Source organism: Microcaecilia unicolor, chromosome 5 (assembly GCF_901765095.1).
Source record: "Microcaecilia unicolor chromosome 5, aMicUni1.1, whole genome shotgun sequence".
Lineage (NCBI taxonomy): Eukaryota > Metazoa > Chordata > Amphibia > Gymnophiona > Siphonopidae > Microcaecilia > Microcaecilia unicolor.
In genome coordinates, this window is record NC_044035.1 from 345037171 (window position 1) to 345109259 (window position 72089).

Consider the following 72089-nt stretch of genomic DNA (forward strand, 5'->3'; position numbering starts at 1 on the left):
GTACTTTCAGGAAGCAGTCTCTTAACCACAATGTTTCCTCACACTGTACTGACTTCCATGCTGTAGCGGAATCTGCTATGGCTATGGATAAAACGGTTACTTTGCACCCCCTCCCTCCTGTCACAGCCTCGGCTGTAAGACTGTTAAATTCTGTTGCAATTTATCTCACTTCCATACTTTCTCCTTGCAAAAGGACTCTTGGCCAGCTTTGTGACTTGTTTTTCTAAGCTATCTGGACTTCAGAAGCATGCTCTTCTCCTTCATGTATTGTCAGTGCTTATACTGTAACTTATGGCTGGCTATCATAGTATACGGCCATCTTTCAGTCTGCATAACTCACTTTTTTATTGCTTTTACGTGTTTAATCCACTAGGTGCTAAATAAAATATAACTAATGATATTTCATTGTCGCTATTCTATTTGCTTGTCCTTTTTAATTACTCCTGAATAGTCGCTACTGTGAAATATATTCCTTTTTAATTTTGATAGTCTCTTGGCTACTATTTTCAGTTGTAATATTAAATTTGTACTTGTCCTAGCAGCTGTTATCACACCCTTTTAATTTACAATTAGTTTTGGGACAATTTTATACTTTTAGTTAATAATGCTTAAGATTTGTCATTTATTTTCCTATTTGCCATTTGCTTTGGGTCATTTCTAGCTTGTGTAATCGGTTCTGAATTCACTTTTATATTACGGTTTCCTGTTGTTGCCAATGCCAGCAGATGTTTCTTTCTCCCAAGCTGTGCATAATTTCATATATAATTGCCTAGGTTTCCCTGAATTTGTAGTTTGATTTATTGTGACATAATTAGGAAACATACCTTTACAGTTTGCTGTTTAGACGCTATATAGATTATATCTTGCTCCCGTTATAAGCTAGGTGTTATGCTGTCCCCGCCCATCAGCTTCTATTGCTAGTACTATATATGGACATTTTACTGTTTGTGTTATACTGCGCTAGATATGAGGAGATCTTATTCACTCTCTAGATAAGGTGCTCTGTTTTAATGGTGTACTCATTTAAAAGAAATATAAGTTACAGCCCCTGCACCGTACTATCGTGTTAGTTTTTTTCAGGATGCTTTTTAATATACTGCACTTCCTCGCTTGCATTGTGGTTTTCGTCCTCCGGCTGCATACAGCCTGGACTGGCTTATTTTAAACACTTGTAATAATGAGCTAGGTTATAATATTTCCGGATGAATATTTCCACGTCCTGAGAATGACAATCGCTTTTAAATAATATGGTTCTATAAAGAGTTAAATTGTGTAAGTCTTTATAACAAGTTTGATATGAACTAGGATCCAACACAGAAAGTCACATGAAATTACAATGGATTATTGTTACATTAAGAGCTAGATAACCCCTTGTATAACTTATATGATAATAGAAGTATTATGTACTATATAGAAGCATCTCTTTGCTTTTACCTTAATAGATATGCATATAAAATATGTTTTACCTTTCCGGTCGAGAAGATGATGGCTGCGTGCCATGGGAATACAGCGTTGCTTAACTTCTTCAGTTATTTCCTGTAGGTTCTTTATAACCCAACCTTCTCTTTCCTTCTCATGCTGCAGCTGTTCTGTTTGTCATCATTTAGACATATCATTTTAGTCACTGATTAGTATGTATGTTTTATGCCGTATCATTGGAAGTTCTTGGTGTAAGAATCACATGTTTTAATTTGTTTTTTTCCCCTTTCACCTGTTTAGCCACAAAAGCTTCCTGCCATCGCATTCGGGTTTATTTTATTTACTATGTTCCTTTTCTGAGTGTATGGGTATTAATTTGTCATACTTATGGGTATTAACTTGTCATATTTGCACCACGATTCTGGTGTCCTGTTTCAAAATTTATTGATTTATATGTTTCTCTTATATTTTCCTGTTTAGATGCTACTTCCAACCTATCCGGTACCCGCCCCAAAAGCATTTAATATGTATTTGCCTTTATTTCATTTATTCTAGGGGTATAGCTCCGGACTACACATGTTATAATGTCTTTGTTAATATACATTTTCTTGCCTTTTGTTGAAATCGGTGTTTCAGTAACATATATGGTTATCCCCTGTTACTTTCATTATAGTATGTAGAAGTATCATGTTTTGTTTAATGTCTATATTTTGTTTCCATACACAACTCCCAACATAACTTTACGGTATTATTTTCTGCCTTACATTACAAATTAGGTAGGTCAGTTTTTACCATATAATATGTACACTTTATTTTTATTTCGTGGCTGGATCCTTAAAGTCTTCTGGATCGGCCGCCGCCCATAAGGTGCCCAAAAGTTTTTTTTCCCCTGTTACAGGCTAAACTCCTTTTAATGATCCACACCCACCCCTCTTTTCCTTTTCTGAAGTATATTTTAGGGACTCTTCCCTGATACATACTATACCCTTACTCTCATTCCTATTTGTGTTACGCTAGAACCATTGGCTTACGTACCGATGCCCGGCAAAAGGTAAGGGGAAGGGCTTACACCCCTCTACGGGGCAAAATTTTTGTCCTTTGGATGGATGACGGTACCTAAATTGTTAGGGATTGGGCCATTAATACCACCCAGTTTTCAGGGTGTGCCCGGCCCCCCAGTCTATAACACTTGCCTCTTTACCAATTAGGCTAGAACCTGTAGCACCGGTACTCCTGAGGGACGCCTCTGTACCGTTTCCTACTAGCTAGTCTAATCAGAGGTCGTAAATTTATAGTTTGATTAATTGAAAACCCAGTGGGAGCTGGTTGAAGCGTTTAGGGTTCTTGTCACAGTTGATGCGTTTTTGATGCGTTTAAGGCTCCTAGCACGTGAAAACTCATTGGGTTACTGCCTACCGGATTCACTGTACCTTTTTCACGGGTACTTGAATCCCTTGATGGGTGCACTCCCTGATTTAGGGCTCTACCAGTGAGCGTGTATTGTGGCTCCTGGCACCGGGGATGCGTGTATTTTGGCTCCTGGTGGTTGATGAAGCGTTTAGTGGGCTCTTGACTAGAGTGGTTGATGAGGCGCTTATTTGGCTCTTGACCAGAGGCTTACCCTGGAAGGCAGTATTTATACATAGTTGCATACACACTAGCGTATATTCTTATCTTTACCTTTATCTTAATATGAATTCTCTATACCTCTCCTCTGTATGTCGACTAGTATGTAGATCTTTATGCCGACTGATCATTTATATTTTAGACCTCCTACACAGAATTTGAGTATAATAGAAGACACGTGAGTATCGCATGCTCTTGTAAACTATTGGCGTACCGCCCCTAGCTCTTTTCATAATTCTACTGTATTCTCTGAAAACCTTGGTCCTAGGACTGTGTTCAAAATCGGGTTCTATAGCGGCTCTGAAAAAATTATTATATAATTTATTTTCACTACTATACAACTATACAACTATCACTGATACTTATTTTGTCCCGTCCTTAACTTATGGCTTCAAACCACTGATTCTAGGCCTGGGTTTCATGTATATTTGCTCTAGCCCACAGTTATCTACCTACGTTCTAGATCATTGCTGAAATTCCACCATTGGATATTTTAATCAATATGATCACCCTCACACCACCCCCTCCTGGGGAGAGGGTGCTAAACTTTTCCCGAGCTACAAATCTTTTCCCCCTGCTGAATAGAATGTCAGCTGGTCTTCCTCATACAGAGTATATTACTACTCCCCTGTCTGCAACTGAGCTGAATGGCCTTGTTCTGCGACTCCCGAATATTACTAAAGGAGGGAACAAGTGGCTACTAAAACTACAACAGGCCACTCTAGGGACAGCTCTTTCAGTAGGAAATATGAAGGTCATATTGGGCAGGACCGCCCATGCTAGCATCACTGATTTGTTCACACAAGCAGGCTATGCTGAACTTGTGACTGAGAATCAGTATGATAGTGCCCCCTTGACAGTGATTAAAGAAAAATTGTTTCAAGAGATACGTACTTCCTTCCCTGCCCAGAAAGATTTCTCCGTCATCACTTCACAACGATGGGAGGTGGGGTCAGAACTGATTGAAGCTTACCTAATTAGGATGCAGCAGTTGTTTCATGATGAGATTGAGGAAAGATTTGACTCAGACAATGCTCTCCCTGTATTCTATTACTTACTTAAACAGACCTTACCCTCTAAGGTCAGGAAGAACCTAGATAAGACGATAGGTTTACAACACATGGAATGGCCACAGGTTCGGGAACATATCCTTCACTATTGCAGGCAACTAATTGAGAATAGGCAAAGAGAGGTCCGCCGGGACCAGGTTTTGCACAGGAATCTCACAATGTTGCAGATTGCTGATTTGAAGGCTAAGATGTCCTCTAAGATCAGCCCCTCCACACCTTCTAGTTCTAGCACCCCGTCCACCCTATATTTGTTTTCCTCTCCTCATGGCACTAGGTACCCTGCTATCCTTAGTTCCAGTTCACCTACTACTTGCCCTCGTGTTTACCCTGATTTGCCAGATTATGAAAAACATAACCCCCAATTCAGGTATGCTGACAATCGCAGAGGCCTTAAAGCTGGAAACCAGGATTCCCAATCTAGTCCCTATCGCCGTGCTAGTGTGGCATGTTTCCGTTGCCGTCAAATTGGACATTATGCATCTAAATGTCTTCTGCCAGTTCAACATTGGCCCAGAAATCAAAATCGCCCACCCCACCCGTCCATAATGACTAGGCGTATTCCGAACCCGATCTGATTTTGTAGTTCACAGTTACTCATAGTACTCAGCTCCTCATTTAGTATCCAGAAACCATTTATCTGTATATGTGTTGCTGTGATGTTTCTGTTTCTATTACAGGTGACATGTTTTTATTTTATATTTCTCTTGGTTTAATTGCAAGTGTATATTTATGGTACCATACAAATGACCTAACTAAGTCAGCAAAGTTATTTATTTGCTTTTATACATACCTTCCCTGGGGAGTTCTTATCAACTGCAGGGATGAGCGATCCCCAGAGGATATTCATTTTATGTTTTTTTATATATACCTGAACTGACTTATTTATGCCATTTTACTTTATACGGGATCCCTTTTAAATAAAAGCTATGTATTGCTCATTTTTAAAATGTTTACTGCTTTAACCGTTGCGCTGTTTAGATTGATGTGACATTCACTTCTTTAATTTTTTTTCCATGAATATAAAGCCTTTGTTTTTAAAATCTCTCTATGGTATGTGTGATATCTGAAAGCTTTTCATTCTTTCCTTGTCTAAGAAAGAAGAAATATTTAATAACCATTATTCGTTATATGGAATAAATGCGAGAAATGTTCCCTTGAACTGGCCATTTGGGGGAACATTTTGCGCTGATCATAGATTTTGTAGTATTCTTGAATTGAGAATTGGTGAAGCTTTCAGACATAAATAGGGAAAATTATGCACTCCACTTTCTGATTCCTTTCTATTTAAAACAGGTTATCACAATAACCCCTGGAATGCCAACTATTGCTCTTTTTATCTTTCTGTCTTTCACTGTGAGTGACTGTGAGAAAAACTGGTGTAGATTATTTTGTGTGCAGCGGTCCTGGACTTTATGCTTTATGTATTTAACTAACACCTTGCTTCAACTAACTCTTGCCACGTGGTAATTTTGTCTTGAAGCAATATGCTTCTTCCTACTTCTTTAATTGATTGAAAAGGGTTACTTAAACTCTATGTGAAGGTCAATAACTTTTGAATGTTTTTTTTTTTTCCATTTGTCTTTTTCAAGGAACCTTTTTCTGGCATTGCCTTCTGAATATGCCTTGCTGCAATTCAGATGTATCATATTTGGTTTTTATTTTTATTTTTTTTTATTAAGCCTATTTTTATTTTACACCCTTCAGAGTGTTTTTTTTCCATTTTTTAATTTTTTTAATTTTTCATTTCCGATGCTTTTTTATTTTGGGGACACACCATACTTGGGATACACCTCATGGCCCTCCTCTCTGATGTTCTGCCGACTCTTGCACCTTTTTATTTTCTTCCCTGCCCTCCTCACTGATGCTCTCCTCTTACATAATTTATTTATTTTCCTCCTTCCGATTTTCCCTCATATCCTCCTCCCTGGCCCCCATTTATACCCACGACCCGCCTCCTAACCCCTTGTCTAATTCTTGTATTTACGCAATGGTTCTTCATGACTCCCGCTAGCATTATGATTTCTTCCAATAAATTAACCACATAAATTGCACTGTTTAAGTTTCGCCTTTCCCCAGATGGATACAGGAATTCCGTTGACGTCCCTCACCGAGGAGACGACTTCCAGCAAAGAAGAGCTACCCGATAATATATCTGATCTGAAAGATATGTTGCAGCAAAGAATCGCTAGATTGAAGGACAGATGCACAGACCCCAACATTACCTGGTTTGAGATACGAGACATTATTGAGTGTGAGTTTCATCAGATGCATCGATTGGTCCATGAGCGAAAGAGATAGGCTCTCCACTTACTAGAGTTGCAAGAAGCTTTGGCCTTTACCCTTCTTTCTGAATCATCTAGCTCATAAGTCCTGCTGGCCTCCTGCAGCTGAGGGCTCAACCCTTGGTGAATGTTAGTCATCGCAGGTGAAGATTCCATATCTATTGGCGATAGATGGCAACACATTGCCCTCCATACATCAATAACTTGAACATTTACCATCATCTCTAAATTTTTATTGTTTTTTTGTTCCCTTTTCTTTTGTTCCATATACTTAACTATTGTTATTTGATCATCTCTTTGTAATAATTACCAATCTGTCTTGCACATTATGCAAGCCAGAAGTGGGGATATATTATGCAAATTCCAATTTCTAGTATTAAGAGGGTTGCAGTTGACCCCTACCAATCAGGAGATATACTTTCATATATACTATTGCTATTTATGTAAATTGGTTTCCCTTTTGCTTTTGCACTTCATTAGCACTGTTTTCTCCATGTTTACCTTGTCTTTCATTTCTGATTATGGACTAATTATGATGGTGCATGCCTAGAATAAAGACATGGAAGGATCCAAGTTTGTACACCACAAGTACGTCTTCAAGATCTATCCAGGACCAAATGATGTTTGATCCCCCAAGGTTGTGGCAATAATCTTTACACCTTGCAACTTACTGGACCACAAGTTTTGGGTTTACTCAGCCACAGAACCAGATGTTACCAGCCTAACCATCTCAAGACCAGCCACTTCCTTCAGCAGGCCAGCTTGAAAACCCAGATCTCAGTCCAGATTCTTCTGCACTTCCACCGCCTCAACCATGATCGATGAAAGAGAATTCAGAACGGATACTTTATTTGAGAATTACTGTTGCTGTTTATGGACATTATAGATTCATATTTTGTTTTATTTTCAGTTTAGCAGTAATCCTGTCTAGATATTGAAAAGGTTTTATTTTTATTTTCCTATTATTTCTTTTATTGTTCTAAATGTTTTTCTAAGAGTTTCCCCGTTATTTCTGTTTATGTAATTTAAATTTAAATTGAAGTTGATATTGCTTAGATACAGGGGTAACATCAAACCCTAATACTGGCTATGATATCATAATGTAGGTGTAAACTCTGTTAGTAACAACCAGTTATGCATTTGTTTAACTTTGGTGTAGGCTTACTTAAGCTGCATGTCTTTCTGTAGGTTTGGCTAAGCTCCAAGTGGGGTAACGGATATATAAAATGCTTCCCATACTTCCAGGTCATTATGCATATGTCAAGATACATGCATGACCTTTGTTAATATAAATTTTCCTAGGATTGACCCTTTTTGCTGTATAAGACAACCTCATACTTATTTAAGGATTCTGAATACCTACAACCTAAAACAGCCTGCAATCTGAGTACTAACCATATATTTGTTGAGCCACCATAACAATGCTTAATCAAAACCACTATTTCTTCCGAGGACCACTGAGATTGATACATTAGATTATCTCCCCATGTACTATGCAACAGATATAATAGAAGTCATAGCAAGACCTGAAAGTATTTATTAGTATGATCCACCTGAAATTACTATTACCCGCATACCTATACTTCATGGAATTTTGTATTTGTCCCAAGGGGATGGGTAATATAAAGGGAATTCCATATGCCCAAATAATATATCACTTTCCTATCTTGCACCATACCTTCTAGCAATTTGTAAGACCAAAACTCCCCCTCTCGTTTGATAGCTTACCACCTTCTGGAATGGATGATGACAAGCTTGGCGAGCTTTGTGTCACCCCTCTCCAGAGGGGGTGACAAGTGGGGAATGTATAATTATAGTACAGGAAGAGGCCGTCACTGGATGCCCACCGGAAGGGTGGAAGGCCAGATTTTAGGACTCAGGCTGTAAAAATACCAGCTAGGTTTAAAAATCTATGACTGGCTGAGCATGGACTTGCTTTTCTTGCAAGTTAATATGTGTTCTACCCTAAGATCTATCCACTGGAATAGTGGCAGGCCAAACTACATAGCTTTGTACAGCTGAAAAGCACTGACTAGGCCTGATAACGTACAAACTGAATGTAGCACTTATTAAAATGGAGTTTGTCTTTCTATAAGATGAAACTTAGATCATAAGATAATAGAAAAAGGGGAAGTGAAACTGATATGCTAAGAATAAGATGTTCTGGCAGAAGAGAAAAACATGTTGACAAAGGAGGAAATTGCGAAATAACTTGCAATAGCTGGAACGGAAAGAGTTGGGTACAGAACAACAGATGGCAGGACACGACAGTTTAACCACAGAAATTGAGAAATATTTGAAAAAAATAGGTCCCAAAATAGGTCCAGCCATAGACTTCTATAGAGAGAAAAGAGTATAAAAGAAGGGTGATTTTGGCTTAAGTTAGGAGTCCGTCCCCGACACATTGGAAGCAGCGAAGCTCTGTCCGGTTGTACCCAGAATCTGTCTGCTGAATGTACCTGATTAAAGTCTGATGTGCAAATAAAAATCCTTATTCCAAATGATGATTTGTGGGCTTAACTTAATGATGAAAGGCTGTAAGTATAAATGCTTTTGCTATATCAGGCTATCTTTCGCGGCATTATATAACTTGTAACCTAAATCCAGTTTGTCATAAGGCTGGTATCTATTCCTTGCCAGTGCTGAGAGGCGGACTAATGCGGGTCTCTTAGATCTAACGTCTTTCTCAGTGGCAACTCCTCTTAGAACTTCACAACCCACTTCACAACCCCCTGATTACCCCAGTACTAGCGCTATTTAGAGATGGAGTCAGATTAAGGTCACTCTAGCCTTCTTGGAGGGGTTCTAGACCCCCCTAAATTATTTACACCGCCCCCCCTTCCTACGCCACTGGTGCATACCAACCTCTATGACAGCTTCAAATGTTATGGCCAGTCCTATTAGAGCAGCAAGCAAGCAGACTCCTGGAATACCTTGTGGTCAGTGGAGTGTATTGTAGAGAAGGGGACCCAAGCCCATAACCAACTGTAACTGGTACAGTGTGGTGTGGAAAGTGTGAGCCCTCCAAAACCCACTAAAAACCTACTGTATCTACGTATAAATGCGCGACTTAACCAACTTTCGGAAATCACCGAAGACCTGCCTCTTCAACAAGGCATACCGCAACGACCCATCATATGAACTTTAACGCAATACTACTTTCTCTTATCCCAAATTGTGATCTCTTTATACTTGTTTGTTTAATCTACAAGTCACTCATGATCTTTATGTAATACCACTTGTATCACTCTAGAATGGCGATCGCCATGACGGAACAATGTAAGCCACGTTTAGCCTGCAAATAGGTGGGAAAATGTGGGATACAAATGCAGCAAATAAATAAATATAGGTGACCCCTGCAGGCATAAGGTCTGTTGTAGTGGTGTACAGTTGGGTACAGTAGGCTTTTGGAGAGCTCACCATGCAATATAAGGGGGTAAGTGATATTTGTACCTGGGATCTTATATGTGAAGTTCACTGCTCTGCTGGGATGTCTGTGTGGCCAGTCTACTAAGAATTCTACCCCTCCCCCCATATATCCCAATGTCTTATTTTTGTGCGTTTTTCCTTTGGACATTTTTTTTAATGGTCCTAAAACATAGACACACCGAGCGCAAGAATGTCTAGCCAATGACCGTTTTTGAAACAATAAGTTGGACGTTTTTTCTGGTTTGAAAATGGCCGTGTTCGCTACTGAATTTTTGGCCGTCCAAATCGGACTTAGATGCCATATCAAAAATGCCCCTTTTAAATATTACACTTCATACCTCTTTTTTTTTGAGTTTGAGATACAACGGTCTACATGAAATAATTCTACTCCTCACCCCCACCCCACACGCCAACAAAATAAAAGGTTCTTAAAAAGGGAAGATATTTTTTCTTTCCGTGGCTGAATGTCTTCAGGAAGTACGGAGCAACAAATGCTACTGCTATTGATCTCTGTAGTTTTAGATAATTCAGGAGTTACTATGCTGTAACCTGTTATCAGCCGCTTCATTTTGCTCCATTAAGTTGAGAGGAACTGGTCATCATCGAGCACTGAAAGAAAAATACCTTTCAGCTGAGGAGAGAGAAAGATAAACACGGGTTTTAAAATGATGGATAATTTAAGAAACATAATGCCAGAAATTGTCAAATGTCAGTGTACCATTAAAAAGTAAGCCGCCAAGTGAGGAGTAAAAGGTTTGCTATAAGCTTAGCCTCCCGCCAGCTTTAAAAAGGGCAAAGGAGTTTAAGCAATAATGAAACAGGTGTAAAGCTCAGAGCAACTGAATGCAGCTATTTACCGCTTTGAATACCTTGTAAACTGGTCCTTGTGACCCTGAAATCTAATCCATTCGTGGAAAAACGTGCTCCTGGCGTGGAACTCAGCAGAAGAAAGGCTGGGAAAGTCAGCCCTGGGCTAGAAATGAGACCGGCCGCTTTGGCTTCCAAGCAGGCAGGGGGCTGTGTTTAAGGTGTTGCGCCCCAGTAAATGAACTCCTGAATCTGAGCAAAAACAGCTTTCTTAAGAGACGCTGCTAGCCTAGAAGCTGGCATCCTGCCATGATCAGCCACACGAGTGGCACAGGAAGAAGAGGAGACACAGCTGCAGAAATCTATATTGAAGTGGTAAATTTTGAAGGCTGCCTATGCATGTCATATGAGTTCCATGGGCAGAGTGGCTGAATCTGCTTAAAGTGGATTTTCACCCATCTGAACGTATCTTGTATACGTATACAGTACTTTTCAATGCAGTAAAAGGCATTTCAGTGGGGGGGGGGGGGGGGGGGGGGGAAGATTTTTAGAGGCATTTTGAGAAATGCAAGTAACGTGGAGGGGCATAATCGAATGGGGCGCCCATGTTTTCATGAGGGCGTCTTCGCAGGATGGCCCTGCGAAGGGGCGGGGAAACCCGTATTATAGAAACAAGATGGGCGCCCATCTTTCGTTTCGATAATATGGTCAGGCAGTGGCGTAGCAGGGGGGGCTGCCACCCAGGGCGGGGCGGTTCGCTGTTGCACCCCCCCCCCCCCCCGAGTGCAGCACGATGACATCCTCCCCTCGGCGCATCGACACCCTCTCCCCCCGACCAGCTCCTGCACCCTATCTTTAAAAAGAATATCGGAATCCGAGGCGAGGCGCAGCGCCTTGCGCCTGCCTTGCACGTAAAAGAAATGTGGACCATCGGGCCTTCTCTCGCTCTGTCTGTCCCACCCTTGCGGAAATAGGAAGTTGCGTCAGCGGAGGGCGGGACAGATAGAGCGAGGGAAGGCCCGACGGTCCACATTTATTTTACGTGCAGGGCAGGCGCGAGGCGCTGCGCCTTGCCTCGGATTCCGATATTCTTTTGAAAGGTAGGGTGCGGGAGCTGGTCGGGGGGGGGGGTGTCGATGTGCCGAGGGGGGGAGCTGGCAGGGAGCACCCCCCAGCTGACACCCAGGGCGGACCGCCCCTCCCGCCCCCCGCTTGCTACGCCACTGTGGTCAGGGACGCGCAAATCTCAGCATTTAGGTCGACCTTAGGTTGGGAACCTGCAACAAATAATATCTTGGAAGCTGGACTCTAATCTCAGTTTTAGGGAGTAGTGTTTACTACTGTTACAGTTTTAGTCACTATCACGGATGGGGATCCCCACAGGACTTTTGATTTAACAGTGACCCCCTGCACTCCTGAATAAGCTAAGTACAAGTTTATTTTCATCATTATTACAATGAACTACTTAGAACACTGTGTGAATATGGTAGGAAGGAATGCGATGATGTCTTAAGGGGTGTTACCAGTAACATACTGCGAGTGAGTCCTGTGTACAGGACCCCTCCTACTGAGCAATATTAGCAGATTAAAAAAAAAGAAAAAAATATTTATGTTATACACAATGCACTGTTTATTTTTATTTCTTTAGTAGATTGGTTTCTTTGTATGATTTTTAGAAATAGCAAGCAGAAATCGAACGGATTTAGTTACCCCAGAGGTCAATATAGTTAAAATGTAATGCCAAGAGGTGTAGAGTGATGCACTTGGGGTGCAGAAACCCAAAAGACAGGTACCGAATAGGAGGGGAGAGATTAGTTAGCTCGATTCACGAGAGAGACCTTGGTGTGTTGGTGTCGGAGGATCTGAAGGTGAAGAAACAATGCGAGAAGGCCACGGCCGTGGCCAGAAGGATGCTAGGCTGCGTAGAGAGGGGCATAACCAGCAGAAGAAAGGAGGTGTTGATGCCCCTCTACAAGTCGTTGGTGAGGCCCCACTTGGAGTATTGTGTTCAGTTTTAGAGGCCGTATCTTGCTAAAGATGTAAAAAGACTGGAAGTGGTGCAAAGAAAAGCTACGAAAATGGTATGGGATTTGCGTTGCAAACCGTACGAGGAGAGACCTGCTGACCTGAACATGTATGCCTTGGAGGAAAGGAGAAACAGGGGTGACATGATACAGACGTTCAAGTATTTGAAAGGTATTAATCCGCATATGAACCTTTTCCCGAGATGGGGAGGTGGTAGAACTAGAGGACATGAATTGAGGTTGAAGGGGGGCAGACTCAGGACTAATGTCAGGAAGTATTTTTTCACAGAGAGGGTGGTGGATATGTGGAATGGCCTCCCGCTGGAGATGGTGGAGATGAAAGCGGTAATGGAATTCAAGCATGCGTGGGATAAACACAAAGGAATCCTATTTAGAGGGAACGGTTCCGCGGAATCTTAGCGGAGATTGGGTGGCGACGCCGGTAATTGGGAAACAAAATGGGAGCTGGGCAGACTTACGGTCTATGCCCTGATCATGTCTAAATAGATAGGGATGGGCTGGAGTGTACATTTTAAGGGGCTTCGACGTTAGCTTCAGAACTTAGTACAAGAACAGTGCTGGGTACACTTCTATGGTCTATGCCCTGAGAAAGGCAAGGACAAATCAAACTCAGGTATACAAATAAAGTATCGCATACCATGTAAATGAGTTTATCTTGTTGGTCAGACTGGATGGTCTGTACAGGTCTCTATCTGCCATCATTTACTATGTTACTAGTTACCAGAGAAACTTTAAACAAAAAATGATTCACCCAATGCAAAACAGGCTATTTTGGGGGCATTTTTGCCGATATTCAGCACGTAACCAGCCAAGGAAACACAGTCCTGTCTTTATGCGGTTCACCATGGCCTGTTAAAGGCTTCTTTTCTAAAGCCACGCTAGCGATTCCCACGCAGCAAATGAAAGGAAGTGCATAGGAATTTAATGGGCTTCCTCTCATTTATCGCACAGGAATCGCTAGCGCAGCTTTGTAAAAGGAGTCCTAAGTGCTGAATGTCGCACTTATAGAGATTCTTTTTCAAAGCCGTGCAAGCAATTCCCACGTGGCAAATGAGAGGAATCCCATAAGAAGTGAATGAGCTTCCTGTCATTTGTCGCACCGAGAATCGGTAGCGTGGCTTTATAAAAGAGGCACTTAACCGGCTATATTTTTGCCAGCTTTGTGTACCTGAAAGTTCAATGCTGGAGCCCGAACATGGCCTGGCATTGAATATCCGGGGCTAACCCTGGCAACAGCCAGCAAATCACGGATTGCCACCGGCTGAATATTGGGCTCTCACTATCTTATAACAATAGTTACCTCTCGCAGTATGCTGCAGCTATGCCTATTTTCCCTTTATCCTGTTGCTTGTGTCCATCTGTTTTGGCCTCAGCAGTTAATCCCTCCCCATCTCAAACAGTCTGAAAATTCTGGGAGTCACCTTTGACCGAAATCTTACACTCGAAAACCACGTGAAGAATAAAACCAAGAAGATGTTTCACTCCATGTGGAAACTCAAAAGAGTAAAATCTTTCTTCCCAAGAGCCATTTTCCGAAACCTGGTACAATCCTTGGTACTAAGCCACCTGGACTATTGCAACTCACTTTACGCTGGCTGTAAAGAACAGACCATCAAGAAACTCCAGACGGTAAAGAACACCGCAGCCAGACTCATATTTGGAAAAACAAAATATGAAAGCGCAAAACCCCCAAGAAAAAAACCTACACTGGCTCCCATTGAAGGAACGTACCACGTTCAAGATATGGACGATTGTTCACAAAATCATTCATGGAGATGCCCCGACCTACATGCTAGATCTAGTTGACCTTCCACCCAGAAATGCTAACCGATCTTCTCGCACCTTTCTCAACCTTCACTTCCCTAGCTGCAAAGGGGTTAAATACAAACTAACACATACGTCCAGCTTCTCCTACATAAGTACAAAGATGTGGAATGCACTAACAACTCACGTGAAAACGATTGACGAACTAAATAACTTCTGCAGAGCCTTGAAAACCTCTCTCTTCAATAAAGCTTACTGCGAAAACCCATAGTGACTAGAACACAACCCCTTACAATCCTTACACTCCTTTACCCAGAATGTCTCATGATATAACTGCATAACCAGATCCTCTGTCTTCTTTTATACTTTGTAACACCAATTCTATTTCTTCCCTGTTATGGCGGTTAGCTTAGCAGAGTTTAAAAAGGGGTTGGACGGTTTCCTAAAGGACAAGTCCATAAACCGCTGCTAAACAGACTTGGAAAAATCCAAAATTCCAGGAATAACATGTATAGAATGTTTGTACGTTTGGGAAGCTTGCCAGGTGCCCTTGACCTGGATTGGCCGCTGTCGTGGACAGGATGCTGGGCTCGATGGACCCTTGGTCTTTTCCCAGTATGGCATTACTTATGTACTTATGTACTTATGTTGTAAGCCACATTGAGCCTGCAAATAGGTGGGAAAATGTGGGATACAAGTACAATAAATAAATAAATCCTTATTTAGGGGATCTTTTACTAAGGTACGCTGAAAAATGGCCTGCGCTAGTGTAGGCACGTGTATTGGACGCACACAGGTCCATTTTTCAGTGCGTCTGCAAAAAAGGCCTTTTTTTGCCAAAAATGCACATGCGGCAAAATAAAAATCAGCGCAAGTCCGTTTTGGGCCTGAGACCTTACCGCCACCTGTTGACTTAGCGGTAAGGTCTAACGCGTTAACCAGGCGGTAATCGTCAGAACGCATACACTGCCAATTACCGCCCGGTTGGCGCCACGCGGAAGAAAATAGAAATTATTTTCTGCTGTGTGTTTTGGATGCGTGTCAAAATTAGAATTACCGCCTGGGGCACACGTTAGCCGGCGGTAGTTCTAATATGACGCATATCGTATGCCCATAGGCACCTTCACGTCTTAGTAAAAGGGCCCCTTAATTCATTAAGGAACGCACTACCGAAGGCCATAAAAATAACGCAAGACCTAACTATCTTCCGAAGGCTACTGAAAACAGATCTGTTCAAGAAGGCATACCATAAACACCCATCTTAAACACCAAAAAATAAGATTTTACACGACATAGACATAATTGAAATCTTATCACTTGACTGATCAACCTCCTTACCACTAATGAATAAGCATAACCACTTCAATCTCTATGTTGAATATGGTCTCTCCATAGTCGATGACCTAAAGAATGAAACAACTCAATTTCATACTCAGGAACGTTCATGTATTACTATAATTTATTCTTCCAATTTCTTACGCAGGAACTTTTTTTTTTTTTTGTTACATTTGTACCCTGCGCTTTCCCACTCATGGCAGGCTCAATGCAGCTTACATGGGGCAATGGAGGGTTAAGTGACTTGCCCAGAGACACAAGGAGCTGCCTGTGCTGGGAATCAAACTCAGTTCCTCGGGACCAAAGTCCACCACCCTAACCACTAGGCCACTCCTCCACTCTCCACTTTCATGTATTACCCTAATTTATTCTTCCTTACCATGTATATGCACACGATATATATCTATACCATGATCTGTTCACGTATGTTATGTTACATGTATGTTACCATGTATGTATGCAACTTAACACATTACCATTTGTAAATCTGTTACCCGGAAATGGCAACCGCCATTACGGCAAATGTAAGCCACATTGAGCCTGCAAATTGTTGGGAAAATGTGGGATACAAATGCTACAAATTATCCTTGGAGAGATAACCGCTTTTTGCTCATTTGATTTTGCCTACCTGTTGCTAAAGGTATATTGCAGTTAATATTAGATTCCGATCATTTACCTTCAATATGTTATAGGGTTAATGTTCAATAAAGATAAAATATAACAGAACAATTCTATTTTACTTCTGGTCCGGGATCTTTTGTGCTACTGTGTGTTGGTTTTTATCCACATGCTTACTGATGAGAAGTGTTACAAGCTGTCAGTAAATCTGCAAACAAACTGTCTGAATAATGGTTTTCCCTCAGTTCATGCATGAACTGAAATAATAGTCATTCATTTTCCACAACCCCTTGAGTAATCATGCTCCCTATATGTTTTGGGCTGTTCCTCTCACTTAGAACTCATTACTCTGAAAGGAAGAGAGGTGTAGCGGAAAAATATATTCCAAGACTGCTCGCAGTCTTCATCACTAACTCTGAAAAATACAGTCTCCACATCAGCTGGATAAGCTGCAACCTCACTTATTTCAAACATAATGATGCTGTTGGGGGAAGGGGGCTCAGGTTGAACTGGAGGGGCCGTGCATTTCTTCTCAGTTCTCTCCCCCCACCCCCTGCCTGCCCACCCTAAGCCACTGTATCATGCATTTGCTGGCAGGGAGGCCCAAGCCTCACCAGCCAGGGAAGTTCACCGCCTGAGGTCCACCCATGCTGCCTGAGCAGCAAACTGAGCATAAGCGGAACTGGCAACATTGGAGGCTGGAGTACCTCCGCCAACTTCCTGCTGCTCAGGCAGAATGGGCAGGACTTGGGTGTTGGGTCTCTTTGGCTGATGGGCCTTGGGCATCTCCATCAGCCATGCATCATCCGGTGCTGCAGTTTTGGAGGGAGCTTGAGCCCAAAGTGAGAGAGGGGCTTCCAGGCTCTGAGCCCCCTCCCTCCCGCCTATAACTAAACCCTTGGTGTGACCCAAGGAAAATGAGCCCTTTCGTGCCAATTCAAGGCAACCTGGAGCCTTTTTTGGGTTGTTCTAGCCAGGGGCATAGCCAGACTTCGGCGGGAGGGGGGGTCCAGAGCCCGAGGTGAGGGGGCACATTTTAGCCCCCTTCCAGCGCCACCGACACCCCCCCTGCAATTTTTAACCCCCCCCCCAGCGCCAACCCTTTTGACCCCCCCTTCCTGCCGCCGCCAATCCTCCCCCGCCACCGCCGTTGGGTACCTTTGCTGGCGGGGGTCCCCAATCCCCGCCAGCCGAAGTCCTCTTCTCCAGCGTGGCCGCATTGCTGATCTGCAAGGGCAGGCTTCTGTTTCTGTGGGTCTGACGACTCTGGTGCGGCCGCATTGCTGATCTGCAAGGGCAGGCTTCTGTTTCTGTGAGTCTGACGTCCTGCACAGATCAGCAACGGGGCCGCGCCGGAGAAAAGGACTTCGGCTGGCAGGGGTTGGGGACCCCCACCAGCAAAGGTACCCAACGGCGGCGGGGGAGGGTTGGCAGCAGGAGGGGGGGGGTCGAAGGGGTTGGCGACAGGGGAGCAGGGCCAAATCTACCAGGGGCCCACGTCTCCATGGCCCCACATAGCTACGCCCATGGTTCTACCTGCCAGTGGAAAAAGAAAAGGCTTGTATGATTGTATCAGTGTCGTCTATGGACATTAAGCTGGTGTCACTGTCATTCGTGATCAGCAGACATGCACATTTAACTGCTGGCAGGTATTCCATCTGTTGTGAGTCACTCTTCATTTACTTTCATTGGTTGCCTTTAGAGGCCAGAGTATTGTTTAAATTATATTGCATGAATAGCTCCTGTCTGTATGATTCATTTGCTTGATTTTTCACACGTCTTCCGCAAACATTCTTCACAACGTTTAACCAACTATCGTTTTCCAGATCCTAAAGGGATAAGATCAAAGAGACTTTTTAATTCCTCTTTTCTTATCAGGCAGCTAAAGCTTGGAATGTACTTTCAGAGACTTTAAGAACAGAGTACAATTTTATGCCATTTAGAAAAATGCTAAAAACTCTTTTTTGGGAATATGTCACTTCTAAACTGATGTAATCTGGATTTTATTTGCAGAAGAATTTTTGTATTATTATTTATTTGGATTTTGCTCACACCTTTTTCAGTAGTAGCTCAAGGTGAGTTACATTCAGGTGCTCTGGATATTTCTCTGTCCCAGGAGGGCTCACAATCAAAGTTTGTACCTGAGGCAATGGAGGGTTAAGTGACTTGCCCAAGATCACGAGGAGCAGCAGTGGAATTTGAACCAGCCACCTCTGGATTTATTTTTATATGGTCCTAGGTGTTTTAGCTAATTTTTCTTGTTTTTGGTCTGCTTTGAATTCATTGAGTATTAGTGAAATACAAGAACAGAGTGTAATGTAATGTAATGTAATTAATGGTCGTTGCACTTTAAGGGGACTTGGTGACTTTTTGCATTACTCGGATACTGAAATGTTTACAGTGCACCTGCCAAGCAAACATTTCCTCGGTACTGTAACACAATAAATGATGGCAGAGCTGTGCCTGCCACTCCATGCCCAGCCACCCATGGTTAAATATAGGCAGCCAAACTTGATGGGAGTCTTGGTTATAATCATATATCATCCCCAAGTATTGCTGACAGTATTAATGTACCAGTCGTGGTGTCTTCCCCCCTCAGCTGCACAACACCCTCACTCACAGTATATGACAATAAAGTGATCTATAACACTGGAGCTATTGAAGCTTCACCTGTCTTTTGCTATTTGAGGACACAGATCGTAGAAGTCTGCCCGGCATCAGGGCCACCGAAAGACTAGGCTGGGCCCGGAGCAAGGCCGCCCCCCCCCCCCCCCCCCCGCTGCCGCCCCCTGTCGCTCCTCCCACCGCTGCCGCCCCCCCCATCGCTCCACCCGCCGCTGCAGTCCGCGGTCTCACCTGCCTGCCTCCACGGCTCCGGGCCCCCTGCATTCGAAGCGGCAGTCGCAGATCAGCTCCCTTCGGGCCTTCCCTCCCAGTGTCCCGCCCTCGTCTTATGTAACTTCCGGTTTCCGCGAGGACGGGACACAGGGAGGGAAGGCCCGAAGGGAGGGGATCTGTGACTGCCGCTTCGAATGCAGGGGGCCCGGAGCGGAGGAGGCAGGCAGGAGAGTCCGGGAACTGCAGAACCGGCAGCCTGACCCCGACGCCGGGCCCCCCTTGGAGGCTCGGGGAATTTTGCGCCCTGCCCCATGCTGGATTTGGTGAATCTTCCCTATTTTTTTGCCATTTGCAGGACACAAGACTGTAGACGTCAGTCTGGCATCAGCTTCAGTTCCCCCTATGCCATATCTTCTTCAGTCTTAAGTAACCTACGTCAGAAGGAGGCGGGGCCTGGGCCAGGGAAGAAGAGACGTCATGGAGACTCTACAAGCAACACAACAGATCTTCCTGCCCGTGCAGCGCTTCAGAAAGAGGTGAGAGGCGCTGCTCGGGTCGTTAATAGGGAGGGGGGTCTCGGTGGAGGGGGGGAGCGGTGTAGTCGACCTCAGGGGGGGCAGCGGGGGCGGGGCACGGGACGGAAGAATGACGGGAGGCGGAGTTAGCTCTGCAGAACACAAGAACAGGAAGGGAGGGGGACCGGGGCAGCTAGCATTTTGCTTTTTCGTGGTGGGTGGGAAAGCGGCGGAAAGTGGGGAGCAGCGGGGGGGGGGGGCAAGGCCGTCCATACAGGACGCCTCGGACGAGCGCCCTTGCCCCCTCCTGGATTTTGCTGACCGGGTAGGCACGTGTATGTGTTGTGGCTTTTTTTTGTTTGTTTTTACGTTTGCAGCATGCGCAGAGCAGCCAGCAAAACGCTTGGCTGCTCTGCGCATGATTTAGGGGCCGATTACCGATGTGTATTGTGATTCTTTGATACATTGTACGTTTGAATACCGATCTGAGCATGTGTGACTTTTTTTTTTGGTGCATTCTTCGTTTTTTAAAAATCGTTAGGGACTTTAACGATTTTGATTTTTTTACATTTGGTTTGCTGCATCTGCCCCTTAGTTCCTAGTTCCCACTACTCTTGCCCAACATAATACCTCAACAGCCATGTTATATTTCCATCCTCTTTCTATTTAGGCATCCCCAGTGTCTATCCCATGAATTTTTGAATTCAGTCACCATTTTTCACTCTACCATCTGTTATGTTATGCAATGTTATAACATGTCTTATAGCCCCCCACACACCTTATCAGTTCAAGGTGGGTTACAGGAACTAAAGAAACCAGATCGAACTTTCTGAGAATTACAATAACACAATACAACATTTGATAAACCTATTCCTTCCTAAACCATCCCTAGAATCAAGTTAGCGGAAATCAAAATGTTTTACAATTTTTCACTAATCAATGTATAATGTTGGCAACTTCACAAAAAATGTGGGAAGTTGAATTCCATGATGAAGCCATCTGATAATAAAGCAGAGAAACGTCTAAGTGATTTTAAAGCAGTAACCCTCAACTTACCATGCTGATTGATGCATCCCTTGTCCCTTACCCTGCCTAGTTCATGCTGTTAGTTTCTCCCCTCCTACTTGCTTCTTTTATGCTTGCCTAAGCTTTTAAGTTTGCACTCTTATTTAATTCTCTGTAAGCCACATTGCGCCTGCATGAGTGGGAAAATGTGGGATATAAGTAACAAATAAATAAATAAATAAATAAATAACACTAGAACATTGAAAGAAAAAAAATCAGCTTTGTGTATTGGATCTATGAAGAAAATTCAAAAGATTCATCATATACAAAGAAGCTGCACCTGACAGAATCTTAAATACCATTACTTGGGTTTTATTTTTACTTATTGCACTTGTATCCCACATTTTCCCACCTATTTGCAGGCTCAATGTGGCTTACAGAGAGCTGTCATGGCATAGCCATGTCAGGTTACATCATACAATTGGTGTTACAAAGAAGTTAAAGAAGGCAAGAGGATTTGTTCAAGCCTTTGTAGGAAAGTACATTCTGAGTAAAGTTGGAAAGGTGTTGTATTATAGCTAGTTAAGGGTTCTCGTGGTAGGCTTTGTTAAAGAGGTAAGTCTTCAAGGCTTTGCGGAAGTCAGTTAATTCGTTGATCTTTCTCAGGTGAATTGGGAGTGAATGTCATAGCTGCGTACTCATAAAGGAGAAGCTGGTCGAGTGAGTTAATTTGTATTTAAGACCTGTGCAGCTGGGAAAAAGTAGGTTGAGATAGGTGCGGGATGATTTCTTAGCATTTCTTGGTGTTCTTTGCTTGGCAACCAATGCAATTTCAGATAGTATTTTCTCTCTAAGTTATAATGTGTCAGCCCCTAGATTAACCTGACCATCATATTTTGCATGATCTGCATCGATCTAAAAGACTCTTTGAACGACCTATTCGCACTAAGTTACAATAATTAAATCAGGCCAATGCAAGCGACTAGACAAATATCCTAAAAGTTTCAGTGGAAAAATATTTCTTGATGGCTCTAAGTTTCCTCAGAGTAATTTAGATTTTTTTTGCAGAATCATTGAAACATGGGGTTGCATGCATTATTTATTTATTTATTTGTTACATTTGTATCCCACATTTCCCCACCTTTTTGCAGGCTCAACGTGGCTTACATTTTACCGTTAACGGCGTTAGCCGATTCCAGTCTGAACAAATACATGGTATGAATGAATACAAATTGATATTGTGGTAAAATAGGTAATTGTCAGCAGATTATCTAGTTCAACCCCTAGGATTGTTGACTTAAGGTCTAGCGTGAAGGGTGTTCCAGGAGTCCACTATCCTCTCTGTGAAAATGTATTTCCTGACGTTACTCCTAAGTTTACCTCTTCCCTTAGAGGGTATTTCTTGGTTACTAATACTGATTAACTTAATGTTACAACCAGTCTATTACCCTATTAATATTAGCTCATTCATTCTCCTTCCAATAATCAAAGTCATTTTCTGATTGCTCAAACTACAGACTTATTACTAATATCCCATTTTTAGCCAACATCACTGAATCTATTGTGAGGGCCCAACTCCAGAATTGCCTTGATTTTTTTGACATCTTAGATCAATCCTGATTTTAAAAAATAGCATAACACTGAGACCTGTCTATTGTCTCTTATTTCAGAATTATGACTTTTGGTTGATAAAGGTGTAAAATAATAATATAATCTCTACTATAATAAAAGGCACCTTCAACGTTCTGAAGCTGACTCCGTGGCTTCACTGAAGTGAAGGGTTCGTAAGGATCGTTAGGTTTGTTGCTCTGTAACCATCTCTCTCTGCCCCGCCTCGCGCCTCTGATAGGTCCGCCGCCCTCGACATCATCACGTTTTGACGTCGGCGATGTCATCACATTTTGACGTCGAGGGCGGCGGACCTATCAGAGGCGCGAGGGCGGGGCAGAGAGAGATGGTTACAGAGCGACGAACCTTATGATCCCTTCACTTCAGTGAAGCCACGGAGTCAGCTTCACAACGTTGAAGGTGCCTTTTATTATAGTACAGACACAGCTCCCTAATTTTTCACTAAAACATCACAGGGTGGCTGGGGGGGGGGGGGGGGGGGAAGAGGGAGGGCAACTACCCTGGAACTGGGAGAGAGAGAGGGGGGCCAACGACCCTGGAACTGTCTGGGTAGGAAGGAGGCAGGACCCTGGAACTTGGAGGGGGGCCAGGCAGACCCTGAAACTGGGAGGGAGGGAGACCCTGAAACTAGGATGGAGGGGGAGAGGGGGGGCAACGACCCTGGAACTGGGTGGGTGGGTGGGAGAGAGGGCGGACGGACCCTGAAACAGGGAGGGAGGGGGCCCCTGGCACACACTCTCATTCTCACACACACACACTCTCGCACACAGTCTCACTCTCTCTGTCATACACACTCACACATTCACTCTCTCTATCACACACTCACTCTCATACACATTCTGAAAAAACACACACACTCCGAGGAAAACCTTGCTAGCGCCCGTTTCATTTGTGTCAGAAACGGGCCTTTTTTCCTAGTATATAATATTATTCTATTCTTCTATATTCTATTCTCCACCAATTAAATATAAGGTAATATGATAAGAATATGTAAGAAAATGGGGAATTAAATAATTTATTTGTCTGAAATTTCTTCATTCACATGCCTAAGAGGAGAAGCAGACAGCGCGCTGGTCCCGTAGCGCCAGTCACGCCAATGGCGGGTTCTTTGGATCACTTCTTTTCTCCAGGCACATTGTCGGGATCTATTTCTTCATTGCTGGAAAGTGCAGGAAGAGGTTTGCCGCACTCCCAGCCAGAAGCTGAGACAACGCTGAGTCCCGAGACACGGATAGATCCTCCCATGCCGGTGGACACGTCGAGAAGGGGCCAGGAAACCCTTAGCTCTCAAGAGGTTCTAGAATTTCCTGATGCGGGATCCAGCTTGGGGAGTGCACCGCCGAATGATGCTGCTCAGAAAGTTGCGGTTCAACAGGAAGAGACGGCTCTCGAGGAAAACAACTTGACGAAGGAGACAAAGCCCTCAAAGGAACCTTTGGCTGACTTTGGCTTTTTAAGTAAGTGTTTCCTAACAAACAAAAAAAACCAGATATTATTACCTTAGATGCCATTTGGGAGGCCCTTATGGGCGTAGAAACCTCTTTCTCACAAAAACTTTTGTCTTTAACTCAACAATCTCAAACTTCATTAGAACAACTACCAATATTAGATAATAAAATATTAACTATGGACAAAATGGTGGGGACTAACACAAGGGATATACAATCTCTTCAACAAATTCAGCTAAACTTGATAAAGGAGAATATGATTCTTCAGAACAAAACTGAAACTTAGGCAAACCAGCAAAGGTCTAAAACATTAAGACTAATCAATTTTCCTAAACAGGTTTCAATTGCTCCTCTTATAACTTTCAAAAAATATCTTTCTGAAATCTTGAAGATACCAGAACAAGTTTATCCTCCGATTTCAGAAATTTATTACTTGTTGCCCTATACAAAAAAGGAAACGGATCAAGTAGTTGAGGGGACTGAAGTACCCTTTGAGACTCTGAATTTAAATTTAACACAGATATTACAAGATGATAATTTGGGTGTAATGCTAGCAACACTTATAGTGACATTTGTATTACAACCGGATAGAGATTGGGTACTGAAACAATTTTTTCTTCATAGAGATCAACTCTTTCTGAATTGTAAAGTTAGAATGTTTCCGGATGTTTCCAAAGCAACCCAAAAGAGGCGTCAAGAGTTTCTTAAACTACGCCCAAGAGTAATACAATTGGGCGGTCTTTTCTGGTTGAATTTCCCCTGTAAATGTGTACTGAAACTGAACTCAGTCAAATATGTATTTTTTGATCCTAAACAATTAAGTATTTTTTTGGATTCTAAGATAGCTGTGACTCCTTCAACACAACCAAGAGTAGTAATTACATTGACTCCGTAATTTAATAATTAAGTGACCCTGGAATCTCCTTTCTAGCCTGATATTTCTTTAATGAAGAATGATTCTTTAAATATCCACCGATATTGTGATGTCTCCCTTATTTGTGGACTAAAGATCTTTAAAAGGATTATATTTCTTTAAATGTTATTTTTGGAATAGTAATAGTTACAGTGGGGGAAATAAGTATTTGATCCCTTGCTGATTTTGTAAGTGTGCCCACTGACAAAGACATGAGCAGCCCATAATTGAAGGGTAGGTTATTGGTAACAGTGAGAGATAGCACATCACAAATTAAATCCGAAAAATCACATTGTGGAAAGTATATGAATTTATTTGCATTCTGCAGAGGGAAATAAGTATTTGATCCCCCACCAACCAGTAAGAGATCTGGCCCCTACAGACCAGGTAGATGCTCCAAATCAACTCGTTACCTGCATGACAGACAGCTGTCGGCAATGGTCACCTGTATGAAAGACACCTGTCCACAGACTCAGTGAATCAGTCAGACTCTAACCTCTACAAAATGGCCAAGAGCAAGGAGCTGTCTAAGGATGTCAGGGACAAGATCATACACCTGCACAAGGCTGGAATGGGCTACAAAACCATCAGTAAGACGCTGGGCGAGAAGGAGACAACTGTTGGTGCCATAGTAAGAAAATGGAAGAAGTACAAAATGACTGTCAATCGACAAAGATCTGGGGCTCCACGCAAAATCTCACCTCGTGGGGTATCCTTGATCATGAGGAAGGTTAGAAATCAGCCTACAACTACAAGGGGGGAACTTGTCAATGATCTCAAGGCAGCTGGGACCACTGTCACCACGAAAACCATTGGTAACACATTACGACATAACGGATTGCAATCCTGCAGTGCCCGCAAGGTCCCCCTGCTCCGGAAGGCACATGTGACGGCCCGTCTGAAGTTTGCCAGTGAACACCTGGATGATGCCGAGAGTGATTGGGAGAAGGTGCTGTGGTCAGATGAGACAAAAATTGAGCTCTTTGGCATGAACTCAACTCGCCGTGTTTGGAGGAAGAGAAATGCTGCCTATGACCCAAAGAACACCGTCCCCACCGTCAAGCATGGAGGTGGAAATGTTATGTTTTGGGGGTGTTTCTCTGCTAAGGGCACAGGACTACTTCACCGCATCAATGGGAGAATGGATGGGGCCATGTACCGTACAATTCTGAGTGACACCCTCCTTCCCTCCGCCAGGGCCTTAAAAATGGGTCGTGGCTGGGTCTTCCAGCACGACAATGACCCAAAACATACAGCCAAGGCAACAAAGGAGTGGCTCAGGAAGAAGCACATTAGGGTCATGGAGTGGCCTAGCCAGTCACCAGACCTTAATCCCATTGAAAACTTATGGAGGGAGCTGAAGCTGCGAGTTGCCAAGCGACAGCCCAGAACTCTTAATGATTTAGAGATGATCTGCAAAGAGGAGTGGACCAAAATTCCTCCTGACATGTGTGCAAACCTCATCATCAACTACAGAAGACGTCTGACCGCTGTGCTTGCCAACAAGGGTTTTGCCACCAAGTATTAGGTCTTGTTTGCCAGAGGGATCAAATACTTATTTCCCTCTGCAGAATGCAAATAAATTCATATACTTTCCACAATGTGATTTTCCGGATTTAATTTGTGATGTGCTATCTCTCACTGTTACCAATAACCTACCCTTCAATTATGGGCTGCTCATGTCTTTGTCAGTGGGCAAACTTACAAAATCAGCAAGGGATCAAATACTTATTTCCCCCACTGTATCTTTTCTGTATCAAGAATGTATTCTTGAATTAATTTGTAAACTTCTTAAAAATAAAAAAAATATATATATTTGTTGAATTACATTAACCTGCACTGTAAGGTTTAAGGACATGTGCTCAGAACATAAAGACCATATATTTAACTTTAAAATGTTTATTTACAATACGGGAAATAATAATGTAATAATGTTACAAGAGAGAGGCAGTTTTTAGGAATCATTCACAAGGAGAATGTGCTTTCAAAGATAGCAAATCTGAATTATAAATTAGGCTGGATTAATGGTAACTCACTTTGATGGAGGCTGCTGGTTGGAGTGATGAAGGAGATTCTTGCTGGAAAAGAAGTCTTTTTGTTGCAGAGTTGTTGCTGGAGCCTGGAGAGAGTCTTATTTTAGATGTGCGTGAAGTCTAGCAAGGTCCATGGAGGTGCAGATCAGGAATCGAGGAGCCAAGAGAGCAAGAGCACGAACTGAAAATGCTCTAGGCCTTTTATCATCTCTTGTTGGACCATAGACTGAAGTCAGGTGGGGTGTACTCGATCCAATGAAAACTCAGGGATAGCTGAAAACTGGTTTCATCTAGTTTTGAGATGGAGCATGGTAACTGGTCACGTGTTTTAATGACATCATAAGACTTTCTATCTGGACATCTGCTGTGATATACATCCAGAAGACATCTGACAGGATTAAAAGAGTCTTTGTCTGAGAGTAAGTGGGCTGCTTTTGTCAGATTAGATAGGTAGAAGGGCTTTTCAGTCTCTGAGTCATTGTCTGAGAATAGGTGGAGTTTCACCGTCTTTGGTTAACTCCAGTCTCTGTGATTGCTGTCCATCTTCAGATTTTTATTCTTTGGAGATGTGTTGATGGACTTAGGTATCCACCCCGCTAGTTTTTGTTACATGGGAGGGTAATGGTCATAGCAATTTATCTGATACTGTTCCAATAAGTCTTTGCAACTATATATTTTACATTTGTATCTGATCCAGCAAAATCAATAACTCTGACAATTAAACTCATACCATGCTACAAAGGCATTGCTTCTATCCTCATGGAATTGGATTTGTCTGCCGCGTTTGATATGCTTGACCATTATTTTTTTTTTTGTTCAGATTAAGTCAGATTGGCTTATCAGGCAGGGTTCTTGATTGGTCTTTTTTTAAAAATTGTATTTATAAAGTAACTATTAATCATGATTGCGCTTCCCCTTGGGCACCAGATTGCGGGATTCTGCAGAGTTCATCATTGTCTCCCATGCTGTTTAATATCTACTTTAGTCCACTGGGAAAGTTATTTAAATCTATGAATCTGTCTTATTTTACCTATGCAGATGACGTTCAGATCATTTTCCCTGCTACTTCTTCTATAGCTGATCTGTTTGAGTGCATCCAATTTCAAAATGGATGTCTGATAATTGGTTAAAGTTACAAGCAGGAAAGACCATTTTGGTGTGGGTAAATGGTAAAAAATCTGTCTTTTCCTTCTGTATGTCCTGTTTATCTAGCTCATGCATGTTCATTGAGGATATCCTGAAATCCAGACTGGCTAGGCGTGTTGAGAACCCCTGGTCTAGTGGTTCTCCTTTGTCATCGTAACTTTCCAGCAATTGTGGTTTAGGGATACATTGAACTCTGTTATGTCAACTATCATAGAGTTGATCTATCTTTCATGAACTTCCCTAATCTCTATTTTACCACCCAAGTATATTATTTGCCTTCATATAACATCAAATGGCTGTAAGATTGATAGGATAACTGTACACTGTGTCAAGTACTAATTTTTACCATTCTGAGTCTGTCATGAAAGACAAGCACAACTGCTCAGAGACAATATTACATCCTGATGGGAAGAACTCCAAAATAAAACTACGCATGTTTACGAAACCAGTTCAGTACAAAAAGTCTCGTTATATGGAGCACTCGATATTGCTTCCCTATAGTTTTGTAAGATTCTTGCTTAAATTCTGTAATAACTTGAACACTACATCTCTAATAACTATGTTGGGTAATCAGCGTTTAGTTGAGGATGAGTTGACGTGCAGAGTGTTCTTTCTGTCACAATGGCTCCTACCGAGAGATTGTTTTCATGCTGAGATACACTTCAGTGAAAAATAATTTCTTCTTTTTTTCTTATAATTTTCAAGTAATTTAGTGACATATCCTTTTTCATATTAAGATGTCAACATGATAAGCCTGTTTATGAAACTAGGTAATATTTCATAACACCTTGGGCTGTTCGTACAGCCTTCCTAGCAAATGAATGGCCAACCGAGAGAAGTAATATGTGTATCAATTTTTTTTTTGTCACACAATAGAAGACTTGTTTACTGGAAGCCTATTTGCAAACTTGCTATAGCACCGTCGTTTGGGGTCAGTGTGTTCACATTTTGTATTTCTTCTAACAGGTTAAGCCTTACCAGTGAAAATACAAAGGTTTGATGCCTTGATCACAGAAAAAAGTAAGCTGCTGGGCTCGAATCAAGGTTTATGATTGTTCCGCAAGGAAAATTTCGATTGCTGCAAGTATTCGACATTTTGTTTGCCAAAAGGTTCAAATTGTTATTTTTGAAACACACTTTCTAAACGTTTCTCTACGCCGTTCGTATGCAGTGCATTCAAATCACAAGGAGGCGTGTCGGAGCGAGTTAAGGGTGGGATTTTGGGTGTTCCTAACACTTGGGCGTTTTTCTGCCATAATGAAACAAAACAAAATTGTAAGCTCTTTGAGCAGGGACTGTCTTTCTTCTATGTTTGTGCAGCGCTGCGTACGCCTTGTAGCGCTATAGAAATGCTAAATAGTAGTAGTAGTAGAGCTAGACCTGTTCCTCACAGAAAAAAGATCCCTAAATGACCAGTGGAGGAATAAAGGAACAACCCCCTTTACGTCCCCAGTGATGAATGACCCCCTCCCACCCACCACACCCCCCAAAGATGGGAATGAAACAGTGCATACCAGCCTCTATGACAGCCTCAGATGTTATGGCCAGTCTTATTAGAACAGCAAGCAGGTCCCTGGAGTAGCCTAGTGGTCAGTGCAATGCACTGTGAAGAAGGGGACCCAGGCCCATAGTCCATGCTGTTCAGGGCTTTTTTTCAGGGGGTACTTGGGGGTACTGAGTACGGCACCTTTTCCATTGTCTGCTAAAATTGATCCATGGATCCCCAAGTTTTAATGAAAGACCTCAGGCTCTACACATCAATTCTGCCTTGTCATAGATTCTGTGACTGGTTGCAGGGGGCCTGGCTATTGTGGGATGAGTCCCTCAGTGATCTCCCCACCCCTGAAGGATGGCCTAGCATTTGAGTACCGGCACCTTTTTTGCTAGAAAAAACGCGCTGTGATGGAAGGTGTCAGTCCCCCCAAACTCACCAAAAATCTACTGTACCTACATATAGGTGACACCTGCAATGATAAGGGCTACTGTAGTGACGTATAGTTGGGTACAGTAAGTATTTGGTGGGTAAGGGGGTAAAGGTGAGATGTGTGCATGAGTCCTTTTATGTGAAGCCCACTGCTCTGCTGGGATGTCTGAGTGACCAGTCTACTAAGAATTCTGGCTCTTCCTATATCCCAATGGCTTGTGCATTTTTCACTTGGATATCTTTTTCCCGAAAATGGACCAAAAAGATAAACACAGAGAGCACAAAAACATCTAGCAAGTGACCATTTTTGAAAAAAAAAAAAAAAAAAAGATAGATGTTTTGAAAATTGCTATATTCGCCACCTGGGTTTTGGACGTTTTGAGCAATTACCAGTGTTGCCACCCAATCCCCGCTAAGCTTCTGTAGATCCATTCCTTCTGAACAAGATTCCTTTGTGTTTATCCCACACATTTTTGAATTCCGTTACTGTTTTCATCTCTACCACCTCCCGCGGGAGGGCATTCCATATATCCATTACCCTCTGTCTGAAAAAATACTTCCTGACATTTTTCCTGAGTCTGCCCCCCTTCAATCTCATTTCATGTCCTCTCATTCTACCGCCTTCCCATCTCCAGAAAAGGTTTGTCTGTGGATTGAAACCTTTCAAATATTTGAATGTATGTATCATATCACCCCTGTTTCTCCTTTCCTCCAGGGTATACATGTTCAGGTCCGCAAGTCTCTCCTCATACATCTTGTAACGCAAATCCCATACCGTTCTTGTAGCTTTTCTTTGCACCGCTTCAATTCTTTTTACATCCTTAGCAAGATACGGCCTCCAAAACTGAACACAATACTCCAGGTGGGGCCTCACCAACAACTTGTACAGGGGCGTCAACACTTCGTTTCTTCTGCTGGTCACACCTCTCTCTATACAGCCTAGCAACCTTCTGGCTATGGCCACCGCCTCGTCACACTGTTTTGTTGCCTTCAGATCCTCAGATACTATCACCCCAAGATCCCTCTCCCTGTCTATGCATATCAAACTCTCAATGCCTAAAAGTCAAACTGCACTGTAGATTTTCAAAAATTCTACCACACTAAAGAATACCTTTGGGCATGTTGTTGAAATAATTACCAATAAATAAATAAATATGGTCTACAAACACTTCATAGAAATATGATTAATAATTCTTTATTATACGTTAATGATAAGAATCAATCGCATCGTATTTCAGCTGTGATGGGGTTAGACAAATGTAAACTGATTCCATTTTGTCTTGTAGGAAAAAGAATAACATTCAGAATCTGTGCTCAGCAAACCCAGGCCAGTAAAATTCCCTAACAGCATCAATTCAGGTAGATTCAAGAAAATTATAGAGGGTCAGCTGCATTCTTATACTTTTTGCTAGGTAATTACACACTGTGCTCCTACCTTTTTACACAGACCTAGTGAAACATACAAAAGAGTCCAACCTCAGCCGAAATTGCTTCATGCAAATAAGGCCCATAAAAAAAGGCAGACTCATTCAGCATATGCAAATAAGAATGGCTCGTTCCGGAATGTTAACGTTCATCTCCTTTGAAACTAGGTCATTCTTTTGCAACAAATGAAAAAAAATCGACAATGGCTCTTCCCTTTACAGAGCAAATCAGATGGTTCATGAATTGGCTTCATTACCCCCCTTCCGTAGGCATTATCCATGAATGTTATGGAGCCTAAAACTCTTAAATCACCTAATAAACTTTACTCCTGTTTTTCTTTTTTTTGGTTGGAGGAATTTCTCTAAACTGAAGGGGTTGATATTCAAAATGATTTAATGGCCAGAAACAGCTGTTTGAGGCTAACTGCTAAATTTCAGAAGCATTTAATAGGTTAGCGGCACTGAAAATGAGTGGTTAACACCAAACTTTTAAAAATGACTATTTTGGGGGTGTTCCAGTGGTGGAAAACTCACAGGGGTACTGCGGGGCAGATGGGAGTTCACGCGCCGAGCGCCAGAACAAGTTGAAGGAGTGCTGCCATTGGTGCCCGTCCCTCCTGATTCGTGTGGTATCGTTCACCTTCCGCTCTCCATTCCCCCGTCCCACCCACCCACATGCTGCAGGCTTCAGGCTGCCAGCCACGATGTAAGCAGGGCCTTCAGCCCGACTCCAAAGCCTTCTTGGTACAGCGTCCCACCTAAGCAGGAACAGGAAGTGGCTGTACCAACAAGGCTTCCGAGACACGTTGAAGGCAATGCTTACACATCACTGCTGATGCCGGCGGCCTGAAAGTTTGGAGGCCTGCTCCCGCTCACTACTCAACTCTCAAGGAGGGAGGCCGGGGCTGTGGGATATTATGTTGCCTCCCTCCTGTGCTCAGCTCTGGTCGGGGATAGTGCTGGGCAGACTTATACGGTCTGTGCCAGAGCCGGTGGTTGGGAGGCGGGGCTGGTGGTTGGGAGGCGGGGATAGTGCTGGGCAGACTTATACGGTCTGTGCCAGAGCCGGTGGTGGGAGGCGGGACTGGTGGTTGGGAGGCGGCATAGGCACCCCGTATAAGAGGCTTGGGGAGGCTAAGCCTCCCCAGCCCAGCTCTGACCTTCCCAGCGGCCCTGCCGAGACTCCTGACGAAATCTTCTGCTGCCGCCGCTTCTATTGAGCAGCGCAGCGGCAGCCAGGAACGACATCTACGCAGCTGATCCGCTGCCGCTGCTTCTCTCGGAGCCAGCATAAGAAGGAAAAGAAGTGCGGGGCTGCAGCAGCGTTCAGACATGCGCTGTCGGCTCTGCCGGTCTCTGCCCCGTGACGTCAATTTCCTGTTCCGGGGGCAGAGGACCGGCAGAGCCGACAGCGCATGTCTGAACGCTGCTGCGGCCCCGCGCTTCTTTTTCTTCTTCTGTCAGCTAAAGAGGCCCGGGCCGGAGGGAGAGAAGAGAACGTGGCCACTGGCTGGAAATGGTAGGAGGAGAGAGAAGGAGAGCCAGGGGACATGGCCAGTGCAGTGGAGAGCCAGAGAGCAATAGGGAGAGAAAGAGGGGACATGGAAAAAAGCAGGGCAGAGCCAGGGACATGGAAAAAAGCAGGGGAGAGCCAGAAAGAGATGGGGAGAGAAAGAGGGGCCATGGAAAAGAGCAGGGGAGAGCCAGGGACATGGAAAAAGCAGGGGAGAGCCAGAAAGAGATGGGGAGAGAAAGAGGGGCCATGGAAAAGAGCAGGGGAGAGCCAGAAAGAGATGGGGAGAGAAAGAGGGCCATGGAAAAAAGCAGGGCAGAGCCAGGGACATAGAAAAAAGCAGGGGAGAGCCAGAAAGAGATGGGGAGAGGAAGAGGGGCCATGGAAAAGAGCAGAGGAGAGCCAGGGACGTGGAAAAAAGCAAGGGAGAGCCAGAAAGAGATGGGGAGAGAAAGAGGGGCCATAGAAAAGAGCAGGGGAGAGCCAGGGACATGGAAAAAAGCAGGGGAGAGCCAGAAAGAGATGGGGAGAGAAAGAGGGGCCATGGAAAAGTACAGGGGAGAGCCAGGAACATGGAAAAAAAGCAGGGGAGAGCCAGAGAGAGATGGGGAGAGAAAGAAGGGACAGGAGCAGGAGAGAGAGAGAGAAGCTGCTGGGGAGAAACTGGGGGAGACCCTAGCTGTCAGACTGAGAAATGCTGGCTGGATGAAAGGAGGGTGAAAGAGGAAAAATGCTGGAAGGAGGGGGCAGAATGAGGGAAGACGCTGGTAGGGAGGGAAAGAGGAAAGACACTGGAAGGATGGGGTGAGAGAGGACATGCTGAATGGAAAAGGGTCAAGAGAGAGAACTGTCTAGAAGGAAGGGGAGATAGAGGAAGACAATGGACAGAAGGATTGGAAGAGGATAATGGGTGGAAGGATGGAGAGAGAAAGAGGGATGACACTGGATGGAATGGTAGGAGAGAAAGAGGGAAGGTGCTGGACATGGATGGAGGGGAGGGAAGTATATGCACATGGATGGAGGGGAGTGAGGAGAAATGCTGGATATGGATGGAGGGTAAACTGTTGAATTTAAGAGCTGGATCGGGATACTGAAGGATAGGGACAGGGCTACAGATGGTAGACAGGACGCATAAGGACACAGGAGGATGGTGGACATGGTGAGAGAAAAAATATCAAATGGAAAGAAGACACTGCATAAAACAGAAGACACTGGGACCAAAGCAAATAGAAAAACCAAATGATCAGACAACAAAGGTAGAAAAAAGTATTTTATTCAGAATTTATTAACTGGAATATGTCAGCTTTTGGAAATGTGCATCTGTGATATTTTGCATGTAAGTTTCAATTTTTCTAGTATTACTGCATGCTGAGTCTGACTTCTTGAGGTAACTTTCCAGTTCAGTATTTTGCCTTCATATAGTCTCATTGTGAACACTTTCCACCCTAAAAGGGTGTTTTGTGGCTCTACATGAGAATTGCGATATTATGATCCCTTGTTTCATATTGTTGACGGTCTGCATTTTCCCTATGGGTGGTATATTGGTGTATTAGGTCTGCCCAGTGTAATATTTATGGTACAGTAAGGTTCTGAGTGTGTTTTTGCACAAATTTGTGCATAGTGTTTTGCAGTTCAGCAATTGTGGTTAGTACATGCTTTGAGCAACCACTTTATTCTTTGACATATGATACATATTTAATATCTAAATTTAATAAAAGGTATTGTGACTTATTTTTACTTATTTTTTTCTGTGTTGTCAGACAATTATGGATGTAAGCCCCGCCCCTGGCCCCACCCCTAACCCCGCCCCATTTAGCCTCCCCAAACAGTTGGGCCACCGACCGCCTATGGGAGGCGGGGATAGTGCTGGGCAGACTTATACGGTCTGTGCCAGAGCCGGTGGTGGGAGGCGGGACTGGTGTTTGGGAGGCGGGGATAGTGCTGGACAGACTTGTACGGTCTGTACCAGAGCCGGTGGTTGGGAGGCAGGGCTGATGGTTGGGAGGTGAGGATAGTGCTGGGCAGACTTATACGGTCTGTGCCAGAGCCGGTGGTTGGGAGGCGGGGCTGGTGGTTGGGAGGCGGGGATAGTGCTGGGCAGACTTATACGGTCTGTGCGCTGAAGAGCACAGGCACAAATCAAAGTAGGGTATACACAAAAAGTAGCACATATGAGTTATCTTGTTGGGCAGACTGGATGGACCGTGCAGGTCTTTTTCTGCTGTCATCTACTATGTTATATGCTGCATGGAGAGGGAGAAATGTTGGACATATAGGGGTGGGTCGAACAGGAAACAAAAAGCGGGGAGGAAAATCCTCATGCAAATCAAAAGCAATGAACATATAAAGTGAGGACGAGTTGAGGAGGAAACCCAAAAAACTTTATTAGTAATAAAATAACGACCCGACACGGCCGTGTTTCGGCATCAAAGCCTGCATCAGGGGTCAAACAAATCTTTTTAGGTTGTCACTCAAAAAAACAAGGAAAATATGGCTTTAGGACTTCCTTATAACACAAGAATTGAGAAGTCAACTGTGGAGCGCCTCGACGGCAATACACATAAATGACGTCTGTTGAAAAGTGTGGGCATTAGTGAAGGGGGATGAGGGAACCCGCAAGCCAATTGGTTGTTGTCTTGTCAGGGTTCACTGCATGCAAATCTCTCTCATGAATATTCATTGTGGATATCCTGAAAACCTGACTGCCTGTGGTGCCTCCAGGACCAGGTTTGGAACCCTGAACTAGATAATGTTTCCATGTCCATTCTCTGCCCCCAGCACGAAATACACTTAAACATAAAACATAGTAAAACATAGTAGATGACGGCAGAAAAAGACCTGCACGGTCCATCCAGTCTGCCCAAGAAGATAAATTCATATGTGCTACTTTTTTTATTTGTACTGTCCTCTTCAGTGCACAGACCGTATAAGTCTGGCCAGCCCTATCCCCGCCTCCCAACCACCAGCTCTGGCACAGACCCTATAAGTCTGCCCAGCACTATCCCTGCCACCCACCACCGGCTCTGGCACAGACCGTATAAGTCTGCCCAGCACTATCCCCGCCGCCCAACCACCAGCCCCGGCACAGACCGTATATGTCTGCCCACACTAGCCCCGCCTCCCAACCACCAGCTCTGCCACCCATTCTAGGCTAAGCTCCTGAGGATCCCTTTCTTCTGCACAGGATTCCTTTATGTTTATCCCACGCATGTTTGAATTCCGTTACCGTTTTCATCTCCACCACCTCCTGCGGGAGGGCATTCCAAGCATCCACCACCCTCTCCGTGAAAAAATACTTCCTGACATTCTTCTTGAGTCTGCCCCCCTTCAATCTCATTTCATGCCCTCTCGTTCTACCGCCTTCCCATCTCCGGAAAAGGTTCGTTTGCGGATTAATACCTTTCAAATATTTGAACGTCTGTATCATATCACCCCTGTTCCTCCTTTCCTCCAGGGTATACATGTTCAGGTCCGCAAGTCTCTCCTCATACGTTTTGTAACGCAAATCCCATACCATCCTCGTAGCTTTTCTTTGCACCGCTTCAATTCTTTTTACATCCTTAGCAAGATACGGCCTCCAAAACTGAACACAATACTCGAGGTGTGGCCTCACCAACGACTTGTACAGGGGCATCAACACCTCTGCACTTAGATGTGCATTAACCATATGTGCACCAGCACCAGCACTTACCGTACGGCAGGGGCGTAGCCAGCCTTCCGTGGGGGAGGGGGCAGGAGCCCGGGGGGAGGGGGCACATTTTAGCCCTCCCCCCGGCGCCGCCCCCCCCCACCGCCGACATTGCCGCCCCCCTCCCGCCGCGAACCCGCCGCCGCTGCAGCCTACCTTTACTTTTGCTGGCGGGGGATCCCACTCCCCGCCAGCCGACGTCTTCTTCTCAGTCGCTTCCTGCTCTTCAATTTGTTTGCTGACGTCCTGCACGTTGTACGTGCAGGACGTCAGACTCAGAGAACAGAACTGTTCTCTGAGTCTGACGTCCTGCACGTGCAGGACGTCAGCAAACAAACTGAAGAGCAGGCAGGACTGAGAAGACGTCGGCTGGCGGGGAGTGGGATCCCCCGCCAGCAAAAGTAAAAGTAAGCGGCGGCGGGGGCGGGTTCGCCGGGAGGGGGGTACTGGGGTGAATCTGCGGGGGCCCCGGCCCCCTCAGGCCCCACATAGCTACGCCACTGCCGTATGGTAATCCACATGTTAACTGCTTAAAACATATTAGTTAAAGGGCCCCTTAGTATTGAATTGGTGAGAATTGTATCTTACATGTTGAACTCTAACCTGTAGATTATTTTTGGGCCTTTATGCTAAACCATGATAAAAGCTGGATTCAGTAAATGGTGCTCAAAAATCAGCACCACAAAGATCGTCATTCAGCATTATTCTGTAAAAGTCGCTCCAGGTTTAGTGTCCTTTATAGAATAGTGCATTGGGGCACCAGATGGCCGATATTAAGAAACACGCCAGAGAACGTGGTGAAGGCCGTTAGCTTAGCAGAGTTTAAAAAGGGGTTAGACGGTTTCCTAAAGGACAAGTCCATAAACCACTACTAAATGGACTTGGGAAAAATCCGCAATCCCAGGAATAACATGTATAGAATGTTTGTACGTTTGGGAAGCTTGCCAGGTGCCCTTGGCCTGGATTGGCCGCTGTTGTGGACAGGATGCTGGGTTCGATGGACCTTTGCTCTTTTCCCAGTGTGGCATTACTTATGTACTTATTTAACTAGCCAGGAATGGCTCCTGGCTGGTTTTACATGGCACTTAACAGGCTATCTGCCGATATTCACGGGAGATTGCCGGCTGAATATTGGCATGGCTGGTTACATTTAAACCGGTCAAAAAACACCCGGATATTCACTGCCGGTCAATGGAAACGGCCTGGCATTGAATATCCAAGCTGAGTACCGATGGCGGGAGACAGACCAGCTACATCCTGTGGTCTGAATATCTGCCTCCATTATATGCAAACCTCTTTCATGCATATTCACTGTGGATATCCTGAAAACCTGATTGGCAAGAGGTACTCCAGGACCGGACTTGGGAAACACTGTTCAACAACATTACGTAGAAATTTTCAGAACACCCTGACCCACCCATGCCCCTCCCATGGCCACACCCCCTTTTGGGTTGCATACTATGGGATTTAGGTGGGCCAGCCAGATGTGCGCACAAATCCTAATTGGTGCCAATTAACATCAATAATTGACTGTTAGTACCCAGGTTTTGTCATTAGTTGTCTCATTAAACCTTTAAGTTGCTTGCGCATCTCAGGATCATGTCCAAATTTTGGCACGCAATTTTGGGTGACCTTTATAGAACCGGAGAGGGGGGGGGGAAGGTCAGCGCTAACACAGGCTTAATGCAGGAAAATGGCCTAACCAGGACATGTTAAAACATGTTGCGTTAGCTTGGTCATTAGTGTGCACTGACTGTATGGTATTTTTGAATTATTTTTGGAGGGGGCATATAAGGGGCAGAGAATGGGCATGGAAGCATTATTCAGGCAGCGCCCTCACATTAGCGCATGTTAACTGAATAATGCAGGGTTAATGCAGGAATCCTTGGCATAAATGTATTGTTATTTATATTGTTGAATATTTTTACTGCTGTAATTGACTATTTCTTATGTTTGATTTATTCTTACTGTACACTGCCTTGAGTGAATACCTTCAACAAGGTGGCAAACAAATCATAATAAATAAATAAAATAAAATGACCAATTTAACAAAAAACAATCTCAAAAAAGATTACTAGAGTTTATAGTACATCTTAAGTTGGTTACACGTCAAAATGAAACTTTTTTGTGAAAAGGATGAATTCAGCAAAAGTTGCAGCTGCACCAGAGCATTCTTATCAATGAATCAAGCTTAACAAATGGCTCCCATGACCGCTCAATGCATCATCATTCTCCCTAAGGAATATGATAAAGTACCTAAACTTATCCAACTTGTGTACTTAGTGTTGTATATTTTTTATAAAAGTTGTATGAAGTCTCCAGAATGAATTCAAAATGCTCCATTTGGCTTACAAGTCACAACTGAAGAAAAAAAAAATATATATATAAAGGCTGATAGATAATACCTCAACGTCATCAATAACAGAGATAGCCACTTATCCGAATTCTCCGCTGAAATATAACGTCTGACGGAGACCCCTGTTTCGGAAACTCCTTCTTCAGGGACATAAGGTGCTTCAGAACTCCATGAGTATAAACTGGAATTTTCTTCTTCCCAACTGCGTGGATCCAACAATGACAACATTTGCACACGACCTGAAAATTAAAAAAAAAAAATCAAAAAGCACATTTTTAGGGGCATGCTAGAACTGGGTTTACCCCCTGATTTTATAAAATGTGCCAAAAACTGTGCACGGAATTTAATTGCATAATGAGCCAATTAGCGCCAAGCAATTAGTGGTGCTAATCAAAATCAATTAACAGGTACGTCTGTAAATTTAGGCTCATGATCTGGGCCTAAATTTTACGTATGTGCTGGAAAAGGGGATGTGGAAATGGGAGAGTCATGCGCATTTTGGAGTGGAGTATGAGCGTGGATTCCAGTTACGCATATAATTATGGAATAAGAGGATTCTGCATGTAAATTTAGGTGGGAGCATTTATACCACATTTTAATTGGTGCAAATGGACATGCCTAAATTTATGTGTGATCCCTGAACTTAAGTGTCATTCTATACACTGTACTTAGCTTTAGGTGTGGCTTATAGAATAGCGCTTAAGTGGACATGCCTAAATTTATGTGTGATCCCTGCACTTAAGTGTCATTCTATACACTGTACTTAGCTTTAGGTGTGGCTTATAGAATAGCGCTTAAGTGGACATGCCTAAATTTATGTGTGATCCCTGCACTTAAGTGTCATTCTATACACTGTACTTAGCTTTAGGCGTGGCTTATAGAATAGCGCTTAAGTGGACATGCCTAAATTTATGTGTGATCCCTAAACTTAAGTGTCATTCTATACACTGTACTTAACTTTAGGCGTGGCTTATAGAACAGCGCTTAAGTGGGTTTTTTCCATGCCAATTCATAGGTACTATTTACAAACCACGGAATATCCTCTATTAGCACATTAACTCCATTTCATTGTGCATCTTAGGAAAAGGAGCCCCTTTGTTTTGTAACTATGGGGTCCTTTTACTAAGGTGCGCTGAAAAATGGTTTGCGGTAGATACGAGAGGCTGATCTGAGCATCTCTATTCTACACTGTTTTGACTGAATTTTAGCGCTACAAAATTTCAGAAGAGACATCTGAAGAGTTATTTATGTAAACGTTCCAATACAGTTTACCCATCAGGGTTTCTGCATACCAATACATAAAATCATTCGATGTATAAATAGAGTAAGAAACCACTATATGGTGAGAAGACTCCTGACGCAGGCCTGACCGGCCGAAACACAGCTGTGTCGAGTCCTGTTCTCCCTATTTTTGTATTATTTTTTCATGGTTAATACATTATATATTTGTAAATTTTCACATTAGAGTGTTGTCTTTTTTACATACATTTTTATATACATTTTATATTTTTGTATTTATTATTTTGTATTTTTATGTTTTTTATTTTATTTTTTATTTTTGTTAGTCATCTTTGCTGTTTTGTCTATTGTTGTTTTCTTGCGAAGACTGGTTTCTTCTGTTTTTTTGCAGCATGCATGCATGCATGGGTTTTGGGCATTTTTCAGTGCACCAGTAAAAAAGGCCTTTTTTGCTGAAAATGGATGTGCAGCAAAATCAAAATTGGCGCGCATCCATTTTGGGTCTGAGACGTTACCACCAACCATTGACCACGCGGTAACTAGGCGGTAATGACATATGCACACCAAATGCCTCTTGGCACGCGTCCGTTACGCGTGCCCGAAAACAAAAAAAACATTTTCCAGACGCACGTATCGGACACTCCCCAAAAATGAAATTACAGCAAGAGCCACGCAGTAATCAGGCAGTAACTCTATTTTGGCACGCGTTGGGCATGCGTAGACACTTACGCGGCTTAGCAAAAGGGCCCCTTTGTTTGCCTGTACGTAGGGTTAGCAGCTGACTCATGTCATCAGGGACAAGCTGAAACAGACCAGATGGTTCCATTGATTTCCCTAAGAAATGCAGACCTACCGTATTTTTCGGACTATAAGACGCACCGGACCGTAAGACGCACCTAGGTTTTAGAGGAGGGAAATAGGAAAAAAAAATTTGGACTATAAGACGCACCTTTTTCCTCCTCTACAACCTGGGTGCTCCAGTGCATCTTGTCCGAATGTCTCCCGTTTCCAGGGTCCGTCCGTCTCCCTCCCTCCCGAGTTCCGGGATCCTCAGCCCGCCCTCCCTCCGAGATCGCCCGCCCTCTCTCCAAGATCCCCTTCCCTCCCTCCCGCCCTCCCAAGCTCCGAGATCCCCTTCCCTCCCTCCCTCCCTCTGAGTTCTAAGTAATTTTACCTAGTCGGGGCAGCAGCAGAAGCGAAAACCATGCAGCCTCGGCGCGTCACTCTTCCCTGTTCTGTTTTTCTCAGCTCTGGTCCCGCCCACTGGGACTTCAAGCTGCAGCACAAGCAGATAAACTAACCTACATCTTAGTTCAGTGGGACAAATCACCATAATACAAGGTATAGTAGTGTTTCCAAGTACTATGATGAATTACGGTGCAATGCATGGAGGGAATGTTATCTTAATGTAATATATATTGCATTTTTAATAGATCAGTCAAAAACTTTCTTTGACATCTCTGTTTTCAGAGTATTTAAATATTCAGGATATTTAAAAAAATCTGCTTGGAGTATTGCTGAATGCTGCTTGAGGGCAGATGTGGTGTATTACACACAAGTTTTATTGCAATTATTAAAGAATGTGGTTATGCTTGTGTTCTGTGTTATAGCAGATTAGAAAACAATTTATTATTTTTATAGATAAATTGGATTAATTTTATCTTACCCTTTATTTTTGTTTCTATAGTTCTGCTGTTTTGAGCTATCAAGCAGGTGTAGTTAGCACTCTACCTTTGCTCTGAGGTTCAGACATAGGCAGTGCATTTTTTCTAGCAAAAAAGATGCCGGTACTCAAATGCTAGGCCACCCTTTAGGGGTGGAGCGATCACCCACCCCACAATAGCCAGGACCCTGCAACCAGTCAAAGAATCTATGACAAGGCAGAATTGTTGTGTAGGGTCTGAACTCTTTCATTAAAACTTGGGGTCCAAGGGTCAATTTTAGCAGACAATGGAAAAGGTGCCAGTACTCAGTACCCCCAAGTACCCCCTCAAAAAAAGCCCTGGACATGGGTGTCCTTTTTCTAAGGTGCACATTATTAGTGAGAGCTAAGGACTAGACTCGATATATGGTGCTTAAAAAATTGATGCTGAAAAAAACACACTTGGTGGAATCTATAAATTTTACCTAAAGTTAGGCGTGGTTTATAGAATATGCGTAGTGCCCGTTCCTGCAACTAAATTTAGTCATGGCCACTTACACCAGCTAAAACCTGGTGTAAAAGCACATGACTTATTAAGGTGCGGATTGGGCATACTCTATTACACTGTACATAAATTCTAGGAATGCCCATGACTTGCCTAAGTCCCTCCCATGGCCACACTCCCTTTTGAGATCAGCGTGGTCTGATTTACGCGCATCACTTTATAGAATACACTTAGCAAGCTATGCACGTAAATCATGAGTGTCAATGGGTAACAATTATTGTTTGTTAACATCCAATTATTGGCGCTGATTGTCCTTGCTACCCAATTAAGTTCCACGCACAAATTGACTATCAGGCTTATTTTTAAAAGAGAAGGACGCCCATCTTTCGACACAAATCAGAAGATGGACGTCCTTCTCAGAAGGTTGCCCAAATCGGCATAATCGAAAGCCGATTTTGGGCATCCCCAACTGCTTTCCGTCGCGGGGATGACCAAAGTTCACGGGGGCGTGTTGGAGGCGTAGCGAAGGCGGGACTTGGGCGTGCCTAACACATGGGCGTTCTCGACCCATAACAGAAAAAACGGGCGTCCCTGACGAGCATTTGGACGACTTTTACCTGGTCCTGTTTTTCTTACGACCAAGCCACAAAAAGGTGCCCGAACTGACCAGATGACCACCGGAGAGAATCGGGAATGACCTCCCCTTACTCCCCCTCCAAAGCCCACCAGAAACCCACTGTACCCATATCTAAGTGCTCCCCTTCACCCGTAAGGGCTATGGTAGTGGTGTACAGTGGTGGGTAGTGGGTTTTGGGGGGTTCAGCACACAAGGTAAGGGAACTGTGTTCCTGGGATCAATTTCTGAAGTCCATTGCAGTGACCCCTAGGTTGGCCGGTTGGTGTCCTGGCATGTCAGGGGGGCCACTGCACTATGAATGCTGGCTCCTCCCAGGACCAAAGGGCTTGCATTTGGTCGTTTCTGAGATGGGTGTCCTTAGTTTCCATTATCGCCGAAAATCAGAAACAACCAAGTCTAGGAACGACCATCTCTAAGGATGACCTAAATGTCAAGATTTGGGCATCCCTGACAGTATTATCGAAACGAAAGATGGACATCCATCTTGTTTCGATAATATGGGTTTCCCTGCCCCTCCACCAGGACATTTTGCGAGGACGTCCTCAGCAAAACTTGGGCGTCCCCTTCGATTATGCCCCTCTGTGTGTGCTGATTTGCATGTGGAATTTTAGTCACTGTTTATAGAATTTGGGGGTAAATGCAGTGCAGCCCATTGCATGACACTTAGCAGACATTAATTCATTAGTGCACCTTAGTAAAAGTAAATTATCAACTATGAAATCAACAAATTAAAGAAGGAATTGGCTACAATTAAGGAAGCATTCAGGACTACCCAATTCCCAGTCAATTTACTACCAGCACTGCCAGAGAGAATAAAGCAAAAAGGAATAGCTGGGTCACAGTAGGCTCAGGTAGACTAAGACCTGCGTCACAGAGGTGTTCACCTTCCCAATAATTCATTGGAACATTATGAAGCTCAGAAAAGAAGTACTGAGAAGGAGCCAGAGGACCAGCCAGACACTGTCTCGTGGTGTAAGGACTGGCGTAACTTCATTGCACAGAAAGCCTTGGAAAACTTGGTTAGGAGCATAAAATATTTTCCACATTAAATTTTTAAGATCATTTTTAACAACTGTATCTTCATACTTAAAAATATGAATTATTCATGCTATTGCCTGAATATCTCATTTTTGTAGTAATTCTTTGTTCATCCCCTTCTTCCCTGCTGTTATCCCAGACACCCTCCCTACAAACAAAGTGCTTTGCATTAAAATTGCATATGGCAATATATAAAAGCATTTTTATGCAGTTTTAATGTATTATTTTTATATTTTAGCCTTGTACTGATGCTGCAGCATAACATCAATGTACCGCATCAATGTACCGCATCCCATTTTAAGGATGCCAAGAGACCCTCCCTGCCCATAAAACTGAATAAAATCAGAAGCTGAGTGTCTATGAAATATGATAAGCCATGACACAGTGCATATTGCTTTTCTACTTAGGATTGTTTTCCAGCGGTACTCGCAAGCATAGAGTACCAGCACCACTTCTGCTAAAATTGACCCAGAGTCTTCAAGTATTAGTGAAAACACACAGGCCCTGCATACGCTGAACCTATATCTAAGGCATTTACCCATGAGAGACATGTCTTCAGCCAATCTCTGTAGGTCCATGGGAGAACATTGTAGATCTGTACCTGTGAAATGTGGACCTGTATGTTGCATATAATAGCCCTGCTCCTGCAAAATGTGGGAATCACTAGCTATAGAGGCTGAGTTAGCCAGAATGGAAAGGTAGAGGCGATATGATTATGCAGCATCTCTAATCTCTTTGGGCTCGATATTCAGTCAGTGCCCGCCGCCGGCTTTATTCTGGATATTCAATGCCAGGCCATTGTTGAGCAAGACAGTCACAAACAGAAGGCAAATTGCTCCACTGAAGGAAGAATGCCAAACAGGTACAGTAGAGCAAAGGAAAGGAAAGGAACCTCTCGCAGGTGGTATTCAAAAATGTCTTTATTTAAAAATCTTCTAAAACATGAGGGAGACCCGACACGACTCGTGTTTCGGCCTTACCAGCCTGCGTCAGGGGTCTAGGAATTCGTCTTTCAAAATGTGTTCCTAGATTGCTGGTCAAACGACAAAATCTCCCAAATCGCCACTCAATATACTCTCTAAAAAAACAGGATACAAGAAAATCTCCGACACAAATGCAGTGATAAGCGCTGATCACAGATACACAGTTTATAAACAGCTTGAGAATCTGAAGGTAGGCAAAGCTATGGGGACGGATACATTCCAGGATACTAAGGGAGGTCAGAGAGGTCCTGGCGGTACCGCTTAAAGATTTATTTAATAGATCTTTAGAGAAGGGAGAGGTTCCGCGAGATTGGATATGAGCGGATGTGGTCCCTCTCCACAAAAGTGGAGACAGAGAAGAAGTGGGAAACTACAGACCGGTAAGTCTCACATCGGTGGTAGGAAAAATAATAGAGTTGCTGCTGAAAGAAAGGATAGTTCACTTTCTAGAAGCCAATGGGTTACAGGACCCAAGGCAACATGGCTTCACCAAAGGAAAATCCTGCCAAACAAATCTTATTGACTTCTTTGACTGGGTGACCAAAGAACTGGATGAAGGACGTGCGCTAGATGTAATCTACTTGGATTTCAGCAAAGCCTTTGATACGGTCCCCCACAGAAGACTCGTGAATAAGCTGGAAGGGTTGAACATAGGACCGAAAGTCATAAACTGGATAGGAAACTGGTTGACTGACAGTTGGCAGAGAGTGGTGGTAAATGGAATCTGCTCAGAGGAAAGGAAGGTGAGTAGTGGAGTTCCTCAGAGGTCGGTACTGGGGCCTATTCTGTTTAATATATTTGTAGGAGATATTGCTGAAGGGTTGGAAGGAAAGGTTTGCCGTTTTGTGGATGACCCAAAAATAGCCAACAGAGTGGATACCCTGGAGAGAGTAGAAACGATGAGAAGGGATTTCTGAACGTTAGAAGAATGGTCAAGGGTCTGGCAGTTAAAATTTAATAACAAACAGGGGTTCACGTTTTATTACCAGAGTACAAACTCAATAATTACTTACATAAAGTACTCCTTACACCGTAAATTTCTTCAAATTGTTTATTGTATCACATATACCTATATCTTGGCCTAATCCTTGGAACTCACAGTCACACGTAGCGTTCACTCATATCACTCAATTCTCCTACTATCATAATGACCTCTCCGCATCTTATTGATAAATACAAAACCTTCCTTTACTTATATGAAGAGCATAGGGTCAAAGAGCATACTTCAATCATTGCTTCATGCTACCTTCATGATCGTATTATAGCTATTCAGTCCAATATGCACAAGTTCAAACAAAGTGCTTGAATACAAGTTCAGGTGCTATAGAGCAAGTGTTCATCATCCCTTAAAAACTGTGATCTATTAGGAACCCCGCAACGAGGGAAAGGCTAATGAGGAGCATAATCCATAAGCGTTCACTCCAGTTTAAGGAAGGTTTTGTATTTATCAATGATGTGGAGAGGTAATTATGATAGTAAGAGAATTGAGTGATATGAGTGAACGCGACGTGTGACTGTGAGTTCCGAGGATTAGGGCAAGATATAGGTATATGTGATACAATAAACAATTTGAAGAAATTTACGGTGTAAGGAGTACTTTATGTAAGTAGTTAAAATTTAATGCCAAGAAGTGTAGAGTGATGTACTTGGGATACAAAAACCCAAAAGAGAGATACCGGATAGGAGGGAAGAGATTAGTACGCTCGACTCAAGAGAGAGACCTTGGGGTGTTAGTGTCTGAGGATCTAAAGGTGACGAAACAATGTGACATTGCAACGGTCATGGCCAGAAGGATGCTAGGCTGCACAGGGAAGGGTATAACCAGCAGAAGGAAGGAGGTGTTGATGCCCCTCTACAAGTCGTTGGTGAGGCCCCACTTGGAGTATTGTGTTCAGTTTTGGAGGCCGTATCTTGCTAAAGATGGAAAAAGACTGGAAGCGGTGAAAAGAAAAGCTACAAAAATGGTATGGGAGTTGCGTTGCAAACTGTACGAGGAGAGACTTGCTGACCTGAACATGTATACCTTGGAGGAAAGGAGAAACAGGGGTGATATGATACAGACGTTCAAATATTTGAAAGGTGTTAATCTGCAAAAAAACTTTTTCTGGAGACGGGAAGGCAGTAGAACTAGAGGACATGAATTGAGGTTGAAGGGGGGCAGACTCAGGAGTAATGTCAGGAAGTATTTTTTCACAGAGTGGTGGCTATGTGGAAAGCCCTCCCGCGGGAGGTGGTGGAGATGAAAATGGTAATGGAATTCAAACATGCATGGGATAAACACAAAGGAATCCTGTTTAGAAGGAATGGATCCACAGAATCTTAGCGAAGATTAGGTGGTGACGCCGGTAATTGGGGAGCAAAACCGGTGCTGGGCAGACTTCTATGGTCTACGCCCTGATCATGACTGAATAGATAGGGATGGGCTGGAGTGTAAATTTTAAGGGGCTTCGATGTTAGCTTCAGAACTTAGTACAAGAACCGTGCTGGGCAGACTTCTACGGTCTGTGCCCTGAGAAAGGCAAGGACAAATCAAACTCAAGTATACAAATAAAGTATCACATACCATGTAAATGAGTTTATCTTGTTGGGCAGACTGGATGGACCGTACAGGTCTTTATCTGCCATCATTTACTATTTTATACATTTATACATGACTTACCGGATTCTCAGGTAAGTATATCAAGATGGCTGTGTCTAGCTCAGTTCAGTCTGTGTTCCTAGGTGCTGATCCACACATCTGCTCCTTTCGTGATCTTGTTTCTTCGCCTTGCTTGCGCGGGAGTTCTCTTCAGTCTTGCTTCTGGGAATTCTCTGTACCTACTATCCTAGTATCCCTTACCTTAATAAACTCAACAAGGAATAAAAGAAAAGTTGGAAATGCTTATGCATTGGTTGGGGTTATCCTGGATCATTTGAGTGAATCTGATCTGGTTGAGAGCCTGAAAGCCTTGTAACGTTGGTTGAAATAAAAGAGAAAACCCGGACTGGATCAGTTTGTGACTACGAAATGAGCTAAGCTGTTACGTGTCTAAATTCTAATTATTGCCAATTAGTACTCATTATTGCTTGTTAAGTGCTGTTAACAATGCTGATTGGCTTACTAAGCCAACCAAGTTAGGTGCGTTGTTATGGAATCCGTGTAGATTTCGGTGCAGATCTCTAGGCGTGCTATATAGAACCCGGCAGATAGCAGTATATCAAGCAATGTGAAATAAATAAATAAAATAAATGTGCTCCCTGACGCAAACTTGATGTCGAAACATGTCAGGCTAATAATGACGTTATGTTTATGGCTGGATTGTGCCGTCCATAGAAAACACCTGTGGTGCCTGTTTTTACCTATATACAATTTTAATAAACATTATTTGACTATATCCTTCGTTTCAGCATTGCTGTTTTATTTGACTTTCACCATTTGCAGTGATTTTTGCCTCTCTTTTTCGCGGACACAGCACCAGATTTATTATACTCTATTTAATCTGCATTAAAAGGCAGCTATTAAAGACTATGAATAAAGATGAACCTCAAAAAATATTTTTAGCAGGTACAGATGTCAGATCTATTTATCTTATACAACAGAGAACAGCACAGAAGGTCTTCAGGCTCAATCATTGTGCTTTAACAGTTCTGAAAAGTAGAAACTCAAAGAAATTAAAAGATATGTTCTGGTGATTAAAAATTGTGCTCTTTTTTTTCCGCTGTTTCTGTTCGTTTCAGTGTAATTACATTCCCTCCATTCTTCCCATAATGCAGAAGTTATTCATGTTGTTTACCGAGTTGTCACAGTGCATTAACTCGACAGCACCATTAGCTCAAGAATCCACTATTTATCCATCCCTATCCTACTTAAGAGCATAGTATCAAATACCAGGCAACACAGGTCACCAGTGTATATGGAACTACCAGGGACACATGAACCGTGATGGAATAATCTCTGCAGCCTGTGTATCTCCAGGACTGATGGCTGTTATCAGTCCTGAAGAAAACTGAATTCCCCGCAGGTTATTGTAATTCCTTTGATGGGGGTGAGAAAACAAGAAGGCAACCGGTCTACAAAATCCACCACGGAACAAAGAAAAGAAACAGACCTTATTGAAGGAAACGCAGCCTTTAATAAGTAGTATTGATGCTCCCAGATTTCACAAATTGATGCCTGACATGGCCACGTTTCGCCAAGAATACAGGCTGCGTCAGGGTTGAACTGGTTTTTATCCTTTTATGTTTGTTTTTTTTTACTGGTTTTTGAGCACTCATCATGCATGGTCACATGGCTCCAGTATTAAAGATAGGCTGTCACAGCCAGGGCCGGCCCAAGGCAAGATGCCGCCTGAGGCAGAGCTAGCATGCCACCCCCCGGGCATTTACCTCATCACGGTGATGTTCCAAATCCAGCAACAGCAGTGATTCCCATATGCTGCCCTGCTGCTGCCGGTACCCACCTCTTCCCTTTGCTGCAGCTGCCTGAGTGAAACAAGAAGTTACTTCGGGCGGCCACAGTAAAGGGAAGAGGCGGGTGCTGGCGGCGGTAGGGCAGCGTATGGGAATCGCTGACGGATTTGGAATGTCACTGTGACGAGGTAAAACGCTGCGAAGCTGCCCTCCGAGATGCCACTCCTGAAGAGTGCTGCCTGAGGCCCCCGCCTCAGGTGGCCTAATGGTCGGGCACTCATTAAAATGTGTGTGCACTTCTGGTTGCATGCTCTTCTATGAGGCAGGGCTCCTAACTCTCATAGCGCGCAACCCCAAAAGGGGGTGTGACCATGGGAGTGGCATGAGCATGTTGGGACATTCCGTTAAGTTATGCGTATCCTATATAATAATTCTCACCTCCAGCGTTCTGACTTGCTGCCTGGGACCGTGGCTCATTCCGAGTTGGTCTGCTAGGCTCCGTAGATCAGGCTGACATCACCGTAGCCATTATGTTGTCAACTTCAGAACCTGGGGGGGGGGGGGGAAAACATGCCTCACAGCTGATCCATGTCCAGAGGAGGTTCACTGGACATGGGTGGCTGGAGGGGGGGGCAGGGGAGAGAGGAGGGTCGCTGGACATGGGTGGCTGCAGGGGGCAGGGAGTCGCTGGACATGGGTGGCTGCAGGGGAGCAGAGGAAAACCTTGCTAGCGCCCGTTTCATTTGTGTCAGAAACAGGCCTTTTTTACTAGGAGTTATAGAATACTGCCTCAGCATCCCTAACTTAGTACTTACACCAGGTTTTAGCAGGCATAAGTCTGGCACCCAAAGTTAGGTGCAGGAACGATGTGCCCTTTATAGAATTGTGCTTAGCATCAATTTATTTTGGTGCCCATTTTTGAGGGCTATTAGTGTATGGCTTCGCGTGGGATGTGAGGTGTGAGCAGCGGTGTCAGTTTTGTAACTTGTGAAAGTGTTAAAATCTGTTGTTTCTCTGGTTATATAACATCACCAAAATGTGCCCCTTTCTTTCAGCACACACTTCATTACACATTAACCTTGTATTCCACAAAAGCCTTCACAGTGCAGCGTGGATCACAGGAGACTAAAGACCGAGACAATTCGGGAATTTACAGTTTAAGTACAGTAAGTTAAAAGGTTCAACCAACATATTTCTTAAAGAGAAATGTTTTCAATTGCTTTCTAAATATTAAATAGTCCTTAGATGACCTGATTATCGTAGGGAGTGAATTTCAAACTGAAGCAGCCTTATACGATAGGCATGAAGCCAGCTGTTTCCTAAGTTTAAACATAGCCATAGAAGGACATCTCAAAACTATCTGGCTCCTATCTACTTGTCTGTTCAACAAAGAGAAAAACTCAGCCAAATATAATGGAAGATCCCCATGCAATGCTCTAAAAACCATAGTACATAATTAAAATGAAACCTAGCGGCTACTGGTAACCAATGAAGTTTAACAAGGCAAGGAGATAAGAACATAATAGTCATACTGGGTCAGACCAATGGTCCATCTAGCCCAGTATCCTGCTTCCCAACAGTGGTCAATCCAGGTCACAAGTACCCGACAGAAACCCAAATAGTAGCAACGTTCCATGCTACCAATCCCATGGCAAGCAGTGGCTTCCTCCATGTCCATCTCAATAATAGACTATGGACGTTTCCTCTACGAGCTTGTCCAAACCTTTTTTAAACCCAGATAAGCTAAGCGCTGTTACTACATTCTCCAGCAGCGAGTTCCAGAGCTTATTTATTTATTTATTTATTTTATTGCATTTGTATCCCACATTTTCCCACCTCTTTGCGGGCTCAGTGTGGCTTACAATATAAGATGAATGGTGGAAATACAATTCGTTACAACTTGGTTATGGATTACATTGTGAAGAGTTATGCGAGACAATCAAAGTGTCGTTAAGGAATATAGCAATGGAACAAAACTTTGAAACATAGGAAGGAGACATAGGGAAGCTAACAGGGCAGTATTAAGATACGAAGACATATGGTAGAAATAGTTCTGTGAGTCGAGGAATGAGTGAGGTGAGGTTACGGGGGATGAGAGTTCGGGAGTGGATGTATTGATGCATTAATGGACATTGGGTGTGGGTTTTATGTGTTTTGGTTCTTTCCGTAGGTTTTTTCAAAAAGATGGGTCTTCAATAATTTGCGGAAGGAGGCTTGCTCGTAGATCGTTCTCAGGTTGCGCGGCAGTGTATTCCAGAACTGCGTGCTCATGTGAGAAAAGGTTGACGCGTGTAGCGTCTTGTATTTCAAGCCCTTGCAATTAGGGAAGTGGAGGTTGAGGAAAGTTCAGGATGATCTTTTAGCGTTTCTGGGTGGTAAGTCTATTAACTCAGACATGTAGGCTGGGGCTTCGCCGTGAATGATTTTGTGGACTAATGTGAACAAATATTTCCTCCTATTTGTTTTAAAAGTAAAGTATTTCCATGTCTCTTAGTCTTTATACTTTTTGAAAGAGTGAAAAATCGATTTACTTCTACCCGTTCTACACCACTGAGGCTTTTATAGACCTCAATCATATTCCCCCTCAGCCGTCGCTTTCCCAAGCTGAAGAGCCCTAACCTCTTTAGCCTTTCCTCATATGGGAGGAGTTCCATCCCCTTTATCATTTTAGTTGCTCTTCTTTGAACTTTTCCTAATTCCGCTATATTATTTTTGAGATATGGTTGACCAGAATTGAGATATATGCTCTTCCCTACTCGGAGAAAAGATAACTGCAAAATTTTGAATCGTAAGAAGCTTTTTTCGGAGCTCACTCATGCAACCAACATGAACGATGTTGCAATAATCCATCTTAGAGAGCAACAAAGATTGTACTATGAGCCTAAAACAATGTAATTCAAAATTCCTATGAATTGCTCTTAGTTTCTCATCACCTATGACAGATGTAAATGAGTGCACCTAAGAGCGGCAAACTGCGCAGGCAGCTGATTCTATGAGTTGTGCCCATACCCCAGATTCTATATAGCACGCCTAAAGATTGGCGCAGTAATCGGCGTGGATTCTATAACAATGCATGTAACTTAACAAGCTTAACAAGCTAATGAGCACCGATAACATCCTTAACAAACAATAATGAGCACTAATTGGCACTGATTGGAATTTACGTGCACACCTCGCGAAGCGTTTCCTGTAATGAAATGTGCCGAACTTCTAACGTGCGCAAAATGGGACGTGGTTATGGGCAAGGAAATGGGCATTCCAAAATGTATGCACCTAGTTATAGAATATGACCTAGTACGCCTAAATCCACACGCAGGGATTTACACCAGGTTTTCACTGGTGTAAATGGATGCGCATAGATTTAGGTGTGGAAATGTCAAACGTTTTCTATAATTAGCGCCTACTAATTATAGCATATCAGCACTGATTTTTTAGGTGCTATATATAGAATCTCCTCCATAATGGGAAGATTGGCCATGTCATTTCCATGCTCCGCCAACATGTACTCCCTTTGTGCAATTGCACGCTGAGATTCTCAGGTGCACCCTCATATTTATTTATTTGGATTTTGCTCACACCTTTTTCAGTAGTAGCTCAATGTGAGTTACATTCAGGTACTCTGGATATTTCTCTGTCCCAGGAGGACTCACAATCTAAGTTTGTACCTGAGGCAATGGAGGGTTAAGTGACTTGCCCAAGATCACAAGGAGCAGTAGTGGGATTTGAACCGGCCACCTCTGGATTGCAAGACCAGTGTTCTAACCACTAGGCCACTCCTCCACTCAGCAACATTCTGTGTAGAATCACCAATAATAGCAACATTCCATCTAGAATCCCAACTAGTAGCAACGTTCGATGTTCCATTGCACAAACCACTAAGCTACTCCTCCACTAGCAACATTCCGTGTAGAATCTCAAATAGTAGCAACATTCCACTAACCAGTAGGTTACTCCTCCACTGGCAACATTCCATGTAAAAGCCTGCCTTGCAGATCAGCAATGCAGCTGCACAGGCTTCTGTTTCTGTGAGTCTGACACAGAAGGAAGGGCAGGCTTCTAGTGGAATAGCAACATTCCATGTAGAATCGTCAATAGTAGCAACATTCCATATATTTATTTAGATTTTGCTCACACTTTTTCAGTAGTAGCTCAAGGTGAGTTACAGTCAGGTACACTGGATATTTCTCTGTCCCAGGAGAGCTCACAACCTAAGTCTGTACCTGAGGCAATGGTGACTTGCCCAAGATCACAAGGAGCAGCAGTGGGATTTGAACCGGCCACCTCTGGATTGCAAGACCAGTGCTCTAACCACTAGGCCACTCCTCCACTTAGGGCTCTTGCATGTCTAAATAGCACTTTTAGCTGCATTTATGCATGGAGGGCCAGATTTGATATAAGGCGCCTAAAAAATCTGCCAGGTAAACATTTCCGCCTAAGCGTATTCTATAAGGGGCGCCTAGATTTAGACGTGGTATATAGAATACACTTAGTTGATAGCCCAGCTCAGAAAACTACGCGGCTCCATTTACACCAATGAAAACGTGGTGTAAATCCCGGCACGTAGATTTATGCGCACTGGCCATATTCTATAATTACACGGGCAAATTTTGGAATGGCCACGGAACACCCATTGCCACGCCCTTTTGAACTGCGTGCATTAGAATTTAGGCACAGTTCCTTACAGAATATGCTTCGCGAGTTGTGCGAGTAAATTCTAATTATTGCCAATTAGTGCTCATTATTGCTTGTTAAGTGCTGTTATCAATGCTGATTAGCTTGTTAAGCCAATTAAGTTATGCGCATTGTTTTAGAATACGCTTGGACGGAACGCTAGGTGCAATATATATAGAATCCGGGGGAGGGGGCAGTATGTACATAAAAGTAGGCCGGCGAGGGGCATGCCGAGCAGCTGCACATAACATGGCCACTGCTGCCCGGCAGCTCCTGCGTCAGAGCGACCTTTCCTTTCCGGCTTCCCCATCGGCGATTGAGATGACGCGGCAGGAGACCCCCCCCTTGCCGTTGGTTGGGAAGCCGGAAGGGGCAGGGCTACAGGGGAAAGCATAAAAGCTGCCAACGAGGGCTAGGGAGCCTCTTGTTGGCAGCGAGCGGCGCGGGAGTTTCCCTCCCCCCCTTTTCTTTCCCGCGCCGCACCGGGGGAGCTAGACATGTGTACTAATGGGGGGTCATGCTTCGCAAGCATGCTGATTTGCCCGTACCGATGTCTCCCCCGCCAGCAGCCAAGGCTGCCCTTACTATGTGATCCTTCCCGTTAAGCTCACTGATTATGGTTTCTGTTTAGCTGCCTGACTATTCAACCATGGCACTGCGTTGCCATTTCAACTTATTATTGTGCCTTGCTTAGCTATTGTATGTGCTATTCTTTCGTTTTGCTGCACTGTAATACCAATAGTTACTGATTCTGTCATATGTTTTCTTTCAGTGCCCAACTATGTTCCAGGGCATGACACTACATTATGCATTTTGTCACAGCTGGCGGAGGCACCCGAGCCTGGGAACTCTGGGATGTGTTGGAACAACAGCCGAAAGGAAGATCGCCCGATTCAGGCAAAGGGCGGCCTCGCACTGATCGCAGACCAATCACCTCGCTGGTTCAGGCATGGCAGGTGGGGCTCTGGTCTATGGGGGGCTGCCCCAGGCAGATGGAGGCTGGGCCACGCTGGGGGCGGAGTAAGGCTGGCCGCAGCATGGGCTGGGATGCTTGCTCTCTAGCTGGATAAGCTACGGCGGAGAGCGCAAGCATCCGCAACGGCAAACCCAAAGCTCGGGTGCTTCCTAGGGATCGTTTAATGTCTTTTCAATAAAAGCTGTGGCCATTTATTCCCAAAACCTGTCTCATGTTTGGTCTGTGAGTACGCTAGGGGAAAAGCGAGGGCGGGAGCGAGAGGGAATGCAGCCTGCCTATGTTACTGCAGGCACACAGTTGCAGTGTTATTTATTTATTTGTTACATTTGTATCCCACATTTTCCCACCTATTTGCAGGCTCAATGTGGCTTACATAGTACCGTGATGGCGATCGCCATTTCCGGAATGAGAGATACAAAGTGGTATTGCATTAAAGTTCATTCGTGGTAGAGTTACCTTGGAGGTCGAGTATAGAGAGTTAGGTTTTATCCAGTTCTGGTTTGAGTTTCGTTGTCTGGTATTTAGGATGGGTCATTGTGGTATGTTATCTATTTATTTATTCATTCATTTCAATATTTATATCCCTCACTATCTCACAAATTCTAGGCAGAGCACAACATTACATACACAATAATTAAAAATCATCAGTAAAAAAAATAAAACAAACTCAACAACACAGTATTATCATCAGCCACTCAACATTCTAACAGGTCAGAATAATTTCACTCCTGGTCACCACCAGAAAAAGCTTCCCAAATTACGACACATTTACATCAAAGGCTTCTTGAAATAAGAAAGTTTTCGACTTAGCTTTAAATTCCTTCAAATCGTACAGTGTTGCCTTATAAATTTTTTAAAAGAAAAGTTCCTAAAAGTGGAAGTTACTCAGAAAGCAGCCGCCCCTCCCCCTGAAAACAGAAGTGCATTTTAATTGGAGATTTAACGTTAGTCTCTGCTTTTCCCTTTTAAAATGTCCCTGAAAATGTCAGATCTTCTGCTAAGGACAATTGTTTCCACTGCCTATTTTTCAGAGCACAAGAGCCTCCCAAGGCTGTCAACCTAGCAATTTCATTATCACTGTTTACAAGAACAGACTGCGCATAGCCTCGGTGTACTGTAGAAAGCTGAAGCTGAATATTTTGTGTCCTTTACCGAACCAAAGAAAATGAGGAAAGCTTTCTGGAAAGGATCAATGCACCCAAAGGAAACAGCACTATATGTAAGCCCGCAAGAGGCCTGCAAAAGCCCAAATAAATCCTCTTCCCTTTGCACCACGATTGCTGGTTTTATTTGGTTGATTCTCTAATTAAGGAAAGACTTAGGTTTGTAAACAGCAAAAGTTTGTTCAAAGTTGTTTCAAAATAGCGCATAACACGTTAATATAATTGCAGATGAGCTGGTGTAATATTTCATAGCTTTTTTTTTATACCGAGTCAAGATGCAAACCAGAAAAGGTTATTTTATCATTTTAATGGTCTTTAAATTAAGCTCAGAGAAGCTTACCAGAAGACAGAGTATCTGCAAAGAAAAGAGGAAAAGAAACCGCAGAAATATTTGTAAAAATATATCCCTATTCCCCACAGGGACGTATCATTTTCATATTTTAAAATCAAACATGTTGTGGATACTTTCCGTTTTCTCGGCAATCAGTTCACATTATGAGAATAGGGTAGTATGATTATGGAAATTAAGTACAGATTTCAGTTGAATGAACTCATCAGATGGAATTACAGCCTTTCTAGATTGGTCGTCTGGTTTTATGTCAGCCGATTTGCATAAAATATTTAGCTTAATGAGAAGTAAACAAGGAGACTGCAAAATGTATTAACCCAAGGGGGTCTGAGCTCGCATGGAAGAAATATTAAGATTGCTTTTTTTTTTTTTTCATTTGCAATAGTACAAGAAGCAATCCAAAGTCACTGAAGATGAGAAAGGTAATTCTGACCTTCAGAGTAAACCTTCTCACCACCTATTTTCAGTAGCTATAGCAATACTCTTTAAAGTGATTTTCAGGTTTGTTTGCTTGTTGACTGCAAGGAAAATCTGGCCCAATACAATGCAATACAATAAGACATTTGTACTCCACAACTATCCTTCAAAGTCATTGTGGATTACATTTAAAGGTAATAGATAGAAATAAACAAAACATAGAAAAGAAAATAAGATGATAGCTTTTTATTGATTAGCTTTCTTCCTCTTTAAAAAAAAACAAAAGGAAACTAGGCATTCCCAGGACTTGCATAATAATATGAAACATAAGAAGAGAAAAAAAATTAAAATAGATTTAAGTAAAAAATGTCTTTCTAAATTGTAATTACATTGTAAGCTCTGCCAAGCAGGGACTATCTTTTCATGTTCAAGTGTACAGCGCTGCATACATCTAGTAGCGCTATAGAAATGATAAGTAGTAGTAGTATTTGGGATTCTGGAATCTTGCTACTCTTTGGGATTCCGGAATCTTGCTACTCTTTGTCCTTATCCCTTATGTGTGCTGTTTGTCTGTCCTGATTAGATTGTAAGCTCTGTTGAGCAGGGACTGTCTTTTCATGTTCAAGTGTACAGCGCTGCGTACGTCTAGTAGCGCTTTAGAAATGATAAGTAGTAGTAGTATGTAAGAAAGACTAAGGAGGCTAGGGCTTTTCAGCTTGGAGAAGAGACGGCTGAGGGGAGACATGATAGAGGTATATAAAATAATGAGTGGAATGGAACAGCTGGATGTGAAGCGTCTGTTCACGCTTTCCAAAAATACTAGGACTAGGGGGCATGCGATGAAACTACAGTGTAGTAAATTTAAAACAAATCGGAGAAAATTTTTCTTCACCCAACGCGTAATTAAACTCTGGAATTCGTTGCCGGAGAACGTGGTGAAGGCAGTTAGCTTGGCAGAGTTTAAAAAGGGATTAGAAGGTTTCCTAAAGGACAAGTCCATAAACCGCTACTAAATGGACTTGGGAAAAATCCACAATTCCGGGAATAACATGTATAGAATGTTTGTACATTTGGGAAGCTCGCCAGGTGCCCTTGGCCTGGATTGGCCGCAGTCGTGGACAGGATGCTGGGCTCGATGGACCCTTGGTCTTTTCCCAGTGTGGCTTTACTTATGTACTTATTCTCTCCTAATTTTAATAGGCAAATTATTCCAGTGGCAAATTATTCCAATGACTGCTTGATACAACAATTGTAATTGAAACATCCTTTTCAACTCAATTCCCTTTGCAGAGGGAAAATGGAGGGTGACAAAATCTCATACATGTAAAACTTTTGCAGAAGAAGGATAACTCAGAGACATCGTATTAAGTAGGAGCTAAACCTGCAAAAAAAATTCTGAAAGCCAAAGAAGACAGCTTAAAATGGGTTCAATCCAAAACTGGAAGCCAATGTAAAGATCTCAAGAGTTTGCATTACACAAAAGCCTTGCAGCAGTGTTCTGAGCAATTTTGTAACCATTTCAACATTAAATTAGAACAACCTAAATACAATAGATTACAATAATCTGGATGAGATATTAGTACTGCCTGAACCTGTAATCTAAAATGTTCAAGAGAAAACATGTTCAGACAATGGGGCCCTTTTACTAAGGTGTGCCGAAAAATGGCCTGCGATATTGTAGACACGTGTATTGGACGCGTGCAGGTCCATTTTTCAGTGCGCCTGCAAAAAAAGGCCTTCTTTTTTTGGCCAAATGGACATGCAGCGAAATGAAAATTGGCGAGCGACCATTTTGGGCCTGAGACCTTACCGCCACCCATTGACTTAGCGGTAAGATCTCACACGTTAACCGGGCAGTAATCGTCAGCGCACACACAATGCTGATTACCGCCTGGTTAATACCACGTGCCGAAAATTTTCCGGGGTGCGTAGTGGCGCGCATAAAAAATGAAATTACCGCACGTAACACGCAGTAGCCGGGTGGTAGTTTTGAACTGGTGCACGCTGGGTGCACATAGGCGTCTATGCAGCTTAGTAATAGGGCTCCAACGTGTGATACTACGAATGCGTCCAAGCCTTCAGGCGTCAAGATGTCTTCCAGTCAATGGCTCGGAACTTTCCTCTATTATGTGCCCCCATTCCTCGTCATTTATCTGCAATCTCTAAGGAAGTCTGGTTCATATCTGAAACAGGAAATTGCAGGTTCACATCCTTAATCATGGAGTCCAAAACGTACAGATAGCTCAACGTGAGGGATGCTACAAAATTTGCAGGAGATTTACTTGATGGTTCTTTTCTTTTCTTATTACTGGGTGTTAGTTTATAAGATGCCTATCTCCAAGTTCTCATCTCTTGAAATCAATTCAGGAGAAAAGGTCCCTGGAAGTTTCCATTCCTGCCCCATTACAAAAAAAGACCGTAATGAAGTTGTGGAATAAATATTAATGAAACATTAAACACAGGATTGTAATTTTTCAGAAGTTCTGGTTGGTGCATAAGTACATAAGTATTGCCACAGTGGGACAGACCAAAGTCCATCCTGGCCAATCCAGGTCACAACTACCTGGCAAGAGTGGAGGAGTGGCCTAGTGGTTAGGGTGGTGGACTTTGGTCCTGAGGAACTGTGTTTTTTTTTTTTTTTTTTTTTTGAAATTTGTAAATTTTATTGAGAGCAAGTCACTTAATCCTCCATTGCCCCATGTAAGCCACATTAAGCCTGCCATGAGTGGGAAAGCACAGGGTACAAATGTAACAAAAACAAGTTCAATACATTTTATTTATTTATTTGTTACATTTGTATCCCACCTATTTGCAGGCTCAATGTGGCTTACAATAGTACCGTAGAGGCGTTCGCCAATTCCGGTATAAACAGTTACACAGTGATTTTACGGTAGAATAGGGTTCTTGTGGAACAAACATGTTAGGGCATCATATACAGGAAGAGTTACGTTATGACCATTACGTTCTTTGGTTTCGTCGTGTTGCTGGGTTCCGGTGTTCAAGTAGGGTTGGTAGAGTATGCCTTTTTGAACAGGTAAGTTTTTAGTGATTTCTGGAAGTTTAGGTGGTTATACATTGTTTTCACAGCTTTTGGTAGTGAGTTCCATAATTGTGTGCTTATGTAGGAAAAGCTGGATGCATGAGTAGATTTGTATTTGAGTCCTTTGCAGCTTGGGTAGTGGAGGTTTAGATATGTTCGTGTTGATCCGGTTGTGTTTCTGATTGATAGGTCAATGAGGTCTGTCATGTATCCTGGGGCCTCTGTAGATAAATCTTAAGAACCAGGGTGTAGATTTTGAAAGCAACATGCTCTTTGACTGGGAGCCAGTGCAATTTTTCATGGAGGGGCTTGGCACTTTTGAATCCTGTTTTTCCAAATATAAGCCTGGCTGCCGTGTTTTGAGTGGTATGAAGTTTCTTTATGAGTTGTTCTTTGCATCCTGCATAAATTCCATTATAGTAATCTAGGTGGCTTAACCCACAAATAAGCAGTGGATTTTCCCCCAAGTCATTTTAATAATGGTCTATGGACTTTTCCTTTAGGAAGCTGTCTAAACCTTTTTTTAAACCCTGCTAAGTGTACAGGAAATAAAAGGTTGGGATGGGATTTGATAAACTGCCTTTCTGTGATTAGAACCACAGTGGTTTACAAATACCTGTTTTGCACCTGGGGCACTGGAGTCTGGCTTGCCCAGAGTCAGATGGTATTACAGTGAGAATTGAACCCAGTTTCTCCTGGTTCGGAGGCTGCTGCACTAACCATTAGGCTACTCCTCCACTCTAATGGCTCTAGGTCAGAGGCACAAAAGAGAAAAAAGCTGAGGTCACAGGCAAAATCACACTTATGAGACCATTTTCAAAGTGGAGGAGTGGCCTGGTGGTTAGGGTGGTGGACTTTGGTCCTGAGGAACTGAGTTTGATTCCCACTTCAGGCACAGGCAGCTCCTTGTGACTCTGGGCAAGTCACTTAACCCTCCATTGCCCCATGTAAGCCACATTGAGCCTGCCATGAGTGGGAAAACGCAGGGTACAAATGTAACAAAAACAAAATAGATACTATTGGAGATTCTAAACGGAATGTTGCTATTCCACTAGCAACATTCCATGTACTTCTGTTTCTGTGAGTCTGACATCCTGCACGTATGTGCAGGACGTCAGACTCACAGAAACAGAAGCCTGCGCAGCCACATTGGTGATCTGCAAGGGCCGACTTCTACATGGAATGTTGCTAGTGGAATAGCAGCAACATTCCATGTAGAATCTCAAATAGTAGCAACAGTGGAGGAGTGGCCTAGTGGTTAGGGTGGTGGACTTTGGTCCTCAGGAACTGAGTTCAATTCCCACTTCAGGCACAGGCAGCTCCTTGTGACTCTGGGCAAGTCACTTAACCCTCCATTGCCCCAGGTACAAATAAGTACCTGTATACTGTTGGATTATTTGTAGTAAATAATTAGCAGATTTTGGTACACACAGCTTCAGCTTTAGAAATGTTAATTTCTTTCTTCATCTCTCTCTCATTCACCCCTGAATAATTCACTGCTGAGTCACTTTAAAGTTGAAGTAACAAAACATCTGTTTACTCACAGTTTGTAGTTAGATTATAATCAGACAGGCTTATATATACATATTACTATACATTTGTATTATCAGCTCCTTCCATGTGCTTAGATGGTAATGGATGCTCACACCACCATAGATCCTCTCAGGTTAGGAGAGAACATGAGCTCCATGTGCTCCATGTGCTGCATCTATCCCCCACAGGAAGTTGCATAGCTGTGTGACCTCTCTAAGTAATTCACATCAGAGGTCACAGAGTAATCACAGAGAAATAATAGGTGACAGGCAATGCATGTAAAAATACAATACATTCCAACAAACCCCTTCTCATGCATAACTGTCATGCAATTATTTATTCATACAAAGTCCAAGCTTTATACGCAGATTCACAAAATGTTCTCTGGGTAACGGTTTGGTCATGATGTCAGCTGTCATCTCACTGGTGTGACAATAGTGTAGACTGATGACCCCTTCTTTCACCAACTCTCGCACGTTGTGGTATTTCGTTGCGATGTGCTTGGTGCGTGACTGAACCTTGTCATTCTGTGACAGTCGGATGCAGCTCTGATTATCTTCCATTATCTGGATTGGTCTCTTTTCAGCTATTCCGAAATCCAGCAAAAGTTTTTCAATCCACATCAGTTCTCTGCACGCTTCCGATGCGGCCACGTATTCAGCTTCTGTAGAAGACAAACTCACAATACTTTGTTTATGACTGGCCCATGAAATTTGTACATTTCCATACATAAACACATATCCACTTGTGGATTTATAATTAGAATGATCCCCTGCCCAATCTGAATCACAGTAACATATTAGTTTTGGATTACTATTGGCTGAAATCTTTAATTTACAATCAATGGTACCCTTTAAATACCTTACCATCCTTTTAACTGCAGTCCAATCTGATTTGGTAGGTGAGCTGACCCTTCTGCTCAAAATTCCTACTGCATTTGCTATATCAGCCCTGTATGTGGTAGCTAGATATAAAAGCTTACCTATGGCTGATCTATATTGGATGTTATCTGGTAAAGGTTCTCTTACTGTTTCATCCTTCAGAAAATCAGTGATCATGGGAGTGCTTACAACTTGGGCATCTTGCATACCTAAACTTTCAATAAGCTCATTTATTTTCTGCTTCTGGCTTAGAAGATAAGAACCATCATTTTGTTTCTCAATTTCTATACCAAGATAGTATGACACATTACCAAGTTCTTTTATCTCAACATTGAGGTTTAAACACTTTACAATGTCCTTGTACTCTTGCTCACTTTTGCTTGCAATGAGCAGATCATCAACAAAAGCTAAAATGTATGCATATTGTCCATTTGTGCACCTAGTGTACAAGCATTTATCTGCTTCACCTTGCTTAAATCCTAAATTTGTCAATATTTCATGCAATTTTTCATTCCAACATTTTGCACTTTGCTTTAATCCATAAAGACCTTTGTTTAATTTACACACTAGCTGTCTTTGTTTTGTATTTATGAAACCTGTTGGCTGTTCCATGTACAAGTCTTCAGTTATATCTCCGTGAAGAAACGCTGTTTTCACATCAATGTGGTTGACTTGCATGCCTTTTGAGACTGCAATGCTCAGAAGTGTTCTAATTGTCGTGTGTTTCACTACAGGTGCAAACACTTCATCAAAATCTTCTCCATATTTTTGAAGATATCCCTTTGCCACTAATCTGGCTTTATACCTTTCCACTTTTCCTTGTGCATTCCTTTTTAACTTGAATACCCATTTGCATCCTATAGCTTTCTTGCCAGGAGGTAATTTTGTAAGAATCCAAGTATTATTTTTATCCAATGCATCAATTTCTTCTTGTGCAGCTTTATGCCATTCAGCAGCTTCTTCTGCTGGCATTTTCTCAATCTCATCCCATGTTAAGGGCTCTTGAGCTTCTGCTGACTTTGTTAGGTAAGACAGTCTTGGGGGTGGAACACCTTTGTTTTCCCTGGATGAGCGTCTGACAACAGGTTGGTCTGACCTTTCCGCATCCTCTAAATCTGAGAGTCCTTCTCCAATTGATTCCCCTTCTCCAACTGTACTGTCTTCTTCAATGATCCTTTCTGTGTCTGTTTCCTCTGCCTGTTCCTCGTTAGATACAGGTGAGTTGCTTTCAGACATCTGCCTTGGTATGGCATTTATATACACTGGCATGTCTATTATGGTTCTAGTTTCATATTCTGGATGATAAGGCTCATCTGGGATAATCCAGCCTTTATCAACCCTTTTGTTTTCATCAAAATATGTAACATGTCTTATGCCAACAATGCCAGTTTTCAGATTCAAAATTCTATATCCTTTGTGTCCTGGAGCATAGCCAACTAAAATGCCCCTTTCTGTTGTGGAATCCAGCTTATGCCTTCTTTGCTTTGGTACATGAGCATATGCTGTACTTCCAAATGTTCTTATGTGTGACAGGTTTGGCTTCCTACCATGCCATGTCTCATGTGGTGTGCGCTCAGCGCCTTTAGTTGGCATTCTGTTTTGTAGGTACACTGCTGTGAGAATGGCTTCCCCCCATAGTCTTTTAGGGAGATTGCTATCTGACAGCATACATCTGGTCATTTCCACAAGTGACCTAAATTTTCTCTCTGCAACAGAATTTTGCTCTGGTGTGTAAGCTACTGTTGTGATATGCTGAATGCCTTCTTGTTCTAGAAATGTGCGCATGCTTTGTGAAATGAACTCACCACCATTGTCGGTCTGAAGAACCTTTGGTTTTCTTTCAAATTTATTGCTCACCATGGCTACGTATTTCTTCAGCATGTCTGTGACTTGACTTTTCTCTTTCAGCAAATAGGCCACACAGTATCTAGAGAAATCATCCAAGAATATTAGCACAAATCTGTTATTTCCCAATGATGGGATATTAAACGGTCCACATAAGTCACTGTGTATTAAGTCCAGCACTTTATTACTCCTATTTCCTGTGTATGCAGGAAATGAGGGTCTCACACCTTTTTGAGTAACACAGTCTATGCATTTCTCAATTTTACCAGCATCTGCACTTATCTGAATGCCGGTGGCCAGTTGCTTACTGTAAAGATCCTGGATCACCTTAGAATCACGATGTCCCAGGCGGCGGTGCCAGATTTCCAGACTACATTTACCATCATTCTTCCTTACTTGCGCCAGATGTGAGGCTTCACCTGAAATGCTCAGTTTATAAATATCATTATGCATAAAAGCTTCAGCATACACTTCATCATTTTTAGAGATTGTGCACTTACTGTTTTCAAAATGAATTCGCAAATCCCTTCTTATCTAATGTAGATACACTAAGCATATTGCAAACTGCTTGGGGAATATACAAGACATCACTTACAGGAATTTCTTTAACTTCATTAGACACTTTGCATTTTAAGAATCCAATACCTTTTGCTTGGATCTTAGCAGTCCCTGCGTTTGCAGTTTTAAGAATACCTTCCTCTGGACACATTTCCTGAAAGAAATCCTTACAATTGGTTAAATGGCATGTGCTCCCTGAATCCAAAATCCAAGTACTTTCATTTGAATTATTATTTACCATAGTCAAAGATTTTTCTGCCATTAGAAAACCCTTGTGTTTATCTTTGTCCTTCATACATTTCCTGGTTTGAAAATTCTTTAGTTCCATTGGCTTAGGTGAGCTAGAGGGAGTGTTTTGTGTTTCCTTACACCATTTAGATACATGTCCCTCCTTTCCACATGAGTAGCAAATCAGCTTGCCCTTGGGTGGAGTTTTCCCATAGCTCCGCCTTCCTCTGTTCTTTGCCAAGAAATTTGTTTCATTTCTCTCTGACTTGCTTTGAGAACACATCTCCTCAGAATCATTTATTATGCATTCCTGCCTTAGTTTTGATGTTGCCTGTTCAAAAGATTGCCCTTCAATGGCCTCATTTACAGACCTAAAAACATCAAACTTCTTTGATAGTGAGGTAAAAAGAAATGCTCTTTTCAATGCATCACACATGGGAATTCCAGAAAGTTCTAGCTTTTGAAATGAAGACATAAGATGCATAATGTGATCATTACATTTACTTTTATCCCTTAATTTGGTTTCATTCAACTCTGCCAGCCAAATTGGTTGCTGCTTTGCATATGTAGTTGCATACATAGTTCTCAGTTTATATAAAATGTCCTTTGGTGTATCTTTTCCCTCCACTAATATGGCTTGTTTCTCTGAGAGAGCTTCCAAAAGCATGCACTTCACATAATAGTTTGCATTGTCCCATTCAGCCATATTTTCATCTGTTCTGTCTTGGTCTAAGCATATATTTAATCTTTTTGCTCGAAGGAGACATATGAATCTTAATTCCCACTGCCGATAATTAAACTCAGTTAATTTAGGCACCTTTAGAGAATAGAACAATGGTGAATTTCTTCCCTCAGCCATTTTCTTAGCCTTCTGTCTGCTGTGTGGGGGGAGAGAGAGACAGACTGAATCTTTCCTTTAAAACTTAAGAGAAAAATGTGGCCTTTTTTTCTGCCTGGTAATATTTCTCTTCTTTTTCAATTCCTGGCCCCTGGGCCCATAACCCTTTTGTTGGATTATTTGTAGTAAATAATTAGCAGATTTTGGTACACACAGCTTCAGCTTTAGAAATGTTAATTTCTTTCTTCATCTCTCTCTCATTCACCCCTGAATAATTCACTGCTGAGTCACTTTAAAGTTGAAGTAACAAAACATCTGTTTACTCACAGTTTGTAGTTAGATTATAATCAGACAGGCTTATATATACATATTACTATACATTTGTATTATCAGCTCCTTCCATGTGCTTAGATGGTAATGGATGCTCACACCACCATAGATCCTCTCAGGTTAGGAGAGAACATGAGCTCCATGTGCTCCATGTGCTGCATCTATCCCCCACAGGAAGTTGCATAGCTGTGTGACCTCTCTAAGTAATTCACATCAGAGGTCACAGAGTAATCACAGAGAAATAATAGGTGACAGGCAATGCATGTAAAAATACAATACATTCCAACATATACAACATGTAAGCCGCATTGAGCCTGCCATGAGTGGGAAAGTGTGGGGTACAAATGTAAAAAAAAAAAAATTTTGTGTAGGTAAATAGCTATTCACCCAGGTAAGAGTGCTTTCTGAAACTCAGTCATCCTCTTTTACCCTGAGGTGGGGTTGTGTGCTTTTGCTTTTTCAAAAATTCTGTTCTTCTGAAGAGGAAAAGCACTTCCAGAAAAAAGCAAATGTAAAGCTCTGTAAGTCCTTTTTTTTTATTTCCAAGTTAATTTCCATAGGGAAAATACGTGTTTACTTTCCCTTTCAGAACTGATACAGAGTCCGCAGGATAGAGTTCAGAAGCACTTTGGAAGGAGCTGTGCAGATTTGAAAATTGTCTCTCTACGCTTGGAAAACCAATACGTCAGCATGGTTACTGCTGGTGCCGAACAGTTGTACCACAGACCCCTGGTCTTGGCTCCAATTCTGAGGGCTGTCAACGGGTCTGGTTTTCAGGATACTTGCCTCTTTTATACAAAATGCCTAACTCCCCCCCCCCCCCCCCCCCCCCACTGGTATTCAAAGCCAGTTAAACCGGCCAGACATGGCCGCTGATAGATTAAATAGCATATCGGTGCCTAACCGCTGGTATTCAGCATACATAAATGTCCATGGGTTCAATCTAGCTGCAATTTCTGCCACTTTACTCCTAATATTTTTTATTTATTTATTTATAACATCTGTATCCCACATTTTCCCACCTGTTTGCAGGCTCAATGCAGTGGCGTAGCCACAGGTGGGCCTGGGTGGGCCTGGGCCCACCCACTTAGGGCTCAGGCCCATCCAACAGTAGCACACGGTAATGAAAATGCTGCTCTCCACAATACTGGCACCTTCGCATGCTCAGTTTTCAGCGCCTGCCTGCTGCAGACTACCAAGGTGGAGACCGGAGAGAAGCATTTTCCCACCAGCTGAGATATTTTTTTGATGTGGGGGTGGGGGAGAGAACATTTGGTGCCCACCCACTTCTTGCCTAGGCCCACCCAAAATCTGCTGTCTGGCTACGCCCCTGGCTCAATATGGCTTACATAGTTCCGTAATGGTGATTACCAGTTCCGGAAAAGAGAAATACATAGTTAGGGTAGAGGAGACAGAATTGATTAGGTATTCAGGTAAGGAAAGTTCATCTTATAATAATAAATGAAAGGTATTAGATTAAACTTCATTGGTGATAAATTAGCTTGAACAATCAGGAATATTAAGCTCCGAATATCTATTCGGAGGCTAGAAACAGGTGCCTTCCTGCCCTTTAAACCTAAGTCACTTGTTATAAAATTGCCTTTTAAACCAGTCGTTCCCAAACCTGGTCCTGGAGGCACCCCAGCCAGTCAGGTTTTCAGGATATCCACAATGAATATTCATGAGAGAGATCTGTACGCACTGCCTCCACTGAATGCAAATCTCTCTCATGAATATTCATTGTGGATATCCTGAAAACCTGACTGGCTGGGGTGCCTTCAGGACCAGGTTTGGAAACGACTGGTTTAAACCGTGAAAACTCCAGAAATGCATCTAAGGACCTAAATGAAGTGGAAGGATCAGTCCATTTCCAAGAAAGCAGGAGGAAGTCATTGTTTAGCCAGCGGTGCTCAGTGTTTTGCTGCACTGCCTCCAGCATTATTCCCAGAAATTCAATGACGGCCATGTCTGGACTTCAGCGTTGAATTTCCGGGTTTGTGGAGTCGGCTAAAGCATAGCTGGTTAAGGGGCCTTTTTTTTACTAAGGCGCAGTTGGCCTACCGTAGGCCTGCTGCATGCTAAAAGGGCACGACCGTGGAACATGTTCAGTCATCCTGCGGTAGTTTCCCATTCAGCACACGCTAATCCCACACTGGAGAGTGCGGCAGGCGTGCCTGTGGGAGGAGAGTAGGCGTGTCTGCGGGCGTGTCTGCGCTAGCCGGGTAGTATAGGCACCAGGGCCTGAGCCCCCGTACATTTGGTCCTGGACACCCCTGCCGACGACCCTCTCAACCCCAACTCCCGCCATCGCCGTCTGCTACCTTTACTGGCGGGGGACCCCAACCCCCGCCAGCCGGTCTTCTTTCTTCGTTAGGTTTCCGAGTCTGACGTCCTGCACGTTGTACGTGCAGGACGTCAGACTCGGAAACCAAACGAAGAAAGACTTCGGCTGGCGGGGGTTGGGGTCCCCCGCCAGCAAAGGTAGGCGACAGCGGGGGCAGGCAGGGGGGGTGTCAAAGTTGTTCATGGTGGTGCTGGTGGCGGTGGGGGGGGGGGGTGGCGGCAATGGCGGCGGGGGGGGGGGGGGGTTGGCAGCGCCGGGGGGGAGCTAAAATGTGCCCCTCACCTCAGGGTCTGGACCCCCCTCCCGCCGAAGTCTCGCTACGCCCCTGATAGGCACATTACCATGCTAATCAATTAGTGCATGAGTAGCACAAAAGCCCCCGTAGCTACTTTAACAATCAGCTCCCAAACTTTTGACTCGGACCCCCTCCTGAACTCCCTTTTACTTTTCTGGCAGGGGTGCCGAGCCCCACCAGTCAAATAAATAGACTGCCGCTGCTTGTTTCCGGCTCTGAGCAGCACCTCGAATATTATGTTCAATTCTGGTCGCCACATCTCAAAAAAAGATATAGTGGAATTAGAAAAGGTACAGAGAAGGGTGACGAAAATTATAAAGAGGATGGGACGACTTCCTTATGAGGAAAAGCTGAAGCGGCTAGGGCTCTTCAGCTTAGAGAAAAGATGGCTGAGGGGAGATATGATAGAGGTCTATAAAATAATGAGTGGTGTGGAATGGGTAGACGTGAATCATTTGTTTACTCTTTCCAAAAATACTAGGACTAGGGGGCATGCGATGAAGCTGCAAAGTAGCAAATTTTAAATGAATCGGAGAAAATATTTCTTCACTCAACGTGTAATTAAACTCTGGAATTCATTGCCATAGAACGTGGTAAAGGCGGTTAGCTTAGCGGGGTTTAAAAAAAGGTTTGGCCAGCTTCCTAAAGGAAACGTCCATAGACCATTATTGAAATTACTTGAGGAAAATCCACTGCTTATTTCTGGAATAAGCAGCCTAAAATGTTTTGTACTTTTTTGGGATCTTGCCAGGTATTTGTGACCTGGATTGGCCACTGTTGGAAACAGGATCTTGGGCTTGATGGACCTTTGGTCTGTCCCAATGTGGCAATGCTTATGTACTTATGTAGCATGCTGCAACTTCTAGCATATGCTCATACGTGAGAAGTAACGACATGCTACTCGGAGCCAGAAACAAGCAGCGGGGAACGTCAGCAGTCCATTTATTTGGCTGGCAGGGCTTGGCATCCCCTGCCAGCAAAGGTATGCCTAGTGTGCCCGCATGGGGAGGGGGCGGAGAGGAATGCATTGCCCACCAGTACACCCCTGCCCCCCCCCCTAAGCCTGGACAGAGAGCATTGTTAAAAATGTACCTGCTTTCAGTGCTCCACACATACAAGGTGGCTGTCAGAAGCTGCTGCTGTTTTATCATCCCTTCGCCTCCTGCTGTTCAGTAGTTCTGGAGCTAGGACTAATAATGGTCTAGTGGACACTTCTGAACACAAAGAAAGATGAGATGGAGATGCCGGAAGGAAAATAAATGTTTGACCTCTTCACCTCCATCAGTTTTGAAACAGCAAATTGCTGAGTGAAATCAGAATTTGCAACATGAGCCTCATGGTTACTGGAAACACAGACACCTCAACTAAAGCGTGTGCAATCAAATCAAAATTTAAACAGTGAGGTTCCAAGAAGGCAGACATGCCCTGAAATATCACAACAAAAGATGTCCAGCCCTAGTAAGCTTATTCACACAACATTTGTGTTGGTTGGTATCACTCAAAGATTTCATTGTATTATGAACACACTAGTAAAAAAGGCCCGTTTCTGCCACAAATGAAACGGGCGCTAGCAAGGTTTTCCTCGGAGTGTGTATGTTTGCGAGAGTATATGTGAGAGTGACTGTGTGTGAGAGAGAGAGAGTGAATGTGCGAGTGTGTGTGTGAGAGAGAGAGTGTGAGTCTGTACAACATTAATTGATTTGATTTGCTTACTTGTTTTTTTTTTGTCTATTAGATTGTAAGCTCTTTGAGCAGGGACTGTCTTTCTTCTATGTTTGTGCAGCGCTGCGTATGCCTTGTAGCGCTATAGAAATGCTAAATAGTAGTAGTAGTAGTAGAAGCGAGTGTGTCTGTGAGAATGAGAGTGTGTGCAAGTGCATATGTGAGACACAGTGTGAGAGAGAGAGAGTGTGTTTCACACAGATACAGTGTGTGAGAGACACAGATTCTCTGTGAGACTGAGTGTATGAGACCAAGAGAGTGTGTGAGTGACTGTGTGACACATAGTGTGTGAGAGAAAGTGTGTGAGAGTGAAAGACATTGACTCTGAGCAGTGGCGTTCCTAGGGGGGGGCGGACACCTGGGGCGGCGGGTGCAGCGCCCCCCCCCCCCCACGATGCAGTGCGGGCCCCCCCCCCCCCCGTGAAAGAGCCCCCCCGGGTGCATGCCGCTGGGGGGGGGGGGGTGCTGCAGCGCGCACCTGCTGCGAGTTTACTAACTTTGCTCGTTCGCTGCAGCTCCCTCTGCCCTGAAACAGGAAGTAACCTGTTCCAGGGCAGAGGGAGCTGCAGCGAACGAGAGAAGTTAGCGAACTCTTGCAGCAGGCGCGCGACGCGGCACCCCCCAGCAGCGTGCACCCGGGGCGGACCGCCCCCCCCTTGGTACGCCACTGACTGTGAGAGAGAAAGAGAGAGAGAGAGAGAGAGTGTGTGTGTGTGTGTGTGTGACAGAGATACCTCCCCCCCTCTCTGGTGTCAGGCCCCCCTCCCTCCCTCTCTCTGGTGTCAGGCCCCCCCTCTCTTTCTCTGGTGTTTGAGCGTTACTGTGCAGGACGCTGAGCTCTAGCTGTGCTTCAAGGAACTGATCAATCCTATTTAATAGAATGCACCTCCAACATTCTGAAGCCGAGAAACCTCGTGTGGTTGGTCACTTCTGCTTGTGACGAACCCGGAAGTAAGTGATGTCAATTCAGGAGATGGATACAGAGAGCAGGAATGCCTCAGCCATGCAGTCAGCTTCAGAATGTTGGAGGTGCGTTCTATTATATAGGATGCAATTTTGATTTGAATTTTAATTACTTATTGTTTCCCAACCTGTGTTACATATTCTGGTACATGAGGTTTATCTCTGTTCAAGTGGGCTAACAATGTAAATGATACCTGAGGGCATGGACGGTGATGCGACTTGTCCAAAGACAAAACGAGTGTTGGTGGAAGAAGTGGGACTTGAACCCTTAACTCCGGGGCGTAGCCAGTCCTCAACATTTGGGGCGTCTGAAGTCCAAAATGGGGGGGAGGGGGACACAGTTTGGCTTGCCTCCCTGCCCCACCGCAAGCCCACATATCTTGACTGGTGGAGGTTCCGAACCCCCACCAGCTGAAGCCTTTCTCCAGCGTTGTTCTCTGTGCATTGCTTTCCCTGCTTCCCTGCAAGTTCGCGCATGCTCAGTTTCACTAAAACCGAGCATAAACGCGACACGAGAGGAACCAGGTCAGGCAATGCGCAGAGAACAGCGCTGGAGAAAGGCTTCAGCTGGCAGGGATTGGGAACCCCCACCAGCCAAAGCAGGGGCCCCAGATCCAATTTGGGGGAGGGGAGCCAGGTCCCCAAGGCCCCCCTCAACTACACAACTTCCCAGGCT